The sequence below is a fragment of the Nicotiana attenuata genome, chromosome 3 (assembly GCF_001879085.1).
Source record: "Nicotiana attenuata strain UT chromosome 3, NIATTr2, whole genome shotgun sequence".
Classification (NCBI taxonomy): domain Eukaryota; kingdom Viridiplantae; phylum Streptophyta; class Magnoliopsida; order Solanales; family Solanaceae; genus Nicotiana; species Nicotiana attenuata.
Window position 1 is genome coordinate 45,981,055 of NC_031991.1, and position 72,089 is coordinate 46,053,143.

A 72,089-nucleotide genomic window follows, 5' to 3' on the forward strand; every position below is an offset into this window, starting at 1 on the left:
GGTGAAGCAATGCGGAAATTTTCTTTACATATCAAATAAGAAGCACTTAACAGGTTCATTATGTTCTTCCTTTATATTAATATAGTTTGTTGTGTTTGTTATTTTATTAGGTGGTGACTGTGGCTGTTTGTTTCCCCTTTAGCTTCTGCTGGTGAAACTTTCTTATTGGTTGAGTGAGTAGGCAATTATATTTTTCATCCTTTGGAGTTGAATGATTTTTGAGAATTACGTCCATGATAGTTTGCCGTAGGAGTTCCAATTTTATCATTTAAATCCACTTCTTTGCTCAACTAAATTTCTCTATTACCCGTTTGTGATGTTATTAGATTTAGTTTGTGGTATAGACTTGGTGTGTTGCTAAAAATAAAAAAAATCTGCTGTTTGAATGGGTCATAAGGGTGACATTGAGCATGTAAACTAATTAGATTCGAAACGTTTTGCTACTCATATTCTTGTTTTAAACGAGAGAGAGTGTTGTTTGGTGAAGTGTTAATTTTCATTTGTTGCAATATATGCATACACTTCAAAACAGAGTCCTACTTCTTCAAGCAATCGCACATCTAAAAATTAGTATAAATAATAAATTCTTAGCTAAATACAATTCTTTTCCTAAAATAATTTGAGGTGCGCCATGCCAAACAAAAATGACAATTGCGTGACCCTCATTTTAATTAGCTTTAACTCAACCCTAGAATTCGAGGCATGCCATTTAGCAGATTCCATGGCCCTCGCAAAGTGCAAAAGCGTAGTTGCTTTAGGCGCGTATTTTAATAATCTACTTTCCTAAACTCGGGTGCACATTCATGTGACCCAAATCCAAATCTCAACGATGTTAAAATGTCAAAAACCACGGGTGCATTTATGTGACGTGGTTCGAGACGTGCTTTAATAACGTTGCAATATTCCTAAAAATGAATAAAGTGGTTAAAGTTAAAAAATGCACATAGGTTTTAACATGTATTAAAATCAGATTTTTTTTAGCCAATTATAATAATTTAAGCGACCGTGCTAGAACCACGGGATCCGGGGGTGCCTAACACCTTCCCTCGGGTCAACAGAATTCTTTATTCAGAATTTCTGGTTCGCAGACTCCAATTGGGAAGTCAAAATTTTTCCTCGATTTGGGATTCAAAATTAAAATGGTGACTTGGGACATCAAAAGCCAATCTTATCCCAAGTGGCGACTCTAAAATAAATAAATAATCCCATTTCGAATAATGTCACTTTAAATGGAAAAACTCTCTTATACATTTATCCTTCGGGGTAGGTGTGTAAAAAAGGAGGTGTGACAAAGAAGAAGTTGATGAATTTTGGTATTGAAGTTGGTTGCATCCCTATTTTCTGTGATAACACTAGTGCTATTAGTATGACTAAGAATCCGGTTCATCATAAGAGAACTAAGCACATAGATGTTAGACACCATTTTTTGAGGGACAACTATGAGAAAGGCTTGATCACTATGGAGTTTTGTGATACTGACAAGGAAATTGCTGACATCTTCATAATAGCCTTAAGTAGAGATTACTTTGAGAGGAACAGGTTGAAATTAGGGATGATTAGGATCACCTAAAAGGACCAGTTCAAGGTTAAACGGAAAAAATGAAAGAAAAAAAATTTGGTTAGAAAGTCTGTAAATTGTGTATAATTAGATTAAATCTTGCTCACTCTCATACTTTCCATAGTATACTCTTGTGCCATGTGTTAAAATGACTCATTAATCTCTAATGATATTTTCTCTATTTTGGCAAATTTAGACTCACACAAGAGAATTATCAGTGAAGAACCTGGTTCATCAAGATAACACGGTATGTTTTTTACACTCTGCATAATTTGAAATAACTATATTCGGATCATGAGCAGAGTCCTACCAAATACCAAACTCCTTTTGGCCTTATCCGTTACAAGTGAACCAGTCCCATTCAAAAGAGTCTCAACCGAATGGAAGTATCTAGATTCTAGGGATACACTCCAACGTCTCTTCAAAATTGAATTTCAGTTTAATTAAACTTCGAAGAGTCTGAAAAGTTGTAGTTGCCCCATCAATTATTCCCCTGTATATTGATCAGCTTTAGTGTATTCCATACTTCATCTCTCTCAAGCCGTCAAAAACTCTCATTCTTCTTTCATATTTCAAACACAATCTAATTCTCTTCTCTTCCATACCCTAGCCCAGATATGTCAAACACCTCTGAAAATCCTTCATCACCACCACAGGAAACCACTTGCACACCTTCTACCACTCCTTCAATCACACCAATCTCTAAGAAAAGTAGAGTAAAGATGAGGACTTGTAAGATTGTCGCTGAAGGAGAGCAGATCAAGAAAATAAACAAGCAATTGAAAGCAGGTTAGGAAGAAGAATTCCAGAAATCTGAAGATTCATTTAAGTGTGCTACTAAGGGGGAAGAAAGTAGGTCTTCTGAAACTGAACAGGTATCTTCTGATTCTAAAGTTACTCCTGAGACAATTTCTGAAGTTGCTGAAAATTTAGAGAATAGATTTGTACTGGTGGGATCTATAGCAGGTGTTAAGACTACAGAATTTGGAGAAGTTGGTGGTAAAAATAAAAAGGAAAAAGAAAAGGAGAGCAAGGGTGCTAGGAGTACTGTGAGGGGAAAGGGTACAAGAGTGGTTGATTCTTCACCCCACTCATGTTGGTCTAACAAAAGAAACTGATGCAATGGTTGTTTGGGGAGAGGAATTTACTGAAATAGAAGAGAGTGTGAGCAAAACAGGGGGAAGTGGGTCTGGCGAAGCTGCTGAGGGGTTGTTTCAACTTGGGAAAAATATAGATGAACCTGTTCCATCTAAACAGGAAACCCTCTTGGACCTACTGATAAGGGTTATCAATAGCACCAAAACTCATGTCATTCCCTATGGTTTCATTCTCATAACTGTGCTTGTACATTTGAAGGTACCTATGAAGAAGTGGGAGGTTAGTACAAGAAAGGATCATTTTGGGGTTAATACTCTGCTTGCTTGCGATTATGAAGTCAATGTCATTCTTAATGAACCTGGTTCATCTAAAAAGACACCTATCAATAGCAAAGTCAGAGTCTTGGTACAAGAGAGTAAGGCAAAGGATATTGAGATAGCAAGGCTGAAGACACGATTGTTTGAGGTAGAATCTGAGAGAAATGTTCTTAGAACTGAACTTGCAAGGGAAAAGGAGAAGAATGATGGAATTCTTCAAGACATGCTTAAACTTCTCCGAGCAAATAACTCAGCCCTACATCTTCCAAGCCTTAAATCCTAGCCTAGTGTAGATCAACCAGTGAGCCAGTTCGGGACGTTTTGTTTCTTTTGCTCATGTTTTCATATTTTTATTTCTTCTTATGCTTTGTGGTAGAATCTTATCAATCATCAATGAAATTCACTGTTTTTGCTCTAACTGTTTGTTCATATTTCTTTGATGGTTAAAGTTCTTAGCTTGATCTATGATGATTAATCCATGATTGTATTTGAAGTAGCCCTAGTGGCCATGAGTAAGCTTTAAAATCTGGTTATCTCACATTTTTATGCAACTTTTCGATGATGCCAAAAGGGGAAAAAAGGTTGTGCTTTAAACAAGTGATGTTTACACTTTGAACAGTGATATTTATAACCTAATGTACCTGGTCCTTGATGATAAGTGATAAAAAGGAAAAATGTTTCTAACATTGTGTTGATGTTGAAGCTGAGTTCTGGCAGGGCCTAAGTGTATGAAAAGCACAGAGTTTGTCATCATCATAAAGGGGGAATTTGTTGGCCCAAGTAAAGGTTAGTTTTGAAGACTGACAAAGGAACTCAGATATGAACCAAGTCCATCCAGTGGTCCATCACTCAGGTGCACAAAAACGGGTAGATTCGAGCATGTGGGTTGCACCTGAAGGAGATAATCTTAACTTGGTGTATTTAATATCTCCTGATCGAAAAGGTTGCATAATTGATAAGGAGAAGGACTCCTTAATCAAAGAGAACACTATCCAAGACAGGGAAGGAGTGAGAAGTTGAAATCAACTAGAACTCTTCCACCAAGGAGGAGTTGCATCAGAACTCTAGTTATTTCTTCATCTACTAACTCTATAAATTGCAGGATGTTCTCACATTACACGTGTTGCACAAAAACACAGAAGTTAAACGTGAATTGGGAACAAAATAGCAAGGCTTTTTGCAAGCAGTTCGTGTGTGATTCAAGTGTGCAAACCTGAAGCTACAAGAACTAGATTGAAGAACCAGCTCCATAAAGAGTTTTATGTGTCTTTCTTTATTTCTAGTTCAATTGTAGTAGGTGTTTCATATTGTACCTTTCAGCTTTATCTAGAAGCAATTGTAATAGGTATTTTGAGTATTCAAGTTAGAGTTAACTTGAAGTTGTCGCAACAGTTAGAGGCTGGTTGCTACAACGGGATTAGAGGTAATCCTTAGGTTTACAAAGAGTTTTGTAAATGCTGTTTTGGCTCAGTGATTTTAGTGGAAGTTTGGGAAAATCCTACTGAGTAGTAGGTCGTGGTTTTTTCACCTTTTGAGCCAGGTATTTTCCACGTAAAAATCTATGTGTTCTTTATTTTATGTACTTTTAATTCCGCAAACAGTAGTAGAAAGTACACCTAGAAGAACCAGGTTCTTCTAGAGCGAAAATTGGGTACCACACAAATCACCACCCTCTTGTGTGGTATTGACGTTTAAAACATCACCTCCTGTCATACGGCCTGTATGACCCTGGCTTTGTAAGTGCGCTTATGCGATTCATCTTTCCTTTTTCCTTTTAGCTTTTAGTCAATCTCTAGGCCTTGCTTTGTAAATATATACAAGGCTTAATAGGATGCCTCTTTGGGCATCTATAGGTGTACTGAAGTTCTTCGCTCGGTACTTTGTAGAACTTGCGAATATGGCCATTCGTATGACTTTACTGCATCTACATGGGTCATACTATACCATAATTTTTACTTCAGTTTATCGTTACTGAGGTATGCTTAACAAAACTCCCAGTTATTTTTGTTGCCTATCCTTTAGGTATAAATCTCAGTCCTTTAATGCTCCTTCATTACCTTTCGTCTTAAGAATTATGGCCTAATCTCATGTCATACTTTGTAACTTGTATCTGTCCATTATGGATTCACCTCAATGTTGATCTAAAATCCTCTACTTGAAGGCTTGAAACTTCTTACATAATACATTGCCGCTAGGGCTTACGTTGCATTGAGGAATATTGGAAGTGATTTCCATAATCATATTTCATAGTGTCTCAATGTGATTCACCTTATGGGGGGTATCCTAATCTCATGCCGTTAACGAAATCTTTTCTCCTTCTTTTTTTTTCAAATCATTATTCAAACGAAGGCCCAAACATCATCCTTTATCTGTCACAATTACACCCTCATTTTATTACCAGGTTAGCATTTCATTCTTTCTAAATGTTATTAATTTTAGACTCCTTTGAGTTCATTCAGGCTATACTGAACTTTCAATGACTTAGAGAAACCATTATCTCTCTTGTTTTCATGTATTTAATCCCGAGGATTTATCCATTCTCGTCACCTTTTCACTTGCCTTTCCTTATCCTTACTCATGTTTTCTTAAAACTTTATCGCTCTACCATACTTTTGCTTGCGAACTATATATATCCATTTATACTACTCGCAACTTTCTTTCAACTTGCTTGCACCATAGATTTCCTTATGTTATTCTGGAACGTCAAGCGAGACATCACATCGTCTCTAACTCTTCTCTACTCTCATAACTAGATTTCTCAGTACTTAGAAACCATAGGCTGGAAGACATGTCGTTGACGATGCCGCTATCATTCCCAGTTATTGAGTCTTGGTGCTTCTTGCCTTCTATCTGAAGTATGGACTATTCACAACCTTCTGCATTTGAGTATCTCATACGTTGTTCACCTTTACCTTACTTACCTTAAAATCTTGCATCACATCTTCTATCTCTTTCATAACCTCCCTTCCACATAGGTGTGATTCACACCACAACTTGAAGTTTTATTATAATACTACAATATGGTGGGAGCTTCATATTGACTTCTTATGAGGCTGTTACTTTTTTTTATAACCGGCTTTATCATAGAGTCGTTATGACTATGGTTGTTGTACTATCTCTCTCGTACGGTTGATTTTAAGGGAGATCCTACAATATTCTCGATCACGATGTTTCTATTTTTCTGGGTCAAATAATCAAACTTTCGATTTATTTGGGTGGTGTAACTCTTTAGTTTCCTCCTTCTTCTGATCGGCCTTTATGTCGGCTTAAATTATCTCCCGCTCTAGGGTTCATGGTATTGGTTATTCTGTTTAGCCGTTCATGGGCGCTGAGGAATATGCATGATACGATCCTTTAACAAGTTAATCCTTCATTTATGACCTGGGCTCAACTATTTCTTTTAACGTATACCAGAATCTTCTACGGCTGTATATGCTGCATGTATAAAACTCCGAACCCTTAAGTGCATTCATAACGTAACCAAATTTAGATTATTGATTGAATAATTTCTTTCGTTCCATCTTAGCTTTCTTTCAAGGTAAGCTATTACTTTTCCTGGTCTTTCTGCCCCCTTGTTGCGTCCATACTTAGCTCATCTTAGTTCCCACACATGCTAAAGTTTTCGTGCAACTCCTATGATCTCGAATATTACTTTTAATTTTACTTCCCGTTCATTAGTCACGGTAGGTGCCACTTTCCTTTAGAGTGCTTATAATATTGTTGTGAGACTGTTGTTACACGACTATTTCCTCTTTAGGTCGTTGTGCTTAAGTTGAATCCTTCTTCCTTATTTCCTCTGCTAGTCTTTCGTTGTAGTACTTAGGGAGAACCATTGACCCTCGTAAAGCTATGAGCTTATTAAGGACCTTTTGATGTCCTTCCTAGCCTATAATTATCCGTAGTTGCTTACCTCCGTGCCTTTGTGCTTGTAGGATTTCTTCTGAATTGATATTTCGATTGCCTTCCCAGTGGCACTTTCTTTTATCCTCTTAACACTCATACGGTAGCTTAACTACCTCGACTCCTATTTAAATATATCTCAAGTATTATAATGACATTACTGCGAAGCTGAATTCTCCATGTTGGGGTTTACTACAGTTATCTTGCATGATCTGCTGATTTTTCTATGACTTCTTGTCTAGTCAGGACTAGGCTCTTCCTGAATCAACTACTAATTACTCGTAGGCCCATTCTCATATCCATATTCTTCGTAAAATCTTTCTTGGGTTATTTCCTTGTATTAACTTACCTCACGTGCTGGCTCCTTATCTATCAATAACATCCTAGGCAGGAACCCTTACCTCCCTTTTTGTATTTTTTTTACTACGTGCTTACATAACGTCCTACAATCATAGCATATCTGTAACATTTGGATAAGTGCAATCTCATCCCTTTCTCATTTTTATCGCATTCTTCCTTTATCATTCTATATTCCCCCCTTTAGGGGAGTACTAAGACTTGGAGCTATGACAACTTGCATATAGATGTTTTTCCTCTTCATCTTTGGTGTCCTTTCACATCATTGATGACCCTTACTCACTTGCGGTAATCCTTTTTTACCAAGGAGAACAAAATTCCTCACTAGCGATGGTGACACTTAGTGTAATTGGCACATACAGTCGCTCAAGCTTAACTTTGCTCACATTGCTTGCTTTAGGGAAGCGTCTTCCTGAATGACCATTCTCTAAATTTCTCATGAATCTTCTTCTGTTGTCCATTGTATTATCGCCGGAAAGCAATCTGAAATTCTCATGATGCCGACTGTTATCAAATCACTTAATTCCTAATTCATGTTTAGTTTATCTTGTTCACCAGCCCATACTGATTTCTATTATTCTGGGGTTTAATTCTCCCTTCTGGTAATCACGTTAAAGTCACGAACTTATTCCTTGAAAGGAGGATATGACTTTATGGCATATACTCTTTTGTTTTCCTAAGGCCTGTCACCTCTCGTCTCTTCATTCACTTGACTAGACTCTGTGATACTATCATTTCTTCTTCCTATTTTTTTCCTACCGTCGTTATCCATGTATCACACCTTATTCATAATTCTCCCTTATCTCTCTTCTCGTTACTCTGCTAATATTTCTGCATATCCCTTTTCTTGGGAAAACTTCAACACGACATTCTTTCGCTTTTAGCTCTCCTTGCTTCATTCATCGACTCGTCGGGTTGCTCAACATCCTCGCTCTACTAGGGACGAGAGTCACACTAAGGTAATAATTATCCCTTCCAGGCTTTCAGTGCCTATCATCTGAATTTTTTTTTGATCATTCTAATATTCATATCTAATTGTAATATTCTAGCGTGCACCATCTGGGTGTCTCACAAGGAGATCTATTAGCACATTTGCAATATCCTCGGCAATGTCAAATAACGCAAGCAATCCATTCACCAATTTGGGTTATCCTAACCCCAGCCGGATTCTGACTTTCCGTCCTTCTCTTAACTATACCTGTTAGCCCCCACAGGGCATAACTGAAATGGGTGTGGTCAATTGTACATATCTTTTTTACTGTTGAATATAACTCAAAAAGCTTATGCTCCTCTGCCTGAATTATAAACATTGTTAACCTTCATTAACTGGGCGCCTCTTACCCTTCTTCATCTTGCTTCTTTTGCTTGTTGAAACTTGTATTTATCTTCTTAATCTCTCATTTTCTTTTACCATAAAGGTGGATAGGCATTCTTACCTTACGGCTTCTTATCAGGAAGCTTACACCTTTCAGTACACCCATGATCTGCTAAAGACCTCACATTTACTTATTATAAACATGATGCAAAGTCGAGTTCCTCTGACTCAACTCTTCCATAGCCATGTCTTTTACCAACCGTCTTTCTGGATGTAGGTATTGTCTTATTACGATTAAAATAGAAGTTAGGAATTTGAATTCTTACAACTGAGCTCTACCACACGATCTAGAGTAAGAAGAAAGAGTGACAGTCCTAAATGCTCTGTAGCCTCCTGCTTATAAGTGTGGTGCACGACACACCCATAAACAAGACTCTACTGGACACGGCTTGTAGACTCCGTAGGACAGAACTGCTCTGATACTACTTTTGTCACGACCCAAACCGATGAGCCGCGATGGGCACCCGGTACCTTACTCAATCGAGTACCAACGTAACATAACTTTCATATTATTCTATCATAGGTAAATAAACCGGAGTAAAGCATGAGGGAATACAAACTTATACATATGAAATACGGGCCTATAAGGCCAAAATAACCACTCGTGTACTGAACATAGGCCGACAAGGCCATACAATCTTTTACGTACATGACATCTGTCTACAAGCCTCTACGAATACATAATTTTTATAAAGGTCAGAACAGAGTCCCGCCATACCAAACAATACTCGTCTAAATCATACTAACCAGTCAAGCAACTCCGAAGAAAATGGAGCGCACCAACATCTTCTGCTGAGCTGATAGCCTACTTGGAGGGCTCTCGACCTGTCTATCGGGACCTGCGGGCATGAAACGCAACGTCCCCAGGCAAAAAGTGATGTCAGTACGAATAATGTACCGAGTATGTAAGGCACATAAATAAGTACATAACAGACATGGAAGAAACATAGGGTAAATGACTCAACCTGTAAATCATGAAATACTTATAGTGTCATGCATATGCGTATGAATGCCATGTCGTGCATATGTACATGTGTTCATAACATCATCAAGCCTCTGAGGGCATCCCATCATATCATCTCGGCCACTGTGGTCAAATTATGAACGTATACCAGCTTATATATATATAATGCCATCTGGTCATGGGTCAATGTACATGTATAAATGCATGAAATGCATAAGAAATACATTAATAAGATTTTCTCGGAATGTCATAAAAATCCGTATGCATTTCGGATAAGCTTTATCAAATATATATTTATCTGAGACCCATGAACAGAATATATAATAATAATCCACATGGGGAATCAAGAATATAGACACCCCTAGTATTTCTATGAATAGAGTCATTTATGAAAGTTTCGTATTTTGCTCGTTTCATTTGTATCGTATGGATCATGCCAAAAGGAAAGAAGGGATAGCCTTAACATACCTGGAGTAGCGAAAAGTCTGTATGATATTCTTGGAAAAAGTTACACCGCACTCCCTTAGAATCGCAATATTTTACGTTGCTAAAGCTTTAACAATTCTCGTTGGATTGATTGAAGAATCACGTTACTAGAATCTGGTTTGTATTGAAAATAATCAATCAAGCGTGATTTTGGCTTCTTTCGTCTTCCTTTGCAACTCCAATTTCTGAATTCAATGGCACATAGTATAAAGATCCCACAGTGAAATTATTAGGATTAGCAATTCCATTGACAGTCTCAATATTATCCATACTAACCCCAAACCTACTTGACAAAGACTGTACGTACAGTATCCCCATCTCTCATCACATAACTCATGAGATAATTCCACATCCCACTTGAGCAACCACACATGAGCTTCAATGAAACCACTGCCCCTTTCTTTGCCTCCCTTGTAAAATTCGAGGGAAAATAAGCCAACCCATTATAGGCATCACGAACAATATTATACACAGATCCATTGTTTTTTCTAACATTAAATGTATAGTTTGTCAAGCGTACTTGTTAACCCCAGAAGCACAAGTACAGTCCTTTCTTATAAAAACATAACCTTTACCTTTGCCTTCAATAGTTATGTCATTAGGTAACACATCAAACATGCTTTGAATAACTGGTAGAGTCTCTTCTGGGCTGGGCTTAAAAGCCAAGAAAGAAGTGCACAAACGACCAGTGTCCGTACAGTTTAGTGGATGAATAATTATCTTGAAGATTTCCTAAAAACCTTATAAAGGAATCTTATTTGCACTTAATGTTAGAACGCAAATGAGGTTGCCACCTATACAAAAATGACTCTTAGTCATGAATTATGACTAAGAGTCATACGGTTGGTGTATTAGTTTGCTGCCACTTGCTATTTTGTTCTTATCCATCAGTGAATTAGTTTAATTAGGTAATATTCCATTATCCGGCAATTAATCAATTACTTGTATAATTGAGAATATTCTTACTTTTTTAAAGTATTACTCACTTTTCACATACCTTATACGTCTTACTATCATGGTGGTACCTTGTATGGTACTAATTCATAAATAACGGGTATTTTAGCTCGGGCAGTATTTTATTCCGAAATGCCAAATTTCAACAAAAGTCATTTTCTTCGACTTGCTTCCCCTTTCACCTTCACAATTTATTCATCACTTATAATCCTTATAATCTCCAAATAATCTTTTCCTTGGACTGATGTCAATTACCTTACGACAAATTCAACGTACAATACTACAGGGTGCAGCATCATCATAACTTAATACTGCGAAGTGTAACATCACCGTAATGTAATATTGCAGGGTGTAACACGGCTGCACGCCACAGCGATTATTATCAAGTATCTATCGAGCATGAGAGCTGAGTGTGAGAGCTGATTGATGATACTTAAGTCACGAGTGACTAAGAGGCTTGCCCGATGGGCTATATATATAGATATATGGGTGATACTTTTCCTGAGGGGCTTGTTTTTATGAAATTATTGTTTCCACTCTTCTTTGTACTGAGCCTCTATTGAAAATGTCGAATAAATATTTTTAATAACTTTCATTGAAACTCGAGTTTTTACTAGATGTTCAGAATTCAATCACTGATTTGATCTTGCTATTCCCACTGAGATTTTTATGTTATGATATGTATATGATTTTAAATGCTCGTCACACTCGGCCTTTATTTATATTTGTTACTTATTGAGTTGGCGTACTCACGTTACTCCCTGCACCTTGTGTGCAGATCCAGGTGCCAGAGCATTCGAGTGAGAGCCGTCTCTTGCCTTCAAAGCATTCTGTAGATTGCAAGGTAGCTGCATGGTCCGCAGCCATGCCTTTCTCCTTCCTATCTTTTAGTATTTGTTTTTATCAGACTCATCTTGTATTGAGTGGACAGTATCAGACTGTATTTTAATGGCTCATGACTAGTGACAACGAGATGGGGCAGTGTTTGATGTTTTGGCATATTTGTTTTCGCTCGTTTTGAAATGTTTAAATGAAAGAATTGTGAAAATATCTATATAGTAAATGAATTAAGAAAAAGATCTTTTATATTTTAAATGTTGAATTGGCTGGCCTAGTACTGCGATAGGCATCATCACGACGGGGGTAGTTTGGGATCGTGACACCAACAAAAACCGAAGCACACGTTCGCAAAAGGTAGATATTCTCACGGTAGGAATACGGTAGTTGCACTAAGGAAGAAAGCTAGGGATTTGATAAAAGTGATTGTTTAACCAAAAAATAGAATTTCAGTTAAAACTAGAAATTAAGAGAGAAAAAATCGGGTTACTGATAATCAGGAGACAAAAAGAATAAAGAATTTAGGATAATAATAAAGCAGTAAATAAGTTTGTATTTCAATGTAATCTCAATGATATTTCGTGTCCCACAGATGTTGTGACTTTCTCCTTTTATAGTTAATTCTAAGAGAAAGTGTAATGCCTTTGTCTTAATGAGGCAATTATGAGCAATAAATGACATTAAAAGAAACGTTACTCAATCATTCTTGTTAAATACAAATTCTCTAACGTATTTGGCATTTAATGTTGAATTTGGACTCTTTTACGCTATCAGATTCATGTCTTCAATTCCTTCTGATCTTCGAGCTTTAAATGACTCAAACAGGTACGAGTCTCGTTTCATCTGAATAATAGCTCGTGCCTTTAAGTATCTTCTCTCCCGCATCTGTTGTTGCTCGTGCCTTCTAACTGATTACCATGCTTTGACTATTTGACAGATCCACGTGTCATGACACGTCATCTTCAATATTTAAATTCAGTTTTTTCCCAATACAGTGATAGGACTGGGTTCCAAAAAAGCTCTTTTCATCATCAGAAAGAACCTGATTTCCGACCTCTTGCATTGCATTACCATAACAAAACGAAAAAGAATTAAAAAATGTAACGAGTTGAAGCCGAAGACGGATCAAGGTAGCTTGCCTGCCAAGCCGTTAGGGGAATGGCTGAAGGATGGAACGTGCACGTTCAGTAGGCTAGTTTCCATTTTCAATTGAGAAAACGGCGGGCCTAGTGAGTTCTCCAATAGTGCATCGTTCCCCCTTCCCTTGTGTTGTTGAAAAATATTCTATTCTTCACGTCAAATTGAAATAAGACGGCGTGTCACGTCGCCCTATCCATAGAGGAAGAAGGTGTATGCTCAAGTCTAAAATCTTTCGAACTAATCGTATAGTAAAGTTTGAGTGCCTCCCTTTTTTGATAATCTTGTCATGATCAAACTTTACATAATTGGACTCTTAATAAATGAAATGTGTCATCTAAATTGAAAAAAGGTATATATATATATATAAATTGAAAAAAAGTCTATATATATATATATATATATATATATATATATATATATATATATATATATATATATATATATATATATATATATANTATATATATATATATATATAAAATTTATTTATACTAGCTAGAAAAAGTAATTACATATAGTAAATCCGGCCGACGGTTTAAAGTTGAGGTAAATTTGTAAAGATATTAAAATAAGTAGAGAAGAAAGTTAGAAAACCACCACGTAAAAAAGGTAAAGTATAGACCGAAAAGATTAAAAAGCAAAAGAAATAGCAACTGACAACTCTCAAGAAAACAACAAAAGAGGGAAATGCCAAAAGGGAAAACAGACTTGAGACTTTCGAAGCCATCTCTCTGCTAAGATCAATTCCTCATGCAGAAGCTACACTCCTTCTCACCAACATGTGTCACTCCTTCTCCCACGCGTCCATTCTCCTCTCTCTTTATATTCACTCCCACCTTCTTCTCTCCCTCTCATATCTTCCACCTTCTCATTTACTATCATTCAATTCAATCTTTATTAATTAAAGAATCCGCCCTTCACCGCCGTCCATGGCTGAGCAACACCAGCGCCACCAGCAACAGCAGCAGCAGCAGATGCAAGTTGGCCACCCGACGGAGGCAATCAAGAGCCTTCTTCCTCAAAAGGGTCCCTCTAAATCCCAAGTCCTTGCTGTCGTCACTCTCTTCCCTGTTGGTGGGGCCCTCCTCTGCCTTGCTGGACTGACTCTCGCCGGAACTCTGATCGGGCTTGTTGTCGCTACGCCGGTGTTCTTGCTGTTCAGCCCGGTTTTGGTCCCGGCGGCCCTGACAATCGCGTTGGCCGTCACTGGATTCTTGACTTCCGGCGCCTTTGGAATCACGGCGCTGTCGTCGCTCTCGTGGATCATTAACTATATGAGGAGAATCAGAGGTCCAGTTGGAGAGCAGATGGAGCATGCAAAGCGGAGGGTGCAAGATACTGCTGGTCATATGGGACAGAGAGTCGGCCAGAAGATTCAAGAAACTGCTAGAACTTGATCAGCCGATCACATGCATGCAAGTACTCTGATCTAAATTCTAATGGTGCTGTAGTCAAAATGAGATAAAATCTGGAGTGTTTAATTTCCGTGTTTCTTCGATTAATATGTCCATGTATTCTATACTTTTGTGTCGTTTTTAATGCCTCCTTCTAAGTGTTTGCAGCATTTAGTTTTTCTGTGTAATAAAAGGGTGTTTTTTTTTTCAGCAGCTTAATTTTTTTTTTCGGGCTTTATAACCAAAGGTTATTTTGAATTCTGCGGTTCCACTAATTCACTCATTAGAGGAAAAATGATCTCTTTAATCAGGATTAATATTCTCTATTTTCATGTTCAAAAATCAATCCGAAGCCGAGACTCCAGCCAAGGGTTTAATTATTTCCTTCGGAATTTTCGAAATTCGAATGGTACCAAATGATTAACCACATATATAAATTGGAATGGAAGAAATTAAATAATAATTTTCTTCTATCGGATATTTTGTCACATTATTTTGAAATTTGAATGGTACAAACATAAATTGGAATTAGAATCTTAAAGGTATCACATAAATTAGGACTGAAAAAGTAAATATTTTTGTTCCATCCGGTGTTTTGTCACATTTTTTTTTTGTAGTAGTAAGAAAACTTATTGCAGGCTTACCCAGCAAGCAAAAAACCTTCTTAATTCTCCTCGTTGTAATTACAATAAAATGGCCGTTTCTTAATGCGAGCACTACTAAATTCCAGTTTTTTTTTGTAGTGAAGTGACCTCCTTAATTATCCTCTCTTAATTGTAATTTTAACAAAGTGGCCGATTAATGCAAGTTGGTGCAGTTCTGTAACGGTCAAACTAGTACATATATTACTCTCGTTCAGCTTTACTACTAGAAAGGCTACAACACAACTTTCATCGATGTTGAACTGGTACTTCAATTGAAAATGTTGAATTGCAACTTTGAAACGTCTCCGATATTTAGGGGGTAAGGAGCTCTTTTGTGCTAAAGAGCGTTACATTTCTTTATAGCGGTGAACTCTCTCGGTTCCTATTTACTTTATTTGTCATGTTCTTCAAATATTCCGCATTTTAAAAAATAAAAAATTATTAATGAGTTTTTTCTTAATTTTAATCTTAGCATTAATTGCTTGATCGAAGAATAAACTAAATTAAACAAATAACTTATATAGTAGTAATATTTTCTTAAAGAGGGTAGAAAGATTAACATGACAACTAAACTGAAAAAAGAGAACATTAAAGGGTGAATAAAGACTAACATGACAAGTAAAATGAAACAAAGACCAAATGGTTGCTTTTTACCATGAAAACAAAAATAGACAAAAACGAAAAGCATAAACTGGAAAACTTGCATCTTCAAATGTGAGTTCCTTTTAAATCGTTTTTTATTTAATAGTTGCCATTAAATTGAACACCTAGACATTATTATATAATTATTTGACGGAGACTACAAACGTTTTGTTTTTGTGGGCAAAATTAAAGGACCAAACCTGCTTAGAATATATTAAAGGACTATTTTAAACCTAATCCCAAACCTAAGGGACCATTTTAGGTATTTTCTCTTTTTCAGTACATATTTTTTTTCTACAACACGTACTTTCAAGTCACCTAATCCCAAAGCTAAAGGATCATCCTTGTTATTTTCTCTTGTACAATATATCTTTGTTTGTGTTGGGTTTTTTTGCTTAAAGAGGCGTGAATGAGAAATGAAGAAAAAAATTAAAAATTTAAATTTTTTTCCTTTATAATGAAATCTTGTCCCATATTGAAGGAATACTATATATATATATATATATATATATATATATATATATTTTTTTTTTTTCTATCTCTGAAAGAGTTTGAGAAAAAACCAGGCTCTCGTCGTCATTCCTCAGCTTTGGCTTGATTCAGGGGCAAATCCGCCTTGAAGGTTGGGGTGCTATGTCACTTGCCAGCTTGGTACTAATTTTATATATTTGTATTGAGATTTTCTAAAATATATCAAGTATATTAGCCTGTGCCAGTGTAATGACTGAGAACATGTTCTTTAAAGGTATTCTGTAAAGATTGGAGATGAAATTAAAGAGAGGAGGAATTTGGAAAGAACAAAAAGGGAAATAGGGTTACGAATTAGGAAAGAGGCGGAGATTACTAAGGGAGCTGAAATAATAAATGAACGGTGGAGATTAAAAGAGATCTGGGTTAATCCAAGGGCTGAGATTGAAGTCCAATCCAACTAAATAGTTAGTTGGGCCAGCCCAACTAATAAGTTTTTGGCCGGTGCTTTTCTAACTACTTTCTCTCTCGATCTCTCTTCTCTCTTCTCTTTCATTTCTCAATTCCGCCATTGATCTTCTTCTTTTTCTAATCCCTAACCTCATTTCAGGTTAATTCATTCTCACATTGGAGCTACAAACTTGAGAGACGTGCGCTATAATAGCTTGTTGTATTTCCTTCTAGCTGATTGTAATAAGGAACTCTCGATTGAAATCAATAAAGTTCAGTTTGGGTTTGATTTGATTTCTTTTTCTCTTAGTATTACAACTTGGTATCAGAGCCCATTCCTGGCCCAATGACGATTACAGAAACAAGAGCGAAAAGTACAGAAGAATCAATTAAGAAATTGGACGTACAATTTCAGAATTACATGGAATCTAATGATGCTAAAATGGAGGATTTAGCTAAGAAAATGGATCTTCTAATGGAGAAATTGATTCCCAATCAAGACGGGATTCTGGGGAGTGCACCAGGCCTTCAATTGGATGCTTCTGGAAGCAGGATCCACAGGAATGATCAGTTCGAGCAAGCTAGAGGCCAAAGGAGTAATCATCACGGCAAGTTTGAGTTTCCCTTCTTTGATGGAGTTGATCCCTGTTCGTGGTTGAGGAAGGGGGAGACATGCTTCCATTATAATCGAATCACTGACCCTGACGAGAAGCTGGAAATAGTTGTCCTGCATTTAACAGGTAAAGCTGAGGCATGGTTTTTCTCATATCATGTGAGTAAAGGCGTAATTAAGTGGCATGAGTTTACTGATGAAATTTGCAAAAGACTTGAAGGAGCTAGTAACAGTAAATTCAACTTAATTGGAGAATTCAAAAAAATAGAACAGAAGGGGACAGTAGAGGAATATTTGGAGATGTTTGAAGACTTGAAAGCATGGGTTCTGATAAGAAGTCCTACCATCCTAGAAGGTTTTTTCCTTGAATTTTTTGTAGAAGGTCTCAAGGAGGAGATAAGACACACAATTAAGATGCTTAATCCCTATACCCTAAGCCAAGCTGTGGATAAGGCTCGACATCAAGAGAGACTAATCCAAGCTCAGAATGGAAAGGAGAGAAACCAGTGGGGAAGGGGTACTACTACAGGGCCTAATCAAGGTAATGGAGTAATGATTAGGGGAACTAATTCTTCAGGGGGAGGCCTGGGTAACAAGCTCTTTGAATTAAGGAGGGCCCAAGAGATATGTTATAAATGTGGTGAGAAGTATCATGTTGGACACCAGTGTAAACCTAAACAGCTGAATGCTATATCTGCTTCAGTGAACTCGGCTGAAGAAGAACAGAGTGACGAAGTAGAAAGGGAAGTTAGGGAACTGGAAGAGATACCAGCAGAAGATATAATGGATGAAGCTATTAGCCTAAATGCATTGTCAGGCACTGAAGTTCCAAATACCATCAAGTTAAGGAGGGAAGCAAAAAAGAACAAGATCACTATCTTGCTAGATTCAGGGAGTACTCATAGCTTCCTAGATCTAAAAGACTGCTAGGAATATAGGGTGCCAAATTATTGAGGCAGTTCCTATGAGGGTGACTGTGGCAAATGGGAATCATATCACTAGCTTACATTCTTGTCCTAGATTCAAGTGGAGGATACAAGGAGTGGAATTTGAGAATGCTGTGAGGCTTATTAGATTGGGGGGGGGGGGGAAATGATATGATATTAGGAGGTGATTGGATGGAAGGGCATAACCCTGTACTCTTTGACTTCATTGAGTATAAGGTTCAGCTGACACACAAAGGTAAAAGAGTGGAGCTTAAGGCATTTACAGTCAGGGGGAATTGAAAAGCATGACAGCAATGGGAGTGAAACAACTATTGAGGAAGGGGCAAGCCATCTAGGCACATCTCTTCACACTTTCAGCCCAAGAAATACCAAGATCAGAAGAATTACCTGAAGAAATTTCTGAAGTTCTGACAGACTTCAAGGATGTCTTTGCTGAGCCTAAATCCCTTCCACCAAAAAGAGGTCATGATCACCACATCCCCCTGAAAAGCAATGCCAATCCAGTTAGCTTGAGGCCATACAGGTATAACTACTTTTAGAAGAATGAAATTGAAAAACAAGTTAATGAAATGCTGACTAGTGGTATAATACAACCCAGTCATTCTCCCTTCTCTTCCCCAGTATTATTGGTCAAAAAGAAAGATGGTAGTTGGAGATTTTGTATAGACTATAGGGAACTTAATAAGTTGACAGTGAAGGATAAGTTTCCTATTCCATTGGTAGATGACTTAATGGATGAATTAAGTGGTTCTTGTGTTTATACTAAAATTGATCTTAGGGCTGGGTATCATCAAATTAGAATGGGTGAGGAAGACATATATAAAACTGCTTTTAGAACACATTTGGGACACTATGAGTTTAGAGTCATGCTTTTTGGCCTAACTAATGCCCCTGCCACCTTCCAAAGTCTCATGAACCATATTGTTCAGCCATTTCTCAGAAAATTTGTGCTAGTTTTCTTTGATGATATTCTAGTCTATAGCCTAAACAACCATGTTCACACAGTTCACCTTAGAAAAGTCCTGGAGATCTTGAGAAGAGAGCAACTTTATGCTAAGCTATCTAAGTGCTCATTTGGGCAGAATAAAGTGGAATACTTGGGACACATTATTTCAGGAGAGGGTGTGGCTACTGACCCTTCTAAAATTGAGGCTATGGTTAATTGGCCTAGGCCAAAGACTATCAAACACCTAAGGGGTTTCTTGGGGCTTACAGGCTATTATAGGAGGTTTGTCAAGTCCTATGGAATTATCAGCAGACCTTTGACCAATCTCCTCAAGAAGAACTCCTTCCAATGGTCAGAAGAAGCAGAGATGGCTTTCCAACAACTCAAGACAGCCATGTCATCAACTCCAGTGTTAGCCCTAGCTGATTTCACCAAACCATTTATTATGAAAAGTGATGCTTGTTCCACTGGAATGGGAGCAGTACTATTACAGGAAGGTAGACCATTGGCATATTTCAGCAAAGCTTTATCACAGAACAACATGGGACTATCAACTTATGAGAAGGAGTATTTGGCTGTACTAACAGCAGTTGACAGATGGAGGCATTACCTGATGGGAGGGCATTTTATAATTAGGACAGATCATCAAAGCCTCAAATACTTACTAGAGCAAAAGATTACTACTGCCCTTCAGCAAAAAGGCCTCACCAAATTACTAGGTCTAGATTATGAAGTCCAGTACAAGAAGGGTACTGAAAATAGAGTTGCTGATGTCGATACCCACTTTTTCTCGCGAAATTGGATTTATGACATTTGGGCGGACAAGTCGTTTTCTTTTGGGAATTGGGTTCAGATTGAAGAGTCGCCACTTAGTGAAGTGCATTAGGACACTAAGAAGAACTTTGATTTAGAAAACTAGAGATTGGGTAAGGGCTTGAAATTATCCCGAGGGGAAGGTGTTAGGCACCCCTCGGGATCCACTAGTGTGGTTCCCGGCCATACTATAATCGTGACTTTAAGTGTAAACAACAAATAGACAGATAAGAGTTACAAATAAGAGGGGGTTTTCACATAATTGTTGTGAATGATTACAGTTAAACGAAGTTGGAGAAGTTGAAATTCGAGGGAAGAAGCAGTTTTAGAGATTTTGAACAAACGAGTAAAAAAGGGGAAATTTTCACATAGTTGTTACAAATTAAAAGTAATTAAAAGCTGAAGTCTGAGAAAAGCGGTTGAAATTCTGAAATAAAGTAAACAAATAAGGGAGGGGTCCTAGTTTTATACATAATATGGATCACCCCACACGACCCGGTTACCATTTATACACGTGGTGTTATTGCGTGGTCATCATATCCATATCTACCCTTTCCCACCCCATTAAGGTTTTAAACGCGGAATGGTCTCGTTTTACTTATTGCATGCTATTACCCGTCCCAAAATCCTATCAGCCCCGGAGGCATTTGGGACTACCAGGCCTCCTCAACTTAAAGACATATTGTTTAGCATGTCTTGCACATACTGGTTATGGTCTTAATTAAACTTAAAGGAAACGTGAGGCAGACAGATTTATTACATATTTCAGATAAGAAACCCGAATCAGACATGCCTGCTGGTTGGAATTTAACGAAGTATGATTCCATTAACTAATTCACCTTATGGCTTGCCTAGGTGAAACCTATAGGCATGATATCTAACAATGCAAGTGTGTACTAATTTTTTAAAGAAGAAGACTTGTTGGTTACAGAAGCATAAGTTCTGTGGATATTAAGCAATGCTATTTACTGATTTTAGACTTGTAGGCAAAATAGACGATTCAGACTTAGTTGATAGCTCCTATAGGCATGCTTTCTAGATGCTAAATGATTTTAAAGCGTTTACAGTCGAAATAAAAGTGCAGAAGTCCTATAGGCATGGTGTTTAGAGTGTTGTTTGTTATTTAAACCTATAAATACGTTTGCCTAGTGATAGATGCATATGCAGAATTCAGGAAGTCCTATAGCCATGTTATCTATGTGATATGCAGAAATGCGGAAACCTACAGACATGGTTTCTATATGAAATGCAGAAAACTATAGACATGGTTCTTATAAAATGCAGAAGTGTAGAAACTTATAGGCATTGTTTCTATATGAAAATGCAGAACCTATAAACAGGATTTCTATTTGAAATGCAGAACTGAAAGCAGGACATGATTGCAGAAGTGTATTAAGTTCCTATGAACATGATATCTACCCCTTTTGCATGCATGATGTAGCCTCCCATTTTCACTAAAAGCCCCAATAGTTATTACAAGATTATTACAACCCAGAATTGAATAAGAAAAAAAAGAAGTAAAATTACATCAGAAAAACTAGAAAAATTCCAACCAAGGAGAGCCTGATTCAGTCTTCTATCTAAAGCATGAAGTAAACCAACCCCAAAGATCATATTTCCAAAGCCTTTCTCTTATTTGGGATGAATCAGAGTTCCCTAAGAGTCTCAAGTGGACTCCGGGCAGTGCTTACACCCAAATACATTGCAGAATTGAATTATAGTGCAGTATGGAAGGGCCAGCCCTCAAATGTCCAAGTTCAGAGGGAGCTCAAGGTCCCAAAGCAAGGCTCATAGGAGGGGGGCAGAACTTAGAAGCTAGGAGAGAGTGTGAGTGCAATAGAGGGATTCTGGGGAAAGCCAAGACAGGCTGGTGGTCATACTCAGCAATTGGAGGTGCTGGCACACCCCGACCTACCTGTTTAGACACATTGTTTGGGAGTTAGGATCCCTTAAAGGATCTAGTCCAGACATGAGCAGCAATTTGGATGTTGCCATGTTCTGAACTTTAACTCAAACACATAGAGAGGAATAGGGGTATAGGGAATCACAGCAGAAACAGATGCAAAGAGAACAACATACATATTTAGCACTGAGCATAGACAGCAAAGTAGACAGGATTGTAGAAGCTGTAAAATAAACATATTGGGATGAGGCTGAAAACTAAATTAGAACATACCAGTTTCAGAAAATAAGAGAAAGAAATCAGTAGTCTTGTAAAGCCAAATTGCAAGTAAATAGTCAGGATGCTATGATTAGAAAACTATGCTACTTGAGTGGTGTAAAAGTATTAAATTTAAAAGATGTGTAATTGAAAGTGTCTAAAAAGTGTCGAATTCAAGGTGTGTGAAAGTATTGAATTGAGAGTTGTTTGATCGTGTTCTCTCTCTCTCTCTCTCTCTCTCTCTCTCTCTCTCTCTCTCTCTCTTTCTCTCTCTCTCTCTCTCTCTCTCTCTCTCTCTCTCCTTTGTGTTAAAGAAGTCCATGTATTTATAGTGTAGAAAGCAAGCAGAAATAGGTAAAAAAATAGTTTGAAAATCAATTTCACAAGGTTTCGCTTTAATTAAGGGATTCTGATTTCAAGCGGGTAAAAATAATTAAGGAAAGGAATTAAATAAACACTTTGTGTAAAACATGCAATTGAGGGCAAATACATAAAGGTTATTTAAGGACAGGGTTTTGACAATACACGGTTTGTGCAATTAAGGCAAGGGAATCAATTAACAGCCAGTAAATCACAAAGTCTGAAATTTGGTATGAATGAACCAAGTCATAAAAGAGGAAGAAGGGTTTTACATGTATAGAGTCACATAGGAAATCAGTGAAAGATGGAAAGAAATCAATTAAGCTATATTCAGAAGGAAATTTACACTAATTGCAAATTTGAAAACCATTTAGAGGAAAATTCGTCGTATATAAGGAGCATGTGAGCATGAAAGAAGGCTGTCGTGTAAATCAGTAGAAAAGTCCAGTAACAGAGTTTAGAGGAGTTTATCAAAAAGTCAAAATCATATGAAACTCCGAAATTGACCTAAAAGAGTTGGGGGGTATTGAAATAAGAAACCTAGTTCAGGCAAATCACAAAGAGAGAGCAAGCAATTGGATCAAAACATGTATAGAGGTTTCAGAAAAGAACTGAAGCTTCTACCATGTTTCCTCCAGCAACAGAACTCATGAGAAACATGATGGCAAAGCAACATGCAATCACAGTAGAAGGATTCAAAGAACATAATGGCAAATACTGATAAGAACAGAAGAAGCATGCTTAAAAGGATCTTTAAGGAGATCTTTAACAGGGCAAAGTAGCAGGCAAACAAAGAAACTTAAAACTCAGTAGGAAAATGCAGTAGAAGAACACAAGAACACCGGAAAAGTATAGCAGACGAGCATATAGGAAAACACAGTAAGATAAACACATAAGAACATGGTAAAAATACAGTAGAGAAGTCTACGATACCATAGTATAGGAAAACACGGTGAGACAAACACATAAAAGAAGATACAAGAACACAGTTGAGGCAAACACACGAATAACAAAGAAAAAAAATCATAAAAACACTTAACGTTTCAGAAAACCCTTAGATCGAAAAGAAGCGGTTTTGAAAGTGATTTTTGAAAGCAAAGCTAGGGAAATCGTTTGAAAACTCAAGTAGAGCATAGATACACAACAGATCTAAAAAGAATCGGAGAAAACCTCGAAGGGTTAGGGTTTCAGAAGAACCCTAGAATGAGAAAGGCTTTGAAAGGTCATTGACCTGAGACGGAGAGGTCGGAATCAGACTCAAATAACTATAGCGCGCCGGAGCAAGGCCGTAGAACCTTGAATCGACAAAGGTCTAAGTGAAGACCTTCGAGGTCTGGCCTCGAATCTTCAAGTATCGAGCACATAGGAGCAAAGGAAGTGAGTATAGGGGCCTCACAACCTGGGAAGCCATTTATTCCGGTCACTTTCAAGGTGGGAGATGATGAAAGTTCAGGGAAGGCTCGAGAGTGTTTGAGAGACGAAGGGATTCAAAGGCGTCGTCTCAGATGAAATGGCTTAGGGTTGGGGGGCTTGGGAAATTAAAAAGGCAAGGGAAAATCGTGGCCGTTGATCATTTTGATCAACGGTCTGGATCAAAGGGGAGCCGGGCGGGTAAAAATAAACGGGTCAGGGGGTCGGGTAATTTAGGATTTGGGCCGGTCCAATTGAGATTAAAACTGGGGTTAAATGAGGGGTCCATTTGGGCTAAAATTGAGATGAAATAGGGCTAGATTTTAAATAGCCACTTTTCCCTTTTTATTTTATAAAACAGTAAAACAATTTCGGATAATAAATTAAAGGTGCTAAATTAATTAATAGTACATAAATATTAGATTAAAAATATTGGTATCAAATTTGTAATTATAAACGCAATTAATTCTTAAAATAGGCTAAAATTACAATTTAGTGCAATTTAGCTTTAAAAATATCAAATAAATTTGTAAAAATGCATAAAAATTACCCTAGCTATATTTTGGTATAAATATGAGAATAAAATAAGTTATTCACTAAGATGATAATTTTGGGAATAATTATTGGTTTTTGTACTGCTAAAATAGGGCAATAAATTGATTTAAAAATCTTTAAAAATTGGGAAAAAAATACTAAAACACTTGGGCATACTTATATATGCATACATATGCTATTTGAAAGGTTTTTTGCATATAAAAAATATACAGGGAAAAATTGGGTATCAACAGCTGTCCCTCTTTACCCGGGAAGGATGAAAGAGTTATCGGGTAAAGACATGATGGCCAATTTTGACCGAAAGAAATGGTTTGAAGAATTTGACCGTGCTCTGGTTCTTGATCTTCCTACATATCCTTGGTCTTACAGGAATCAGGCCACATGTAGTTCAGGATCCGTCGGCGGGATATGCCGATGGAGATCTTTCAAGAACGGACACGACATTTAGGTTGGGATGGATGGTTAAAATTAAATAGGGTTGCCGGAACTGGAGTGGGATCGCTTCTGCTGAGACGACCGTTGCTAGTCGGTTTACCTGCAAATAAGCAATACAAGTGTATATTGTGCGAAAATTTAAACATGATGCAGGTTCTCGTCGGACCATGAATGCTGTCTTTGGACGATTAGGATGACATCCTCAGACCGTGACGTCCTGGCCCATGAAGCATATGATAAGGAATTCGCAGGCCATGAAATGATGCTCTTGGGCTATGAGAATGATGCCTCTGAGCTATGATGCCTTTGAATAATGATACGCAAGAGATAAAAGGGGGGGTCCTCAGGCCATGGCATGGCGTTCTCGGGCTTTGAAGATGGTGCCTCCGAACAATGACGCCCTTGGACAGTGTGGCGATCTTTCAGCCCATGCAATGCAATAGGTGGCGATCTTTCAGCCCATGAGAGCGTAAATAAAGTGGCGATATTTCAGCCGATGCAAAATGAAAGTGGCGATCTTTCATCCATGCAAGACATAAATAAGGGTGGCGATATTCCAGCCGATGCAAAATAAAAGTGGCGATCTTTCAGCCATGCAAAATGTAGATGAAAGTGGCGATATTTCAGCCGATGCAAGACATAAATAAAGGTGGCGATCTTTCAGTCATGCAGGATGTAAATAAGGGCGGCGCTCTTTCAGCCGATGTGAGGCATAAATAAAGTTGGCGATCTTTCAGCCATGTAAGATGGAGATAGGGCTTAGTCTCGGAAGGCAGAACGGTATCCTTATGCAATGCAGAAACGTAGATGGAGGTAGAGCTTAACCTCGGAAGGCAGAATGGTAGAAGGCAGAATGGTAGCCTTATGCAATGCAGAGAATGCAAATGGAGACAGAGCTTAGTCTCGGAAGGCAGAATGATAGCCTTATGCAATGCAAGAAATGCAGATGGAGGTAGAGCTTAACCTTGGAAGGCAGAATGATAGCCTTATGCAATGTATGAAATGCAGATGGAGGCAGAGCTTAGTCTCGAAAGGCAGAATAGTAGCCTTATGCAATGCAGGAAATGCAGATGGAGACAGAGCTTAGTCTCGGAAGGCAGAATAATAGCCTTATGCAATGCAGGAAATGCAGATGGAGACAGAGCTTAGTCTCGGAAGGCAGAATAGTAGCCCTATACAAGAGATAAAAGGCGAATCATGATAAAAATTCTTAGCTGATAGCTGGTAACCGAATGTGATATTGCGGCTGCTGGGGATATTGTATGCGGATAGCGACCGGGGATAGGAGTGATAATTCCGAGAGTTGTATTCCTGAACAGTATGAGTGTATAATATATAACTTTGCGACTTGGGTGCCTGCATCCAAAGAAAAATTGTGAGTTTTCTAAAGGGGAAAGGTTAGTTTCGTGTCCCCGCTGACTTTACTTGACCGGCTCGGCTCTGATTTGGTGATACAGTGTGTATCCTTGGGGTAGCATTGCGAAACAGAGCACTTTTGGTGATAGACATGCATGATTTAGTAAAAATATAGCATAAATACATAGTTAAGAATATTTTTCTTTAGATGAACCAACGACTGAGACGCGGTCCAAGACATTGCTACTTCTCTTGCTTCGGGATTTTGAGGGTCCCCCTCAAAATTCTGCCCCAGTTTGCTGGATTGATACTCCTGACGGCTGCTTGCGATGATCGGCTGAAGTTACTTCGGAATTTTGAGGGTCCTCCTCAAAATTCTGCCCCAGTTTCCAATCGCGGGGGAAAATAAAAATTTTATTGAATTGTGACCGAACCCATAAGGCTGCCTACGTATCCCCTCTTAAACAGGAATCAGGTCAGACGTAGTTCAAATTACATAAGGAAATCATAAATGGTTACACATAGTATCGCTTGACTGCATCTGAATTTATCAATTTTGGCCAAACTTCTCCGTCCATTTCTGCAAGTATAAGGGCTTCTCCTGTCAGAATCTGGTGAACCATGTATGGACCCTGCTAGTTGGGAGAGAACTTCCCTTTGGCTTCATCTTGATGCGGGGAAATTTTCTTTAATACTAGCTGCCTCGGTGTGAACCGTCTTGGTTTGACTCTCTTGTTGAAGGCTCTGGACATTCTATTCTGATAAAGCTAACCGTGGCAAACTGCATTCATTCTTTTATCATCTATAAGAGCCAGCTGCTCGTAGCGACTTTTTACCCATTTTGCGTCGTCGAGCTCAGCTTCTTGTATGATCCTTAAGGAAGGAATTTCTACTTCGGCGGGAATGACGGCTTCTGTACCATATACCAACATGTAGGGGGTCACCCCAGTTGATGTTCGGACTGTGGTGTGATACCCCTACAGAGCGAACGATAGTATTTCGTGCCATTGCTTATGCTTCTCTATCATCTTCCTTAGTATCTTCTTGATATTCTCGTTGGCGGCTTCTACGGCTCCATTCATCTGAGGTCGGTAGGCTGTGGAATTCTTGTGTCTGAACTTGAAGGTCTCACACATAGCTTTCATTAAGTCACTGTTGAGGTTGGAACCGTTATCAGTGATGATTGATTCTGGAATTCCGAATCGGCAAACAATGCGGTTGCGGACAAAGTCTGCCACGACTTTCTTAGTCACTGCTTTGTAAGATGCTGCTTCGACCTATTTGGTGAAATAATCAATTGCCACTAGGATGAATTTGTGCCCATTAGAAGCGGCAGGTTCAATCGGTCCGATAACATCCATTCCCCACGCGGCGAACGGCCATGGTGAGCTTGTTGCATTAAGCTCATTTGGAGGTACCTTTATCATCTCCGCATGTATCTGGCAGCGGTGGCATTTCTTGACATACTGGATGCAGTCTGTTTCCATTGTCATCAAAAAGTAACCAGCACGGAGGATCTTCTTTGCTAAGACAAAACCGTTCATGTGCGGACCACAGGTCCCGGCATGAATTTCCTCTATCAGTTTGGATGCTTCCCTTGCATCGACACACCTTAGTAATCCCAGATCTGGAGTCCTCCTATACAGGATTCCTCCACTGTGAAAGAAATTGTTGGACAACCTTCGAAGTGTGCGCTTTTGAGTAGCATTTGCAAGTTCTGGGCATTCTCCGTTTGACAGATATTCCTTGATGTCATGAAACCAAGGCTTTCCATCTGCTTCCTCTTCGACATGAGCACAGTAAGCTGGCTGATCATGGATCTTCACCGGAATAGGATCGATGAAGTTCGTATCTGGATGCTGTATCATAGATGATAAGGTGGCCAATGCATCGGCGAACTCATTCTGGATCTTGGAACATGTTGGAACTCTGTCTTCGTGAACCTCTTCTCAATTGCTGCACATGGTGCAGATAAGGGAGTATCTTGGAATTCTTGGTCGCCCATTCTCCTCGAACCTGATGTATGAGCAGGTCTGAATCCCCGATTACTAGCAGCTCTTGAATGTTCATGTAAATGGATATCTTGAGCCCCAAAATGCAGGCTTCGTACTCGGCCATGTTGTTGGTGCATGGGAATCTGAGTTTGGCAGATACCGGATAATGCTGGCCAGTTTCTGATACTAGGACTGCTCCTATGCCAACTCCTTTGAAATTTGCTGCTCCGTCGAAAAACATTCTCCAACCTTCATAGGCTTCAGCGATGTCTTCTCCTACGAATGATACCTCTTCGTCGGGAAAATATGTTTTCAGGGGTTCGTATTCTCCATCCACAGGATTTTCTGCAAGGTGATCCGCTAGTGCCAGTCCCTTGACTACTTTGTGGGTCATGTAGACAATGTCGAATTCACTCAATAGGATTTGCCACTTGGCTAGCTTGCCAGTGGGCATGGGCTTCTAAAAGATGTACTTTAATGGATCCATCCTTGATATGAGATACGTAGTATAGGCACAGAAATAGTACCTCAGCTTCTGAGCTACCCAAGTCAAAGCACATCAGGTGCGTTCCAATAGAGAATACCGGGCCTCGTACGGAGTGAACTTCTTGCTGAGATAGTAGATGGCCTGCTCTTTTCTCCCCATTTCATCATGCTGCTCCAGCACACAACCGTACGCTCCATCCAATACTGCAAGGTAGAGTAATAGGGGTCTACCTGGCTCGGGCGGGACCAAAACTGGCGGTGTTGACAAGTACTCCTTGATTTTGTCAAAAGCCTTTTGGCAATCATTGGTCCATTTGGTAGCGGCATCCTTTTTCAACATCTTGAAGATCGACTTACAGATAACGGTAGATTGTGCTATAAACCGGCTGATGTAGTTAAGTCTCCCCAAGAAACTCATTACGTCCTTCTTGTTCCTTGGCGGTGGCAATTATTGAATAGCTTTGACCTTTGATTGATCCAATTCTATTCCCCGACGACTCACAATAAACCCAAGCAATTTTCCAGCCGGAACCCCGAATGCACATTTTGCGGGATTCAGTTTCAGGTTGTATCTTCTTAGTCTGTTGAATAACTTCCTCAGATCTTCCATGTGATCGGTGGCTTTTTTGGACTTGATGATGACATCATCCACATATACTTCGATCTCCTTGTGTATCATATCGTGGAAAATGGTAGTCATGGCCCTCATGTAGGTGGCCCCCGCATTCTTTAACCCAAACGGCATCATCTTGTAGCAATACATCCCCCACGACGTAATAAAAGGCTGTTTTCTCAGCATCTTCTTCATCCATCCAGATCTGATGATACCCAGCAAAACAATCAACAAATGACTGCAGTTCATGCTTGGCGCAGTTGTCAATCAGGATGTGTATATTTGGCAAGGGGAAGTCGTCCTTTGGATTGGCCCGGTTGAGATCCTGGTAGTCGACACAGACTCTAACCTTCCCGTCTTTCTTCGGCACCGGCACGATGTTGGCTAACCACGTTGGATACTCCACTACCCTGAGAACCTTAGCTTTGACCTGCTTAGTGACCTCTTCCTTGATTTTCAAACTCATATCTGGCTTGAATTTTCTGAGCTTCTGTTTCACTGGCGGACAGGCTGGATCAGTCGGCAGTTTGTGAGCCACAATAGATGTACTCAGACCAGTCATGTCGTCGTACGACCAGGCAAATATGTCCTCATACTCTTTTAGAAACCCTGTATACTCTTGCTTCTCTGATGGTGACAAATGAACACTGATGCGAGTTTCTTTGACATTTTCTGCATCTCCCAAGTTAACAATCTCAGTTTCATCCAGGTTGGACTTGGGTCTATTCTTGAAATTCTCAACTTCTTTAATGATTTCCTCTGGTATATCATCTTCCTCTGAATCTATGTCCGTTTGTTGCGTTGTCTCGTTGCGTGTAACAGTCATTGGTTCATCAAGATAAGTAATAGTAATGTTGTATAAGTAAAGTAATGAGAGAAAATAATAAGAGTAAGATTTATAAGAAAATTGAAATGCTTTGATAAATTCCATAAATGTTTTGAACATTGGAGCTCTTTCTTGCAAAAAATAAAAATGCGAAAGGAAAGTAAACTAGTAAAATAAAATAGTGCATGGTGCTTGTTCAGCCTTGCTACCCCGAGGCACGCCGGGCTCTGGTGGTTCGGACAGTCCAGTTGTTGAGGCGTGCTCCTCTGCTTACAGCCTGTATGGAAGGGCCTTCCTCCCCCTCCTCCTCGAGAATGACACAGCAATCCATATCATCGTCTTCTAGGAACAAATTCCTCATTGCTGCTAGGGCTTCTTCTTCTTCTAACCCATAGATGACCTCGGCCGGTTGGAAGGTCTGCTCCAAACGGGGTATCGGCTGCTCCAATGGATAGTAGGGACCGCGCCAGGGTGGCGACCATTCATTGAATTCTTTCCAGGTGTACTCATATCCCAGACCAAAGGTGGTACCATGTTTCTTCAGTTTGATAGGCTTAGCGATTCCTTGGAGATTCTTGCCAAGTCCCTTGCCAGGTTCATACCCGCTCCAGTTCAATATGCTTTCAATTTTGTTATCCCACCACTTATCCTTATCGACGGCGTTGACTCGTTCGATGTGGTGGTAAGTTTCTCCGCCTATCTTTCTTCTTCCTCCGATTGCTGGGATGGTCTGGCGACTGTATATGGGATTGCTACCGTCGCCGTGAATGATCACCTCTTGGTGATTCCACTAAAACTTCACTGCCTGATGTAGTGTTGATGCCACGGCCCCAGCGGCATGAATCCATGGTCGTCCCAATAATAGATTATAAGACGCCGGCACGTCTATCACTTGAAAGTTAACATCAAACCAAGTAGGCCCCATTTGCAAACATAAGCTAATCTCCCCAATGGTAGACCTTTGAGAACCGTCGAAAGCTTTAACGTTGATGGCCCCGTCCTTGATTTCATGCAACCCCTTTCCCAATGTCCTGAGTGTTACCAATGGATAGATGTTGAGACTGGACCCCCCATCGACCAAGATCCTGGTGATAAAATAATCTTCACACTGCACGGTGATGTGCAATGCCTTGTTGTGACTCAATCCCTCCAGTGGCAGCTCATCTTCGTGAAAAGTGATCTTGTGGCTTTCCAATACCTGGCCTACCATGTTAGCCATCTCTCCACCGATGATGTTGCTTGGTACATATGCCTCACTCAGCACTCTTAACAGGGCATTCTTGTGTGCATCAGAACCCTGTAGTAAAGCAAGGATAGAAATCTGTGCCGGTGTTTTGTTTAGCTGATCAATGACTGAGTATTCCTTCGCTTGTATCTTTATCCAGAGATCATCGAGCCCAGTTTCAGTGATGGTTTGTCGACCAGAGGTCTGCTTACTTGACTCAGCCAAGTGTTCTGGGGGTGTAAACCCTGCCGGTCCTTGTCATACCTTGTGCTGCAACTGCTTCCCCAAACTTGGCTCTCCCTTTCCTTCTTGCCTCGGTTGTGTAGTCCCATGGTATGGCTTTTGTGTGGAATGGTGTCACGGCTGTCATTGCTACCCGGATGTGCACCCTTGCTTTGGAAGGTAATACAGCAACTTCAAATAGCTCAAGCACCTTTGGGGACCCAAACTCGACTTCAATTGGCGTTGGCGCCTTTGCAGAGGCTGGTGTTTCAAACTCAAGTGGTATGGACATGTTCACCTCGTCATCTCCAGAAGGCTGAATCTGGACTACAATCGGATTAAGGGTGACTGTTGGTTTCTTTGGATCGTCGCCTTCCGTGATCAAACCGATTGACCCTTTGGGATCTCAATCATCCTCTATTTCAATCATGTGAACACCTCCACCCTTGTGGTCTGGTAGAGGGTTATTGCGGACATTCGGAGCAGGCTCCTTTGCCACAATAATCTTGTTGTCAATCAAAGCCTGGATCTTATCCTTCAGGGAGCGGCATTCATCAATGGTATGCCCCTTCATGCCAGAATGGTATGCACATGTTTTATTTGGGTTGACCCATTGGGAAGGGTTTTCAGGGGTTATAGCAGGGATAGGGGTGATATAACCAGCAGCTTTGAGTCTTTCATACAGCTGGTCGATTGGTTCAACAATGGCAGTATACTGTTTGGGAGGTCTGCGATCGAAATTTGGTCGGGGTCTAGGAAAGTTTTGGCGAGGGGGAGGTGATTGATAGTGGGCTTGGTAGACGTGTGCGGGTTGGGAATATATGGGTGAAGCGGGTTGGTATGTAGGAGGTGGAGGTGACTGATAAGTAGGCGGGGGAGTTTGGTAGGAAGGCGAGGGTGCTTGGTAACTTGGAGTGGGCTGATATGTAAGTGGAGGCATGGGATAAGTTTGGTATTTGACAGGTGATTTGGTTCTCTGTGCAACCATCACTGCGCCTACGTCCCTTTTCTTGGACGTACCACCAGACTGTAGAGCCTTATTGGTGGCTTGCAAGGCTTCAAAGTTCGTAACCATACCACTCTTGATACCCTCCTCGATCCTTTCTCCTAACTTGATGATGTCAGAAAATTTATGGTTCTCGATCAGCATCAGTCTTTCATAGTATTGCGGATCCTGAGCCCGGACGAAAAACTTGTTCATTTGTTCTTCCCCTAAAGCAGGTCGAACCTTTGCAGCCTCTGATCTCCAACGAGTGGCATACTCGCGGAATGTTTCTGTGGGTTTCTTCTTTAAATTTTGAATGTAAAACACATCTGGTGCATTTTCCATATTGAACCTGAATCTGTCCATGAAGTCGGACGCCATACTTACCCAGTTTGACCACTTCTTCGGGTCTTGGCTAATGTACCAAGACAGAGCATCTCCTTTCAGGCTCCTCATGAAAAGCTTCATGCGGATCTTCTCGTCTTTTCCCACTCCGACCAGCTTGTCGCAGTATGTTCTCAAGTGAACCCTGGGATCCCCTGTACCATCAAACATTTCGAACTTGGGAGGTTTGTACCCCTCGGGCAGTTCGACATCGGGCTGTATGCATAGATCTTCATAGTTTAGCCCCTCGAGTCCCTTACTTCCTTCAACGCCTTGAATTCTGGTGGTCAACTTCTTAAGCTCTTCGGCCAGATTTTTGATGAGCAAGTCCTTATCATCGGACTCAGGTGTGATTGAGATGGGCCTGGTGGAGTGTGGCACGGTCTCCACATAGATGGGGGTGTTGTGTTGGGTGTGGCAGTGGTCATTTGTGGAGTTCAAAGGTTCCAGGACGGGCAGTAGAGCATTGTTGGGAGTGTGGCAAGTATTGCAGTGGTGGTGAGGAGCGGGTTGCTTTGGGATATTTTGTGGAGGTATGGAGTTCTGAGTATTTGGGAAGGTAACTTCTGGAGTGGTGAGGGAAAATGACAGACTTGCCAAATTCCGGACTTGATCAAGCTCTTCTTGGAATCTCGGTAGTTTTTGTTCTATCTGAGAGGCATTTTCCTTGGGGACCATAGCACCACGAGTGACCTCTACCCGTTCAGCTGAGTTGTTTGAATCTTCCATTCTTCTTTTGCTTTTGTGCCTGACAGGACTGGGAGGAGGAGTAGGTGGAGGGCCCCTGGATCTTGTGAAATATGCTGATGTTGCCAGAGTTCATGAACTAACCTTTAGGGACGGGAATAAACAAAAGCAAAAATAAAAAGGTAACAAGTCAGTAAGGATTATAAGAAAAAGATGTTGCGATATTTAAACAAATAGTGCAGGAATGTAAATCGTGTCCTAATTTGGGAGCCTCGTTGTGCCCGAGGTAGGCCTAGCGACAAGTTGATTTGGAGAACTTATAATGTTAAATGCCTCCTTTTATTGATAAAAATAAGACGAATCCCTAAACGACACTAAAATAGCAGAAGATAAAAATGTTACTAATGGCCATTGGCCTTGTTACATTTAATCAAAAGACAAGGAATCCTAACTACTTGGTCCTAGAAGGACCTTCCCAGACTCAACATCTTTAGCTCCATCGAACAGCTTCACCAGCTCGCGAAGTCCTAGCAGTAAGTAGGCTCTGGCCAGGTGTCCACCTTCATTTCCCTCAGCATTCTGGCAGTCTTCGATCCTCTTGATGAACTTCCTTTCCAGTTCCACCAAACCCCGCTCCAAGTACCCCAGTCGCTTGCTGGCGCTGACAGCCATCTTTCCACTCTTCAATCAGCTTTTGGTTGGCTTCTTGAATTTCACGGTGCTAACTTTCGCATTCCCGAATCCTCTTGCGTAGTTGGTTGTACTTAACCTGTGCTTCAGCCTTCTCATCGATGATCCTATGACCTCGAACAAACCCGGGTTGACCCAAACCATTATGATTATCCTCCAGCCAGCTTGGATAGTATGGAGTATAACCAGCATGGTACCTGTCTGGCTCAATATTGTCCCATCCCATGACGATTTTGCAGTGCCACATGTGTTGGGCTTGGCACTTGTAAGGGCTGTCATCAGCTTGGAAATCAGCCCGAAAGTGACTCATCTTGTCGACCCTTGGTATAACCTGCTTCCTACCGGCCTGTCTCATGATTCGGAGAGGGACATAAGGATAAGTTCCTCTCAAACCGATAAGTATCAAAAATGGTGCATCCCTGGATTGGGCAATAAATTCTTCAGTAGGAAACCATTCGAACATCCATTGTACTTGATTCTCTTTCAGATTTTCAAACAGTTCTACCCATCCTTTGGCATCTTCCGGCTGAGCAAACATGTTGGGCATGTAGTTCATCCTTCTCGGTTGATGGAAGGCTATATGATCGTCCCAGGCCCTACAATGGATTTCCTTCGGTACTCACCCTTTTGGAGGTGCTCCATGAGCCAGAGTTGGAGCAGCAAGTTGCAACCCTCCAAGTGTTTTGCTCCTTGTTGGCATTTCTCCAAGGCTCGGTATATCTCGGCAATAATCATGGGCATTATGCTAAATGGTTGCCCGCCAATTCCTTCCATTAAGGTCTTGGTGACCATGGCTAGTCGGGTATGGATCCTCGCTTTCTTCATAGGAAATACTATTATCCCCAAGAAACAGAACATGAAGACAAAGACCCTTCTATGGATATGCCCCAATGATGTGAGGGCGAACTCATCAGGATAAGTACGGTAAGATTTTCCGTGACCGTACCTTTCGTACAAGTAGTCAAAGGGAATGTATGACTCCTTCAAACATGTCAAGTCTGGATTCTTCTTTAGACCCATCATTTTGAGAAAACCTCTACCCTTGCGGTTTTCTGGCATTAACAAACCCGGAGTTTCCCACTGTATACCAGCCAGTCCTCCTATTTCCTCTAGCAGGGGTGTCATCTCAATGTCTCCAAAGCGGAACACAGACCTATCACAATCCCAGAATAGAGTGGCAGCTTCTATGATTTTGTTGTTGGGTTGAATTTCCAGGAGAGAAGGTAGATTTGCTAGATATTTTCGGACTAGAGCTTGATCACTGGAATGAAGATCTTCCCACCAGCTTAAAAATTTCGGGTGGATGTTGGTGACCATGCGAATCTAGGGACCTCGTGCCTCATTTCTGCAAGACAAAAGTGTTAGGCCCTTACCCCCACCAGACTCGACTATTAAATACCAATAATTGGCATAACAAGCATTTAGTTCTCCAAATAAATGCACAAAACGTGGTAGCGTCGGTTTGGGTTTTGGGAAAACCCGGTGGACTTTGGACAAGGCTATCTTAAAGAGTCATTATGCGGACAACATAACTGACTTGGCTAGGTTTGACAATGATGCATGCACAATTAAACAGAGTAGGGTTTCTATGGGGTATTAGACTGGTACCCTTGAGCGGACAACTCAAGAGGGAAAGGCACGGAACCGTCGACTACACCGTTGATCGACTGGTTTTACTGCAAATATGCCTTTTCCGGATTTAGGGGGTGATAATATCGGAAGGGCGCAACCACTCATTATAAACGTTGTTATGGTATTTTGTTTGGCACGAGTGGAATATGATGTTGAATATGCAGTTACAATAATCAAACAAGTTGTCACGTATTTGCACGTTCATAAAGTAATGATTACAACAGTTTCTCATAATTTATAACAGTATTAAAGGAACGCGATAAAAGAGCTTTAAGAGAAATAAAGGAAAGAAATAAAGAGCCAAGTCAGTTTCGAAGTAGAAGAGGGAAATAAATACTTAAAGGCATTAAACAAATAAAGACATATAAGGAAGAATAAAATCACAAATAGCATGAAATGGTAAAAGCCTTAAAGGAATCCCCGGCAGAGTCGCCATGCTGTCGATACCCCCTTTTTCTCGCGAAATCGGGTTTATGACATTTGGGCGGACAACTCGTTTCTTTTTGGGAATTGGGTTCGGATTGAAGAGTCGCCACCTAATGATTAAGTGCATTAGGACACTAAGAAGAACTTTGATTTAGAAAATCATAGATTGGGTAAGGGCTTGAAATTATCCCGAGGGGAAGGAGCTAGGCACCCCTCGGGATCCACTAGTGTGGTTCCCGGTCATACTATAATTGTGACTTTAAGTGCAAACAACAAATAGACAGATAAGAGTTACAAATATGAGGGGGTTTTCACATAATTGTTGTGAATGATTACAGTTAAACAAAGTTGGAGAAGTTGAAATTCGAGGGAAGAAGCAGTTTTAGAGATTTTGAATAAACGAGTAAAAAAGGGGAAATTTTCACATAGTTGTTACAAATTAAAAGTAATTAAAAGCTGAAGTCTAAGAAAAGCGGTTGAAATTCTGAAATAAAGTAAACAAATAAGGGAGGGGTTCTAGGTTTATACATAATATGGATCACCCCACACAACACCCGGTAACCATTTATACACGTGGTGTTATCGCGTGGTCATATATCCATATCTACCCTTTCCCACCCCGTTAAGGTATTAAACACCGAATGGTCTCGTTTTACTCATTGCATGCTATTACCCGTCCCCAAATCCTATCAGCCCCGAAGGCATTTGGGACTACTAGTCCTAAAGGGAAGGGAGATTTGGCTTTTGTGGTTTAAAAGGATAAAATTCTAAGGGCGACAATCAAAACACGTAGACAGATATGGGGAAACACATAACAATTAAAAGGCTCAAACAGGCCTCCTCAACTTAAAGACATATTGTTTAGCATGTCTTGCACATACTGGTTATGGTCTTAATTAAACTTAAAGGAAACGTGAGGCAGACTGATTTATTACATATTTCAGATAAGAAACCCGAATCAGACCTGCCTGCTGGTTGGAATTTAACGAAGTCTGATTCCATTAACTAATTCACCTTATGGCTTGCCTAGGTGAAACCTATAGGCATCATATCTAACAATGCAGGAGTGTACTAATTTTTAAAGAAGAAGACTTGTTGGTTACGGAAGCATAAGTTCTGTGGATATTAAGATATGCTATTTAGTGATTTTAGACTTATAGGCAAAATAGACGATTCAGACTTAGTTGATAGCTCCTGTAGGCATGCTTTCTAGATGCTAAATGATTTTAAAGCGTATACAGTCGAAATAAAAGTGCAGAAGTCCTATAGGCATGGTGTCTAGAATGCTGTTTGTTATTCAAACCTATAAATACGTTTGCCTAGTGATAGATGCATATGCAGAATTCAGGAAGTCCTATAGCCATGTTATCTATGTGATATGCAGAAATGCAGAAACCTACAAACATGGTTTCTATATGAAATGCAGAAAGCTATAGACATGGTTCTTATAAAATGCAGAAGTGTAGAAACTTATAGGCATTGTTTCTATATGAAAATGCAGAACCTATAAACAGGATTTCTATATGAAATGCAGAACTGAAAGCAGGACATGATTGCAGAAGTATATTAAGTTCCTATGAACATGATATCTACCCCTTTTGCATGCATGATTTACCCTCCCCTTTTCACTAAAATCCCCATTAGTTATTACAAGATTATTACAGTCCATAATTGAATAAGAAAAAAAAGAATTAAAATTACATCAGAAAAACTAGAAAAATTCCAACCAAGGAGAGCCTGATTCAGTCTTCTGTCTAAAGCATGAAGTAAACCAACCCCAAAGATCAGATTTTCAAAGCCTTTCTCTTATTTGGGATGTATCAGAGTTCCCTAAGAGTCTCAAGTGGACTCCAGGCAGTGCTTACACCCAAATACATTGCAGAATTGAATTAAATTGCAGTGTGGAAGGGCCAGCCCTCAAATGTCCAAGTTCAGAGGGAACTCAAGGTCCCAAAGCAAGGCTCATAGGAGGGGGGCAGAACTTAGAAGCTAGGAGAGAGTGTGAGTGCAATAGAGGGGATTCTGGGGAAAGCCAAGACAGGCTGGTGGTCATACCCAGCAATTGGAGGTGCTGGCACACCCCGACCAGCCTGTTTAGACACATTGTTTGGGAGTTAGGATCCCTTAAAGGATCTAGTCCAGACATGAGCAGCAATTTGGATGTTGCCATGTTCTGAACTTTAACTCAAACACATAGAGGGGAATAGGGGTATAGGGATTCACAGCAGAAACAAATGCAAAGAGGACAGCATACATATTTAACACTGAGCATAGACAGCAAAGTAGACAGGATTGTAGAAGCTGTAAAATAAACACATTGGGATGAGGCTGAAAACTAAATTAGAACATACCAGTTTCAGGGAAACAAGATAAAGAAAGCAGTAGTCTTGTAAAGCTAAATTGCAAGTAAATAGTCAGGATGCTATGATTAGAAAACTATGCTACTTGAGTGGTGTAAAAGTATTAAATTGAAAAGTTGTGTAATTGAAAGTATCTGAAAAGTGTCGAATTCAAGGTGTGTGAAAGTATGGAATTAAGAGTTGTTTGATCGTGTTCTCTCTCTCTCCTTTGTGTTAAAGAAGGCCATGTATTTATAGTGTAGAAAGCAAGCAGAAATAGGTAAGAAAATAGTTTGGAAATCAATTTCACAAGGTTTCCCTTTAATTAAGGGATTCTGATTTCAAGCGGGTAAAAATAATTAAGGAAAGGAATTAAATAAACACTTTGTGTAAAGCATGCAATTGAGGGAAAATACATAACGGTTATTTAAGGATAGGATTTTGACAATACACGGTTTGTGCAAATAAGGCAAGGGAATCAATTAACAGCCAGTAAATCACAAAGTCTGAAATTTGGTATGAATGAACCAAGTCATAAAAGAGGAAGAAGGGTTTTACATGTATAGAGTCACATAGGAAATCAGTGAAAGAAGGAAAGAAATCAATTAAGCTATATTCAGAAGGATATTTACACTAATTGCCAATTTGAAAACCATTTAGAGGAAAATTCATCGTATATAAGGATCATGTGAGCATGAAAGAAGGCTGTCGTGTAAATCAGTAGAAAAGTCCAGTAACAGAGTTTAGAGGAGTTTATCAAAAAGTCAGAATCATATGAAACTCCGAAATTGACCTAAAAGAGTTGGGGGGTTTTGAAATAAGAAACCTAGTTCAGGCAAATCACAAAGAGAGAGCAAGCAATTGGATCAAAACATGTATAGAGGTTTCAAAAAAGAACTGAAGCTTCTACCATGTTTCCTCCAGCAACAGAACTCATGAGAAACATGATGGCAAAGCAACATGCGATCACAGTAGAAGGATTCAAAGAACATAATGGCAAATACTGATAAGAACAGAAGAAGCATGCTTAAAAGGATCTTTCAGGAGATCTTTAACAGGGCTCAGTAGCAGGCAAACAAAGAAAGTTAAAACTCAGTTGGAAAATGCAGTAGAAGAATACGAGAACACCGGAAAAGTATAGCAGACAAGTATATAGGAAAACACAGTAAGATAAACACATAAGAACATGGTTAAAATACAGTAGAGAAGTCTACGATACCATAGTATAGGAAAACACATTGAGACAGACACATAAAAGATGATACAAGAACACAGTAGAGGCAAACACACGAATAACAAAGAAAAAATCATAAAAACACTTAACGTTTTAGAAAACCCTTAGATAAAAAAGAAGCGGTTTTGAAAGTGATTTTTGAAAGCAAAGCTTGGGAAATCGTTTGAAAACTCAAGTAGAGCATAGATACACAACAGATCTAAAAAGAATCGGAGAAAACCTCAAAGCGTTAGGGTTTTAGAAGAACCCTAGAATGAGAAAGCTTTGAAAGGTCATTGACCTGAGTTGGAGAGGTCGGAATCAGACTCAAACAACTATAGCGCACCGGAGCAAGGCCGGAGATGACCGGAGAACCTTTGAATCGACAAAGGTCTAAGTGAAGACCTTCGAGGTCTGGCCTCAAATCTTCAAGCATCGAGCACATAGGAGCAATAGGAGGTGAGTATAGGGGCCTCACAACCTGGGAAGCCATTGATTCCGGTGAGTTTCAAGGTGGGAGATTATGAGAGTTCAGGGAAGGTTCGAGAGTGTTTGAGAGATGAAGGGATTCAAAGGCGGCATCTCAGATGAAATGGCTTAGGGTTGGAGGGTTTGGGAAATTAAAAAGGCAAGGGGAAATCGTGGTCGTTGATCATTTTGATCAACGGTCTTGATCAAAGGGAGCCGGGCGGGTAAAAATAAACGAGTTAGGGGGTCAGGTAATTTAGGATTTGGGCCAGTCCAATTGAGATTAAAACTGGGGTGAAATAAGGGGTCCATTTGGGCTAAAATTGAGATGAAATAGGGCTATATTTTAAATAGCCACTTTTCCCTTTTTATTTTATAAAACAGTAAAACGATTTCGGAAAATAAATTAAAGGTGCTAAATTAATTAATAGTACATAAATATTAGATTAAAAATACTGGAATCAAATTTGTAATTATAAACGCAATTAATTCTTAAAATAGGCTAAAATTGCAATTTAGTGCAATTTAGCTTTAAAAATACCAAATAAATTTGTAAAAATGCATGAAAATTACCCTAGATATATTTTGGTATAAATATGAGAATAAAATAAGTTATTCACCAAGATGATAATTTTGGGAATAATTATTGGTTTTTGTACTGCTAAAATAGGGCAATAAATTGATTTAAAAATCTTTAAAAATTGGGAAAAAATACTAAAACACTTGGGCATACTTATATATGCATACATATGCTATTTGAAAGGTATTTTGCATATAAAAACTATACATGGAAAAATTGGGTATCAACAGCTGTTGCCCTATCAAGAAGAGAAGAGGAAGAATCTGTATTGTGTGCCATTACTACTGTTGAACCTACTTGGATACAGGAGGTAACTCAGAGCTATGATCATGACCCTGTAGCTCAACAGCTGCTGCTAGAGATAATTGCAGACCCCTCAGGCAAACCTAGTTATACTCTTCAGTAGGGTATTATCAGGTATGACCAAAAGGTATGGATAGGAAGAGGAACTGGTATGAGGCTTAAGATATTTGAAGCCCTTAATCAGTCTCCTCTTGGAGGACACTCTGGACAACTGGGAACATACAGAAGGATAAGGATGAGCTTTTATTAGCCTATTATGAAGACTGAGATCTTTAAATGGGTGGCTGAATGTGATACATGTCAAAGGATAAAAAATGAAAATGTCCATTCACCAGGACTATTACAACCTCTTCCCATTCCAGAAATGCCTTGGTAAGATATTTCCATGGATTTCATAGAGGGATTACCTTCTTCTGAACATAAGGATGTGGTGTTGGTAGTCATTGACAACCTGACCAAATATGGCCATTTCCTAGCCTTGAAACATCCCTTTTCAGCTAAGGATGTAGCTGAATTATTCCTACAAGACATCTATAGACTGCATGGGCTTCCTAAATCAATTGTGACTGACAGGGATACAGTATTTACCAGTCAATTTTGGCAGCAGCTATTCAGATCATTGGGAACTAAGCTTAATATGACTACAGCTTACCATCCCCAGTCAGATGGTCAAACTGAACGACTCAATAGATGTTTGGAGACTTACTTGAGGTCTATGGTTTTTGCATATCCTAATAAATGGTGTAAGTGGCTACCTTTGGCAGAATGGTGGTATAATACCAACTACCATAGCTCACTCAAATCTACCCCTTTTCAAGCACTATATGGGTTTCCACGTCCACAGATCTCACTGGGGTCACTACCCCACACTACATAGTCTGTGCATTCATACTTAGCTCAAAGACAACAAATGTTGGGAGTACTCAAGGAGAACTTAATTCACGCCCAGGCCAGAATGAAGTTCTATACAGACAGAAACTGGTCCGATAGAACTCTAGAGGTGGGGGATCTAGTCTATTTGAAGTTACAGCCTTATAAACAGTCATCAGTAGCAGTGAGAAAAAATCTTGAACTAAGTGCTAAATACTATGGACCTTACAAAGTATTACAAAAGATTGGATCAGTGGCTTACCGTTTGGAGATGCCCTCGAGCTCACAAATCCACCCTGTTTTTCATGTATCTCAGTTGAAGAAAAGGGTGGGCCTTTCTATTACGCCTCTGCAACAACCTCCTATTTGTGATGACAATGGTCGTGTTCTAGTTCAACCAGTGGCTATTTTGGATCGTAGGATTGTCAAAGTCAACAATGCAACCCAGGTGAAAGTACTGATACAATGGGCCAATTTAGGACCTGAGGAAGTAACGTGGGAGGATTGGGGTTTATCAAGGGACAATTCCCTGACTTTATTGCTCAATCTTGACCTTGAGGACAAGTTCTGTGTTGATCGGGGAGGTATTGTAAAGATCGGAGATGAAATTAGAAAGAGAAAGAGGAATTTGGAAAGAACAAAAAGGGAAATAGGGTTACGAATTAGGAAAAAGGCGGAGATTACTAAGGGAGATGAAATAATAAATGAACGGTGGAGATTAAAACAGACCTAGGTTAATCCAAGGGCTGAGATTGAAGTCCAGTCCAACTAAATAGTTAGTTGGGCCAGCCTAACTAATCAGTTTTTGGCCGGTACTTTTCCAACTACTTTCTCTCTCTATCTCTCTCTATCTCTCTTCTCTCTTCTCTTTCATTTCTCAATTCCGCTATTGATCTTCTTCTTCTTCTAATCCATAACCTCATTTCAGGTTAATTCATTCTCACATTGGAGCTACAAGCTTGAGAGACGTGCATCATAATAGCTTGTTGTATTTCCTTCTAGTTGATTGTAATAAGGAACTCTCGATTGAAATCAATAAAGTTCTGTTTGGGTTTGATTTGATTTCTTTTTTTCTTAGTATATTACATATTCTTTAGGGTCTGTTTGGGAAGCCACCAGTTAATTGGAATTGGTGTAATTACTAGGGTAGTGATTACACAGCCTAGTAATTACACACTTGTATAATTACGATGACATGTTTGTTTGTCATAATGTAATTACAGTGTATTTACAACTTATTGTTTGGTTGCACAAGTGTAATTACACAGTTAGATTAAATTTTAAATTAAGTAATTATCAAAACTTAAAAGTTAATATAATCAATATATGCCTATCAATTTTAATAAGTATAAATGATATTATATTTGGTATTTAGGATGTATCCTTTTTTTTGTGAATATACATTAATTAGTAATCATATATTTAAAACTAGTATTGTAAAAATAATTTTTATATATTTTTCAAATTAATAATATTTAGTTTAGATACTTACAAAAATTAAAAATATACGTTTTTTAAGAACATCATGTAAGCCAATACTACTAAAACAAGTGTATTAGAACCGTGAATATAACACAATTTCAAAATTTAAAAAAAAATAATTTAATATATGTCAAATTCTAACATAATAATAGTAAGTTCTGCTACAACTTAAGATTAGGAAACAAGATAAGTTTATAACCACATTCAACAACGAAATTCCACTTTAATAGCATCACTCATTATATGCCAAGTTTGTTAATGATTTATTATTTTTAATATTAGGAGGTGTAGTTTCAAAAAATAGAATAATAAAATAAAATATAAGCAATTACATGGAATCACAAGAAGTAAAAATAGAGAAATAAAAGATAAATAATGTACAAAAAATATATATTGTAAAATTTTAAAAAGAAATTAAAAAGTGAAAATAGAATTAAAAAATTAAAGTAATAGAAATAAAAAGTTATAAAGAAAATAAATTAAAATAAAACAAAAAGGAAAGAAACTAAAAAGCAATCTTGTAATTTACAGTGTAATTACCACCAATTCTCACCTCCCCTTGAGAATTGAAGAGTGTAATTACGCTCTCCAGTTACACCCAATTCTGTGCTGACTAAGTAATTACTTGGCCAAACAAATATGTCAAACTGTGTACTTACACCCAATTACACCCTTAGTGTAAGGTGGAGTTCGAGTTTGCTTTGAGTCAATAATGTTCCAGCTATCTTTCTTTGTTCTTTCTATGTTTCTTTCCCTTTTTAATTTCTTATTTTTCCCATCCTTTTCCCTATTCACTCTATTCCTTTTTTTTTTCTTTTTACATTATCCTTTTCCCCCTCAATTCAATTTCTTTGTCTGCTATCTTGAAGCGATCGATCATAGATAAAAGTCATAGCTCTTACCTCAAATCCAACTCTCTTATCAAGTTTGGAAAACATTCATCTCATTGGCAAAGTTGCATTGAGATCGAATTAAATGTTCATTTCTTGTGTTTATTACTGTATATGGTAAAATCGGTTTGTATTAAGTAACCAAATAGTAGCGTGACACGTGGAACCGAAGACAGGCAGAAGACAAATTGAGTAAGAACCAAAACCGGGAACGACAGTTGCAGTTGGTATCAGATAGACCCCGAAAGGAACATAATCAACGTAAACGGATCCAATGCTTGCCACCAGATTGAGTTCAATGAAGAATATTCCCTGGCATTAAATGGGCATTCATTACAAAGAATATTTACATTTCATGGCTTGCCGTTACATATTCATGAATGGCCCCCTTTATTGTCATTTAAGAAAGGCTTGATCCTAGGATAAATAGTAGTTTCAACGGCCATTATAAGGACACAAAATACATGGCAAAACTTATACTATATTTTATTCTCAAGTTCAATAAGAAAACTTTACTTACTGTTTAACATTGTTCTTATTTTTGTCCTAGGAAGCATCGCTCTAGGAGCCATGCTTGCCATTTCCTTTGATTTTAACGCTAAGTCGTATTTTTAATCTTATTTATTTATCATTTTTTGATCAAATTAGTTCGTTTGTCTAAACTACATAATAAATTTAATTGTACCGTTTTAGGGGTAAGTAGTTTGGCGCCCACTATAGGGCTTAGACAGCTGTGTAACTTGCTTTTATTACTAACTTATTTGATTCTTTCTTTCTTACCAAAAAGTTGAATATGGCAGCTAACGATGTCAACATCGCACATAACATTGAGGAGCATGAAAATTTGCCTCAACATGAGAATTCAGTCAGTGACACCCGCAACAAGGGGAACGTGGCAACTCCGGCCCATGGTGGACAGTACCCCTGACATGTGCGGGAGTCAAATCCTAACGATGCGGAAGATGAGCACGTTGCGAAAATGGTAAGGATCTTGAGAGAGTAACAGAAAACCATCATAGGCCACCTCTCAAGGCAAGATCAAGTCATGGTGGAAGTAAAACAAGCGTTATCAGGCGCTTTCGATAATGCAAATATGAGAGGCCCAGTTCCTCCCAGCGCTCCTACAAATCAAATGACTCAAAGAGTTGATAACAACACCCCGAGGGATGGAGTCGGTTTCGATGGTACTAGGAGGACCGGCAGCGGGTATAGTAATAACAAAGGTAATGATCCCTTCAAAACCGAACTCATGAGATTCGTGAGGGAGATGAACAAGCGGATGGATCAGAATGTGAAGGAGTTTCACGCCCAAATGGATCAGATTTCCGGCGCACCACCGGTTTTGAAGGGCCCAAATTCGAAGAAGTACACACAGTTGCCGTTTAAGCCGAGCGTAGCATCAGAGTTCATTCTGAAACGGTTCAAGATACCGGACATATCAAAATGCGATAGAACTTCAGATCCTCAGGAGAATATCACCACTTATACAACGACGGTGAAAGGGAACTACTTGGCTCAACATGAGATAGAGTCGGTTATGCTGAAAAAGTTGTGAGAAATCCTTACGAAGGGGACCTTGACATGGTATTTACTCTTACCCCTCGCAGATTCATTCATTAAGGCCCGTGTTGGGGCCAGAAAGGTCTAGGCCAAGAAGGTGGACATATTCAGGATTGCACGGTGTGAGTACGAATCTTTGCGGGAGTTCGTGATTAGATTCCTAAAAGAGAGGATGCTGCTACCGGCAATACCAAATGAGTGGGCAGCGGAAGCATTCACAAAGGGTTTGAACACGAGGAGCTCCGACGCCTCCCGAAAGATGAAACAAATCTTGCTCGAGTTCCAGGCGACTATATGGGCGGATGTTCATAACCGATATGAGTCGAAGATAAGGATAGAAGATGACCAGCTCGGGTTCCCGACATCAACCTAGGGGTGAGACCGAGACAAGAACCAGGAAAAATTCAAAGGCAATTTGGATACAGATCGACGATCTTCCAAAGGCCACTTCAAGTCGTACGAGAGACCCGAAGGACACAGCAGCAAAGGGTTCCGGTACTCAGATAGGCTCAATCCCGATATAAGGATGGATTGTGGTCGAAACAATAGATCGTTGCAAGAAAATGAAGTACCGAGGGCCCGAGATACCTAATATCCAGGTTGTTAGATTATAATTTCAGCATCAGCGTAGTGGAGTTGGTATCAGCAATAAGGAATATCAAGGAAGCACGATTCCCAAAACCAATCAGATTTGATCCCAGCCAGAGGGATCCTAACTTATGGTGCGAGTATCATAAGACCCACGACCACATAAATGGGGACTGCCAGCATCTGCGCGAGGAGGTGGCAACGCTGGTGAAAAATGGTCATCTCAGGGAGTTCCTGAGCGACCGAGCCAAGAATAATTATGGTCGTAACCGGGACAAAGCAGAACTCTCGAAGATAGGAGAAGACCCTCCTCGGTTGACTATTAACATGATTTTTGGAAGGAATGAAATCAATGGTGTAACCTTCTCGGCAGCCAAGAAAACAAAGGTATCAGTGACCCACAGCAAGAGACTCTGAGAAGTCGTCGAAAATGATATCACCTTTACAGAGGAAGACGCTGACGGACTTCTTCTGCCGCATAACAACACCCTGGTAATCTCTCTTAATGTTCTAGATTTCAAGATTAAGCATGGTTTGGTTGATCCATGAGGTTAAGCAAACATCATACAATGTAGAGTGCTGGGACAATCCAAATTAATCAGAAGTATCATTCTGGTAACAAAGCTCCTCTCCGGGTTCAACCTGAAAAATGTACAACCCGAGGAGAGATCCTACTGCCCACGAACGTCGAAGGGGTAACAAATACCACCTTATTTGAAGTGATGGACGCTGACATGCGCTATAACATAATTCTTAGTGAGCTATGGTTTTATGAGATGAGGGTCGTAGCATCAACGTATCACTAACTGCTGAAATACCCGACCCATAGGGAGTCAAGCAGATAAGAGGAGATGAACCGGTAGTAAGAGAAATGAACGCAATGTCAATTTCCAACAGTAAAGGGAAGGAACCCAACAAATAGCAACTGCAGGAACCACACCTGCTCCCAAGCTAAGTGAAGATGATAAAGGCGAGGATTCGTCGGAATCGCACCAGGTACCAAGATACTTCCAAGTACCGGAAGAGATAGTACGACTAAATCGACAGCGGAAGAACTCGAGCAAGTGGCTTTGTTCGAAGAATTCTTGGAGAGGAAGTTTCACTTGGGAACAGGACTCAATCCCGAACTCAAGTCAAGATTTATTAATTTTCTTAAGGCTAACGTTAATTGTTTTGTATCGTCGCACTCGAATATGACAGGTATCCCACTAGAGGTGGTCGTACACAAGCTAAGCCTGGACCCAAGCTTCCCTCCGATAAGGCAAAAGAAACACCCAATACCCGAGGTCAAAAACATGTTTGTTAAGGAAGTGGTAACTCGACTACTTGATATCGGTTCAATCTGGGAGGTAAAGTATCCTGAGCGGTTAGCTAATGTAGTTGTGATTTCAAAAAAGAATAACAAATTTTGAATGTGCGTAGATTATAAGAACCTGAATAAGGCGTACCCTAAAGACTCGTTCTCATTGCCAATCATTGATCAATTGATTGATGCAACGGCCGGGCATGAGTTAATGAGTTTCCTTGATTCCTATTCCGGATACAACCAAATCAAGATGAACTCGGAGGATCAGGAATAAACTTCGTTCGTAACTAATTTTGGTACATATTGTTATAATGTGATACCCTTCAGGCTTAAAAACGCCGGAGCCACTTATCAGAGGCTCGTGAACAAGATCTTCAAAAAACAAATAGGTAAAACAATGGAAGTGTACATAGATGACATGTTGTTCAAGTCTTTGAATGCAGGTGATCATTTAAAGCACCTCCAAGAGACCCTAGATATCTTGAGGAAGCATAACATGAAGCTCTACCCGAAATGTGCGTTCGGGGTTGGCTCTAGTAAGTTCTTAGGATTCTTGGTCTCACAGATAGGGATCAAGGTAAATCCTGATTAAATCAAAGCCATTAAAGACATCCTGGATCACCTAACGAACGTAAAAAAAGGTAAAGAGGCTAACCGGAAGATTGGCCGCATTAAGCAGGTTCATCTCTCGATCCTCAAAAAAATATCATCACTTCTTCTCACTTATGAAGAAGAAGAACAATTTCGAATGGACTCCATAATGTCAACTGGCCTTAAAAGACCTAAAACGCTATCTATCAAGCCCCCGCTACTATCAAAATCGGGGGAAGGTGAACAATTACTAATATACCTAGTAGTCTCGAAAGTAGCAGTAAGTGTCGTTCTAGTCCCGGAGGATGAAAGGGTCCAAGCTCTGGGTGGTCCTAATCACGCCCTTGGGGGAAACCCTGAGGCAGGTCATTAAAACTGTTCCCTTAACTAACAATGAAACCGAGTATGAGGCTTTGGATACAGGTCTCAAACTGGCCCGGGGACTTGGTTCTGAGGTCATAAAGATCAATTGTGATTCCCAGCTAGTGGTAAACCAAGTGTATGGAATTTTCGATGCAAAAGAGGAACACATGCAACAGTATGTGATTAAAGTTCAAAGTTTGCTTGCATGGTTCACGGAATGGTGAATCACACTTCCCTAGAGAAGAGAACGTAGAAGCAGATGCATCGGCCAATTTGGGGTCGTCCATAGAGATAAAAGGATCCGATTTTGGTACTGTCGTTCAACTTATGCATTCGGTGCTGGATGTGGATGTCTATTGCGAAGTAAATACGACCAATCTAGTATGGGACTGCAGGAACGAGTTCATCGACTATCTTCGGCATGGCAAGTTGCCCGAAGACCCGAAGGCATCCCGGTCACTACGCACCAAATTGGCTTGATACTGCTTCATGGGTGGATTGTTATATAGGAGATCATACCAAAGGCCTGTTGGCCCGATGTCTAAGAGCCTCGGAAGCAAAAAAATATGATGAAAAAATTCCATAAAGGAATTTGTAGAAACCATTCAGGTGCAGATTCGTTGGTTGTGAAACTAGTTAGGGCAGGATACTACTAGCCTCGGATGGAACATGATGCAAAGACATTCGTACAAGAATGCGAGAGGGGCCAACGCTATGCACAATTGGTACACCAGCTGGCAGAACTCTTGCATTCGGTGATGTCCCCATGTCCATTCATGAAATGAGGGATAGATATAGTTGGTCCACTACCGTCGGGTCCCGGAAAGGTAAGGTTTCTTTTAATTTAGCCGATTGAATGGGTTGAAGCAGGTCCTTAATAAAAGATGGTGAGCACGAAGTGATCAACTTCCAATGGTAACACATAATTTGACAGTTCGGAATACAGAAGGAGATTGCCTGCGATGACAGACCACGGTTCATAGGATCCAAAGTCACAAAATTTCTCGAAGATCTGAAAATCAAAAGAATTACCTCCTCACTTAACCATCCGAGCACTATTGGACAGACGAAGTCAACCAATAAGGTAATTATCCAAAATTGAGAGCCAATCTTTTGTTACTTCAAAGTAGGAGACTTGGTTTTAAGGAAGTAACTCAAAACACTCGGGAAATCAATGCTGGGAAGCTGGGCCTAACATGGGAAGGTCCCTACTGGGTTTCGGTTGTCACCGGAAAAGGATTGTACGAGCTAAAAAATCAAGATGGAGTCAGATTGCCCAGCAATTGGAACGTGACTCACCTCAAAAGGTATTACTGCTGATGGATCCCGTCAACGCTGAAAGTACGTGCTACATTCTTTTATCCTTAGACCAATTTTTGTCCCAATCGAGTTTTTCTAGCAAGTTTTTAAGCGAGGCAGCAATGGAAAGCATACTACGAGAGGAACGCCATCATCAAAGTTAAGACCTTTAAATGATAAGGTATTGAAATAACAAAATACTGTGGGATGGTTAAATAGTCGCTCGATGGCAAATTCCTAATGGGAAGTAAAGCTTGCCATCGAACCAAAAGCTATTCAACCGTTCACTAATTCTTTAACAAGCGGATCAAGACTTCCAGTGTTCCAATCCGCAACATGATTTCCACAAAAACCGGGACTACGAGACCCGGGAACAATAATATCTCATCAGGACTGGGGACTGTACGGCCAGCTCCGTAAAAACAAGTAGTACAAGTTAGCCACATGTATTAGCATTTTTCTTTTTTCAGCAAACAAATGCCTATGTACTTTTGAAGATAGAAGGAATAAAATAAAGTCATTTTATTTTTATCTTGTTTCTTGTCCAAACGATGAGTTGATTTTATCATTTGAAAGTTAAGAAAATAATTCAAATGCTTGTGCCGGGATGAACAGGAAATGTCCTCTTCAAGAGCACCATAAACATAAGAGGGCCCTCTCTTGAAACCCTCATAGTAAAGGGTTGGTTCTGGAAGATTTTATGCCCGAAACATAAATCTATCGGACAAAAATACACTCGAAGCCTTATCTAATTCAACGCAAAGAAAATAAAACTTTGCACAACACTTAAGCAAAAGTCTTCTTTATTTATAAAAATTCCAAACGGCATAAGTAAAAAGATACAAAGACAACAAAAGAAAAGGAGAATAATCTAAACATTATCGCCATCAGAACTCGGGGGGAGAGAGGCACATATGTCTCCCTCCCCCGGGAGAAGTGGGCGGATCAGCTTCAGGTGCGGGACCTGGGCCTTCATCATCATTCTCTTCAAGTTCCTCCTCGGTTCCCGAATACTCGGAACCGGTAGCCGAAGATTCAGTTGCATTAGGCTGAGCCGGGAGACGTTCTCGAGCAGTTAACTCCAGTGCTTGGGCTTTGGAGATTTCATCATCAATATCAACGATGTTCGCTTTGGCCTCATTCAAGGTTTTTCTCCTAATATGAGACATAGCGTATGTCTTTTCAAAGACGAGGGAATCCCCTTGGTGTTGGAGCTTTGCCTTAAGTCTGTCAACCTTGACCAAAAGGCCATCCCTCTCGGATCTTGTGGAAACGAGGCTAGAATCAAGATCACGTATTGTGGAAAAGTGAAACCAAGTTTAATCCATGATTTTTTTTAAATCTCTCCTCCATCCAAGCCCGCTTCTTCTCCACGGCAACAGCCTCTTCGGCTTTGGAGTTCAAGGCAGCCTCCAAATTATTCACTCGTTCAATGGAGGCTGTTTCGCGCTTGGCAGTAGCGATCACATCATCTTGAACCTCGGCCTATTTAGCCTTAGCTTCTTGAAACTGTACATTAAGCTTAGTGGCTTCTTGGCTAAGGGCCATCACTTACTGCTCGCTTAGCTGCAACCGGGCCTCAAGCTCGCGCACCTCAGCAGCATTTGCCTCTAGCACCGGGAGGCGAGCAGTAAGTTTGTTCCTCTCGGCCAACAGCTGACCCCTTTTGGATATAAGTCCTTCTTTATCAAGGATCAATCTCCGAACGCCTTCGGAAGCAAGGAAATTGGCCTGCAAAAAGTATACTGAAGTTAGAAACCTCATCACAGTAGATAAATAAAAAATAAGCAGTAAGAGAGAATGTACTATACCACTGCCTCATTATGCATGGCGTTATTCAACGTTCACTCCCCTGAAAGGGAGTGTATTTACTTCTTATCCCTCTTTGAAGCCAGCGGCTTCAGGTAATTGATAAGTTCCACTGGCCTGGACAGCAGATGACACCCCTTCGAAACCAAGAGAGTGACACTCCTCCTCCATCAGGGGTCTAGAGAAAGGAGTGAATAATTGTGCCCCAAATTTGCGTGGTCGGAGACTGGGGAGGAGAAGCACCCTCCTCTCGGGCATCGGTGGCCGGTGGAGGAGATGTAGCAGTTGCTGGTGGTGAAGGCACAGCTGGTTTGGAGGGGGATAAAGTGATGGTGTTGAAGGTTGAGAAGTAGCTGCAACAGGGGCAGTGTTGATTATTAGTTGTTCATCAACCAAAGGCAGAAGAGGCCCGGTGTCCGACCTTGATAAGTAGGGATTTTGACCGCTTATTTGCTCTCTTTTACATGTGTTTTAGCTTAAAATGCTTAAAGGTATTCCCGAAACTAATGAAATGTGCTTGCTTGCGGGAACATTGGGAAACAAGCCAAAGAAGTCAAAATCAACTCATAAAGGAGTCAAAAGTGAACAAGAACCAAAACAGGGCAAAAAGGCCAGCAGTGCGGACCGCACAATTCTAGTGCGGCCGTAGAGGGAGTGCTTAGGCCAGCTAAAGGCATGCGAACCGCACCAAAATTGTACGGCTGCAGGGGGTCAAGTGCGGCCGCATTCATTATTATGCGGTCCGCAGGATTGAAGAATCAGAGAGCTGTGTCAAGTCCAAAAAGCAGGGAGTCCAGACCACATCAGTTTTGTGCGGCCGCACCCATTTTTATGCGGACCGCAGAATCCCCAAGTTCCAAGCCCATGTTCCCAAGAATGCAGACCGCACGATAATTGTGCGGCCGCAGTAGCTCATTGTGCGGATCGCACCAGAATTATGCGATTGCACAACCTTCGTAGGGGCATTTGTGTCAGATGTTTTCAGCTTAGTATAAATAGAACTTTTTGTCATTTTAGGTAAAAGTTTAGTTTCGAGAAGTGCACGTGAGCCGTTTTCTTTACTGCTTTGAGTATTTTTGTACTAGATTAACTTCTAAACATTAGATTTTCTTTGTCTAATCAATTATTATGCATTCTATCTTAATTTCTTCTTGTATTTCTTTATTTTTCATGAGTAGCTAAATCTTTAGCTAGGGTTGTGACCCAACCCTAATGTGGGTACTTAATGGACATTTAATTTTAGGGCTTTTTTGTGATTTAGTGATATTTAGCCTTGTTTATGCTTGAATTCTAGAATTAATGGTTGCAAACATTGATTCATGCCTATTTGACTTAGTCTCTACTTGAGAAAGAGAGGCTAAGTCTAGGAAAACTTGCCTAACAAGGAATTGAGGTGAACTCAAGAAATTGATAGCCCCAATTAAAGGGTCAAATCTAGAGATAGTAATACCCGACTTGAGCATATATCTCTTGATTTGTGCAATACCCATTTGGACTTGAGAAAGCTAAATCGGGCAAAATCACTCAAACTATCGAGAGGTATAGAGTGGGTAATTGCGTGTGATTCATATATTACGACCCCGACTAATAAAACTTGCGCTAGAGTTTTCAACCCGTTAGGTAACCACCTAGGTGGAAGTCAAGACCCTAGATCCTTTATCATTTGAAAACCAACTAAAATCAAAAATATTGTCTTCTAGTTTATTATTTGCAATCAATAGTATAAAGTAGAAACAGAAACATCAAACAAGAATATGGAAGTGCAAATTGAGGCACATTATACAATTACACTAGGTATAAACCTAATCCTATTTCTAACTCCCTGAGGAATCGATCCCGACTCATGTTGGGTTTTATTATTGCTTCGAATGCCTCACTACCTAATTCTGGTGTGAGTTTGGGCGACATCAGACCTCACAGCACCTGAAACAACAACAGGTGTCGAAAAACGAGAATCAACATTCTCTACTATCTCCATTTCACCCCAAAGCGCTCAGACCTCACCTTCGGTTAGGGTTCTAAGCTCTCCCGATTGAGCATTCGGTTGAGCTGATGAAGATTGCTGTCTCCGTTGAAGGGAAACCTCTTCATCACTAGCTTCCCAGTCATCATCAATGACCACAGTGGGCGTGACAGCCTCAAGCGTGGCCTTTTTATTTTCTAATTTCTATTCCCAGCGGAGGAAGAACGCCCCGTTTTTGGTTGCGTGTTCTCTAGATGAGGACTCTGAGAGGAAGCACCTCTGCCAGAGGCAGATCCAAGGACACCGCTCCGAGTGAGAGCATCTTGCAGCAATCTCGCAGCCTCCACAGAAACCGCCAAAGCATCCACTTCGGGGCAGGTAATGGACCCTTATGGGAGCCTTGAATCAAGCAAAATATATAGTTAGTAAATTAATTTACGTTCACGTGGAGGTAGAAGGAAGAAGGAATCAGTTTACCGTAGTTCTTGGCTTTCCACCCATATTTAAGGGCCATCTCCTTCCACCGACAGGTTTCTAGCATTGTAATATCCAGAATCTTCTGAATGCATTGGTCCAGGCCTTGAACCCTTGATGGTGTCCACTGAGCAGCTAAAACAACAAGAACAAGGAGGTCATAAATAACGGGGAACGATCCTTTTTACGAAGGAGAGAGATGAATAAAATACAAACTTATGTGAACAGTACCATGATTCAGGGAAGGACGGAGTTGTGGCTGGGATGATATCCCTGATATCAATGATGACAAACCTCTCTATCCATCCACGGTCATTGTCATCATCTGTCGCGCCCCCTTTTTTTCCCTCCTCGCGGAGAGAAGTCCGGGTTTCGACATTCCATGGGGGAATAACTCTTTTCCTTTTGGGAATTGGGTTTTGAAGAGTCGCCACCTAACGGATTATGGTGCGTTAGGGCACCTAGAGCGATTAACTCTTAGACTAGTTTGCATTAGCAGAGATTTAGGGTAAGAGCTCGAAATAACCTTGAGGGGAAGGTGTTAGGCACCCCTCTCGGTCCACAACGGTGGGTCCCGGCCAAACTTATACTTATGCAAATAAATAGTTTAAGCACATACTTGCAAATAAAGGCATATTTTGGGCATTGTATGACTCAAATAAGGAGGCAAAAAAGGAAGTGATTTGAACAAGTTGCATATATAGAGAAAAAGTAAAGTTTTAAACATCGGGAATTGGGAAAGAGGGGTCCTAGGTTGGTTACCCTACAGGATCACCCCACATAATGCCCGGTAATCACTCCTCAATGAGGGACTACACGTTACATTAGCACATAGTCATCATATCCTTACTACCCACGTCCCTCCCCTTGGTCATAGCCTAAAGCGTTCTAGTAACCTTGAAAATGTCTTATGCGAGCACTACCCATCCCTTCCTCGTGGCCCTGGAGGTATTTAGGACCTCTATTTTTGGGACAGTTCTAGACCATCCTAAGTTACTTAAAGGAGAAAAGTCTAAGCATCAACCAAAACAAATAGGACTGCACATAGAGAGGGAACAAGTAATGGCTCACATTTTTACCTCCACAAGCAGAACAAATAAATGCACGTCTCAGACAATTATTTCAGGTACTTGATAAACTTAGAACATGATATCTAGGTGAGCAAGAATTATACGCATGAATTAGGGCCAAGCGTCAAAGACCTATTAGCTTGCCTACTGATTTTAAACTTGTGAATACGAGCAGTTTTAAATAACAAAATGCAGTTTCATAGTTACAGAGTTTAATCGCCCTATAGGCTTGCCTAAACGCATAACAGTGATGTCCTATGAGCATGATATCTATATTAATTAGTAAAATAGTGAACAGTTTTTAAACGAACAACTTGAGATCCTATAGACATGCTTTCTAGCGGCATTAATTTAAGCTGGTGTCTGAAAAACTCATTAAAGAGGCGACAGATTAATTAAACCAGTTTAGAATGAACAAACATGAATTAAACTGATTTATTCAACTAAGCTGATTTTAAGTTCTGTAGGCATGACTTCTAAGATTGCGAGTTTGAATACATGCTGTAACAAAACATGAACTGCAATTACTTTACACCATATAGGCATGTTATCTAATTATAAGGATGATTTAATCCTATAGACATGATATCTATTGTTAAAGCCATTTAGACCCTAGAGGCATGATTTCTAATATTGTGGTGGAAAAGCAAGCATGGCAAACACATTTGAATTAACACAACCCTATAAGCATGATATCGACCCAATTTACCCAACATATATATGATTACCCATCCATTTTCACTAATCACCCCCAATGTTGTTTACGATAATTATTACAAACCAAATGAATTAAAATACATAAATGAACAGGAATTAATCTATATGGAGCTTGCAGTAGGCCCAAAAACTTCCAAGCCTCCAATAGACTCAAATGCCAATGTTCCATAGACAATATCATGTCTATGTGTGTCAGAGTTCCCTAAGGACCTCAAGGATCCCGGGCGGTGCTCACACCTAGACCTTTTCTCAAACAATAACGGATTTAGGTGCAGTGTGGAAAGGCCAGCACTGACATGCCATAGTTCAGAGAGATCTCAAGGATCTCAAGGCAGTAAACATGCCAGAGGGGCAGAACCTAATATTCTAGGAGTAATGGTGAGAGTGCTTTACATAGTTTTGAAAAGGTTTCGATATGAAAAACAGTATTAAAAAGGACTCAATTAAGTAAGGAAGTTTTATGACAAAAGGAATGGATTGGTAGTAAACAACAGAATGCACACATGGATATTGGGATTGAGAAACATATGCAACTCACATAGTGAAACACATAACAAAATAAGCACAGAAGTTTTTTAGGAGTTTATAGGGTTAAGGAGTTAGTCATATAGCTAATGATACAAACATAAGGCATGAACTTCAAAACTGACAGTTAGGAACCTTGTTGTATTAGACGGAATTGAACATAGAATCAGAATTACTTAGGGGTATTAGATCACTTAGCAAAACAGGTTAATACCAGAGCCTAGATAGGAAAATAAGCAAACAATGCCGACATACATGGAGCACAGTTAGACTGAAGCATGCTAGAGGAAGCAATAGGTAATTCCTTAGACATGTTAATCATAAGTTGAACAGGACGGAACTCATTCATGCTAAGATTTAAGCGGGCTAATTATATATTGAACATCCAGATAATAAGCAGGAACAAGACTAGAAATCAGTAAAGTAAAGCAATAATAGAACACATAGGGTTTTGGACTTGAAATTGAATCAGAACATACCTGTTAAGAGGAGAAGACACAGAATACAGAGGCAAGTATGGTGCAATAACTAGCCTTGGCTTATAGCCGGCTAATTCAGTAAGAGTAGCAAGTAACAAGAAAGAGCAAAAAGCTTTTAAGTGTAAGGGAGAATTGCCGAATTCCTCTTAGTGAGAATAGAAGAAGGTATATATATATAGCAGCTGAGAGCTAGACAAATAAGGTAAGCAATAAATTGTTCGCTGATTGGAGAGTCACAGAAACAATCAAGCATAAAAATCAGTAAGACCTTCCCTTAATTAAGGGAGTAATTCACCAACGCTAAAGAACGAGAAACAAATAAGGAAAGAAATCAAATAACTTAGGTACAGAGTAGGCAATTATGGGTAGATTACAAGGGCTCATTTAAGGAAATAAGTAGTAAAAATCAGTGAATAACAAAGTTAGTTACAAATAAGGTAGGAGATAATTGAAGATTGTAAAATATGGAAATAATTAGGGAAAATCAGCACATAAGTATCACCACAGCAAATCAGTGAATTCAAGATTCAAAATAATACTGGTTTTAAGGAAAATAATATAGATTTTCCATGAATAAGTAAACCAACTATAAACAGAAAGGATGGAACCTGAAACCCTAATAGAGGCATACTAGGGTAAAAATTACAAAATACTCTAATTAAACGAGGCAGTAATCATGAGAGTTAAACACATAGCAAGATCATGTAGCAAATAATCAAGGATGAACTCAGAATCCAAATAGGGTACCAAAAATTGGGGATTCTAGCATAACTATTTAGGGTTTGGTAAAGCTTAACAAAAGAAGTCGAAAACACATAAGAACATGATTAAAACACCTAAAAATCAGAAAACATTTGAAGAACAAAGGTTTTCAAAAAACCCTAGTTTAAGGAAAATGAAACATCATTTGAAAATCAGAAGTTTTCATAGGAAAACACATGAAATAGGTTTGGCTTGTCTCGGATTTGTACAGATCTGAGAAGTTTAAGAGTCTTAAACGAAATTAGGGTTTCGAGGAAATAACCCAGATATGAAAATATCGGCTTAGAAACCATAGGTTTAGCCGAAAAATAGGAAGATCTTACTGGAGATCGAGCCATGAAGGCCTGAGACAGGCCAGGACAGGATTGAAGTCATAGGTGGACTGGCCCTGGTCCCTTGAGGACCTCAGAGATAGCAAAACCCGGCGTAGGAGATCCATTAGAGGCTTGAGGGTGGTGATAATCCAACATGATCGACGGCAGATAAGTGACGGCGAGGGGGATTAGGGTTGGGATTTGAGAGAACTCGAGAGAGAAGGGAGATGCGTGACGGTGGGGTGGTGGTAAGAATGATTAGGGTTTTGGGGTATAGGTTAGTTAAATTATGGAAAGGGGGAACCTGGACCATTGATCAAAATGATCAACGGCTAGGATTTGGCCGGATATTGGGTTGGGCAGATGGGTATTTGGGCCTGGGGTTTCTGGGCTTGTTTAAAGGGTTAAAATTGGGCCAATTAATTGGCTAAGTTTTAAATAAAAAGGGGCTACTTGTTAAATACGTAATTAATTGCTAAACAACTTTTAAAAAATGGTTAATAAATTATAAAAAATAATTTTAATGCATGGAAATGTTTTAAAGTAATTACTAAATATTTAAAAAAAATAAAAGGCTATTTTTCGGTAAAATAATGTAACTACAATTGCAAAGTAATTGCAATTGTATCCTAAAAATACAGATGTGGCTATTTGTACAATAATCGAAACGTAATACAAATGCAAATGATAAAATTATGCCACAAAAATTATTAAAACTATTTTGTGATGCAATTTAATGATTGTTTTATAAAATAAATGCTGGGAGAAATTAGTTAAAATATGTTTTTTAAAATGCAGAAATTGTATGAAAAATACTAATTGATGCCCAGGCATAGTTTTGAAATATTATGGGAAAAATTGGGTATCAACAGCTGCCCCTCTTTACCCAGAAAGGATGAAAGAGTTTTCGGGTAAAGAAATGATGGCCAATTTTGACCGGATGGGATGTTTTGAAAGGCAGAGGCCGGACTCTGGTATTCGAGTTGCCTACATATCCCTGGTCTTATAGGAATCAAGCCACGTGTAGTTCTAGATTCATTGGCGGAATATACCGGTGAAGTCATTGCAAGAACGGACGCGAGATGCAAGAGAAGTTATGGTGAACGGTTAAGCTTGAGATAGTTTGAAGGAACTGGAGCAAGGTCGCTCCTGCTAGGATAGCAGTTGCTTGCTGATCACCTACAGATGAAAAGATGCTACCGATATGTATTTGCGCGAAAATTAAAACATGATGCAGATTCCATTTGGACCATGAAAGTTGTCTTTGGACGGTTAAGGATGACGACCTGGGACCATGATGTCCTGGGCCATGAATCGTTTAGTGAGGGATTCTCAGGCCATGAAATCCATGCAGATGGTTCCTCCGAACCATGATTCCTTTGAATAATGATATGCAAATTTGAGGGATCCTCAGGCCATGGCATGGTGTCTTCCGGCTATGAGGATGATGCCTTTAAACTATGACGCCTTTGGATAGATTGGCGATATTTCAGCCCATGATATGCAATAACATGATGTTAACAAGACATGGCTTAGTCTTGTGAAGGGCAGTGCTTAGCCCGATTGAAAAGCAAATAGATAGTACTAGAAATAAAGCAATATTTGTGCAAAGAGGGACAGTGCTTAGTCCCATGCAGATAGGGAGGCAAGGATTAGCCTCATGCAGCTTTGGGAGGCAAGGATTAGCCTCATGTAAATGTGGAGGCAAGGATTAGCCTCCTGTAAATGCGGAGGCAAGGATTAGCCTCATGCAGATAGTGGAAGCAGGGATTAGCCTCATGCAAATGCGGAGGAAAGGATTAGCCTCATGCAGATAGGGGAGGCAGGGATTAGCCTCATGCAAGTGCGGAGGCAAGGATTAGCCTCATGCAGATGGTGAGGCAAGGATTATCCTCATGCAGATAGGGGAGGCAAGGATTAGCCTCATGCAAGTAGGGAGGCAAGGATTAGCCTCATGCAGATAGGGGAGGCAGGGATTAGCCTCATGCAAGTAGGGAGGCAAGGATTAGCCTCATGCAACGATGGAGGCAGGGATTAGCCTCATGCAGATAGGGGAGGCAGGGATTAGCCTCATGCAAGTAGGGAGGCAAGGATTAGCCTCATGCAACGATGGAGGCAGGGATTAGCCTCATGTAAGACAGGGAGGCAAGGATTAGCCTCATGCAAGATAGGGAGGCAAGGATTAGCCTTATGCAAGATAGGGAGGCAAGGATTAGCCTCATGCAAGATAGGGGAGGCAAGGATTAGCCTCATGCAAATGCGGAGACAAGGATTAGCCTCATGCAGATAGGGGAGGCAGGGATTAGCCTCATGCAAATGCGGAGGCAAGGGTTACCCTCATGCAGGTGGGGGAGGAAGGGATTAGCCTCATGTAACGATGGAGGCAGGGCTTAGCCTCATACAGATAGGGGAGGCAGTGATTAGCCTCATGCAATTAGGGAGGCAAGGATTAGCCTCATGAAATGATGGAGGCAGGGATTAGCCTCATGCAGATAGGGGAGGCATGGATTAGCCTCATGCAAGTAGGGAGGCAAGGATTAGCCTCATGCAGATAGGGGAGGCAGGGATTAGACTCATGCAAGTAGGGAGGCAAGGATTAGCCTCATGCAATGATGGAGGCAGGGATTAGCCTAATAAAAGACAGGGAGGCAAGGATTAGCCTCATGCAAGATAGGGGAGGCAAGGATTAGCCTCATACAAATGCGGAGGCAATGATTAGCCTCATGCAGATAGGGGAGGCAGGGATTAGCCTCATGCAGGTGGGGGAGGCAGGGATTAGCCTCATGCAACGATGGAGGCAGGGATTGGCCTCATGCATATAGGGGAGGCAGGGATTAGCCTCATGCAAGTAGGGAGGAAAGGATTAGCCTCATGCAACAATGGATGCAGGGATTAGCCTTATGCAGATAGGGGAGGCAGGGATTAGCCTCATGCATGTAGGGAGTCAAGGATTAGCCTCATGCAACGATGGAGGCAGGGATTAGCCTTATGCAAGACAGGGAGGCAAGGATTAGCCTCATGCAATATAGGGAGGCAAGTATTAGCCTCATGCAAGTGTACGGGACAAGCCTTAGTCCCATGCAAAGAGCGAGTAGCAAATGAGAGTACTATATGTCTTAGCTGGAGAAATATTCGGTATCTAATGGCCTGATTGATAGTGATCTTGCTACGCGTATATATTTGCGGATGTTATAGTTACATCAGATGTGCCTGTGTTCAAAGAAAAATCATAAGTTTTGTGAGGGGAGTTTGGTTCGTGCTTCTGTCCGCTAGCCTTGCTTTGCTCTGTTCTGGAGGCCCTTTCGAGTTTCCCTGGGTAACACCTAACTGTCACAGAAATAGAATTTTCGAAAATATGCAATTATTGATAAAATAGAGTCACTTTAGAAACATATTAATATATCAAGTGATTTTTAGATGAACCAGTAACTGCAACACATTTCAAAGACACTGCAACTTTCTTATGTAAGAATTTTGAGGGCCCTCCTCAAAATTCTGCCCCAGTTTCTTAACCGATTCCTGACTGTCTGACATATGTTGGTGTTGGCTGGACTTGCTCCAGAATTTTGAGGTCCTCCTCAAAATTCTGCCCCAGTTTCTGATCTTGGGGGGAAATGGAAATTTTATTATGATATGACCAAACCCATAAGGCTGCCTACGTATCCCCTCTTAAATGAGAATCAGGTCAAGCGTAGTTCAATTACATCAGATGAGTAAATATAAATAATCTAAGCATAGTATCTCTTGACTGCGTCTGAATTGATCGGTTTTGGCCAGATTTCTCTGTCCATTTCTGCAAGTATGAGTCCTCCTCCTGTCAGCACCCTGTGAACCATGTACGGACCTTGCCAGTCTGGAGAGAATTTCCCTTTGGCTTCATCTTGATATGGGAAGATCTTTTTCAGCACCAACTGACCTGGTGCAAATTGCCTTGGTTTGACCCTTTTATTGAAAGCTTTGGATATTCTGTTCTGATAAAGTTGGCCATGACACACTGCGTTCATCCTCTTTCCACCGATAAGGTCCAATAGTTCATAACGGCTCCTTACCTATTCTGCATCATGAGTTCAGCTTCTTGTATGACTCTTTTCGGTACCATAAACCAGCATGTAGGGAGTTGCTCCGATTGATGTGCGAACTGTAGTGCGATATCCCAACAGAGCAAAAGGTAACTTCTCGTGCCATTGTTTGTGGTTTTCTACCATCTTCCTTAGTATCTTTTTGATGTTTTTATTGGCGGCTTCCACGGCTCCATTCATCTGAGGTCTATAGGCTGTGGAATTCTTATGCTTGATTTTGAAAGTTTCGCACATGGCTTTCATCAGATCACTGTTGAGGTTGGCAGCATTATCAGTAACAATAGACTCAGGAACTCCGAATCGGCAAACAATACTTTCTTTAACACAGTCTTCGACAACTTTCTTGGTTATAGCTTTGTAAGATGCAGCCTCTACCCATTTTGTGAAGTAATCAATGGCTACCAGAATAAACCTGTGTCCGTTTGAAGTAGTGCGCTCGATGGTACCAATGACATCCATTCCCCAGGCAGCGAATGGCCAAGGCGAGCTTGTTGCGTTGAGCTCGTTTGGTGGCACATTTATCATATCGGCTTACACTTGACATTGGTAGCATTTGCGGACATACTGGACACAATCGGTCTCCATGGTCATCCAAAGGTATCCGGCCCTGAATATTTTATTAGCCAAGACAAAACCATTCATATGCGGGCCGCAGGTCCCAGCATGTATATCCTCAAGTAGCTTAGAAGCTTCTTTTGCGTCGACACATCTTAGCAATCCCAAATCGGGAGTTCTTCTGTACAAGTTTCCTCCGATGTGGAAGAAGTGATTGGACAATCTCCGAAGTGTGCGTTTCAGAGTGTGGTTTGCATGCTCTGGATATTTCCTTTCGCCAAATACTCCTTAATGTCATGGAACCAAGGTTTTCCATCTGTTTCTTCTTCAAAATGAGCATAATATGCCAGTTGATTATGAATTCTCACTGGGATAGGATCGATGAAATTCTTGTTCGGATGTTGTATCATAGATGACAAGGTGGCCAATGCATCGGCAAACTCATTCTGAATTCTGGGAACATGCCGAAACTATATCTTGGTGAACCTCTTTTCAATTCCTGCACATGGTGCAGATATGGTAATATCTTGGAATTTTTGGTGGCCCACTCTCCTTGTACCTGGTGCACAAGCAAATCTGAATCCCCAATTACTAGCAGCTCCTGAATGTTCATGTCGACTGCCATGTTGAGCCCTAGTATGCAAGCTCATACTCCGCCATGTTGTTAGTGCAAGGAAACCTGAATTTAGCAGACACCGGATAATGTTGACATGTTTTTGATACCAAAACTGCTCCAATGCCTACCCCTTTGAAATTTGCAGCTCCATCAAAGAACATCATCCAACCGTCGTATGCTTCGGTAATGTCCTCTCCTACAAACGACACCTCTTCGTCAGGAAAATATATTTTCAAGTGTTCGTATTCTCCTCCCAACGGATTCTCACAAGATGATCGGCCAATGCTTGTCCTTTGACCGTCTTTTGAGTTACGTAGATGATATCGAACTCGCTCAACAGTATCTGCCATTTAACCAACTTCCCAGTCGGCATGGGTTTCTGAAATATATACTTCAAAGGATCCATCCTGGATATGAGGTATGTGGTATAGGCACAAAAGTAATGCCTTAGCTTCTGGGCCGTCCAGGTCAAGGCACAGCAGGTGCGTTCCAGTAGAGAGTACCGTGCTTCGTAAGGTGTGAACTTCTTACTCAAGTAGTATATGGCTTGCTCCTTTCTCCATGTCTCATCATGTTGTCCCAGAACGCATCCGAAGGCTCCATCCAATACAGATAGATAGAGTAGCAAAGGCCGTCCCGACTCTGGTGGGACCAAGACCGATGGTGTGGACAGGTATTCCTTGATTTTTTCAAAAGCTTTCTGACAGTCCTCGGTCCAGCTTGTCTCGACATCTTTCCTCAGCATCTTGAATATGGGTTCACATATGACTGTGGATTGTGCTATGAAGCGACTGATATAGTTGAGACGCCCTAGGAAGCTTATCACATCCTTTTTGCTCCTAGGCAGCGGTAGCTCCTTAATAGCCTTGACTTTAGACGGATCTAGCTCGATCCCTCGACGGCTGACAATGAATCCCAACAACTTTCCTGCGAGAACCCCGAATGCACATTTGGCAGGGTTCAATTTCAAGTTGTACCTCCTTAGTCTGTCGAACAACTTTCTCAAGTCTGCTATATGGTCTGCGACCCTATTGGATTTGATGATGACGTCTTCCACATATACCTCTATCTCCTTGTGTATCATATCATGGAAGATGGTTGTCATGTCTCTCATGTAGGTAGCCCCGGCATTCTTTAGACCAAATTGCATCATCTTGTAGCAGTATACCCCCCAGGGCAATATAAAAGTTGTTTTATCCGCGTCCTCTTCGTCCATCCAAATCTGGTGATAACCCGCGAAGCAATCTACAAAATATTGGAGTTCATGCTTGGCGCAATTATCGATCAGGATGTGTATGTTTGGTAGTGGAAAGTCGTCCTTAGGACTTGCTTTGTTTCAATCCCGATAGTCAACACATACTCTGACTTTCCCATCTTTCTTCGGAACCGGCACAATATTGGCTAACCAAGTTGGGTACTCAACCACCCTGAGAACCTTGGCTTTGATCTGCTTGGTAACTTCCTCCTTGATTTTTAGGCTCATGTCTGGTTTGAACTTTCGGAGTTTCTACTTTACCGGCGGACACATTGGATTGGTAGGTAACTTGTGAGCCACTATGGACGTGCTCAAACCTGTCATGTCATCGTATGACCATGCGAAAATGTCCTCGTATTCTTTTAGGAAATGGATGTACTCTTCCTTCTCTGTTGGCGACAAGTGAATGCTGATGCGAGTCTCTTTTACGGTCTCGGTGTTCCCCAAGTTTACTGCTTCGATTTCGTCCAGATTGGACTTAGGCTTATTCTCAAAGTTTTCCACCTCCCTGACAACTTCCTCGGGTATCTCGTCCTCTTCACCCGAATCACTATCCTCATGTTGCGTTGCCTCATTACATGTCATAGTCACTGGTTCATCAGAAAAAGTAATAATAACGTTGTAGAAAGAAAAGTGTAGAAAATAGTAATGAATAATAAAGAGCAAATGCATTTGATTAAAATTAAACAACATCTAGACAAATACGGCTCGATGAATCGAGCATTTATTTTGAAACAAAACAAGTATTTAAAACAAAGTTACTGAAAATTTTAAATGCCTAGTATGGCTATAGAAATAAAATCTGCCAAGCTACCCAGGGACTCGGCGGGACCGGGATGGTGTGGCGGTCCAATTTCTGAGAACAGCTCCCTTTTCCACAGCCTGAATAGTGAGGCCTTCTTCCTCCTCCTCCTCCTCAATTATTGCACTGCAGTCCATGTCTTCGTCTTCCAAGAACAGATTCTTCAACCCAGCTATGCTTCCTCTTCTGCAGTTCCCCATATTGTATTAGCTTGATGAAAGGCTTGATCTAGTCGTGGCACTGGTTGCTCAAGAAGGTAGTATGGTCCACGCCATGGAGGCGACCAATCATTATATTCTTTCCATGCGTACTGATATCTAAGCCCAAAGGTGGTGCCATGACCCTTCAGCTGCATTGGTTTAGTGATACCCTGGAGATCCTTCCCAATTCCTTTACCGGGTTCATACCCAGACCATGCCAGTATGCTCTCTATTTTACTGCTCCACCATTTATCTTTCTCGACGGCACTGACACGTTTAATGTGATGATAGGTTTCCCCCCTAGCCTTCTTCTATTTCCAATAACCAGGTTGGTTTGACTGGTGTAAATGGGGTTACTCCCATCTCCGTGAATGATCACCTCCTGACGATTCCATTCGAACTTTACGGCTTGATGTAGTGTGGATGCCACAGCCCCAGCGGCGTGGATCCATGGTCGGCCTAACACAAGATTGTATGAGGCCAGTATGTCGAGCACATGAAACTCGACGTCGAACCAAGTTGGCTCCATCTGCAAACACAGGTTGATTTCCCCGATCGTGGCCCTTTGAGACCCATTGAAAGCTTTCACGTTCATGTTTCCTGTCCGTATTTCATGAAAACCTTTGTCCAGTCTTTTCAGTGTGTCCAGTGGACAAATATTGAGTCTTGAACCTCCATCAACCAAGACCCTGGCAATGAAGTAGTCTTCGCATCGCACTGTAATGTGCAGTGCCCTGTTGTGATTCAGACCCTCAGGTGGCAACTCATCCTCGTGGAAAGTGATTCTGTGACTTTCTAATACATGTCCTACCATATTAGACATCTCTCTGCTGGTGATGTTATTGGGCATGTAGGCTTCGCTCAACACTTTCATCAAAGCGTTTTTGTGTTCTTCTGAATTTTGTAACAGTGACAGGATGGATATCTGAGCTGGGGTTTTTCTTAAATGATCGATGACAGAATACTCCTTTGCTTGAACTTTCCTCCACAGGTCATCTGGTCCTGTTTCAATGACAGGTTGCTTGGTAGTTGCATCCTTACTTGGCCCTCCCAGGTGCTCAGGGGTATAGATTCTCCCGGTCCTGGTCATTCCTTGTGCGGCATCGCATTCCTCCATCTTTGCCTTTCTTTTGCGTCTAGCTTCGGCAACATAATCCCAATGTATCGCTTTTGAGTGGAAAGGAGGTGTGATTGATACTGTCACTGTGAACGGTGTGACCACTTCTACTTCAAACAGAACAGGGGTGGCCGCGGGTGGAGCCACCTCTACCTCAAATGGAACTGATGTGGCTACCTCAACCTCGATTGGTGACTGAGTCTGTACCACAATAGGGATAAGTGTGACTGAGGGTTTGAAGTCATCACCTTCCCGAATAAGCCCAATCGATCCCTCAGGGTCCCATTCTTCGTTCGTCTCTATCACATGTATTCCACCACCTTTATGGTCAGGGAGAGGGTTGTTGCGAACATTGGGTGTGGCCTCCTTTGCCTGTATAACCTTATTGTCAATTAGCATCTGGATCTTGTTTTTCAATGTTCGACACTCGTCAGTGGTGTGCCCCTTCATACCGGAATGGTATGGACAAGTTTTATTAGGATTGACCCATTGGGATGGATTCTCTAGTGCCATAGCGGGAACAGGAGTGACGTAACCTGCGACTTTCAATCTTTCATATAGCCGATCAATGGGTTCAGCGATGGCGGTGTATTGTCTGAGTGGCTTGCGGTCGAAATTGGGTCTTGGTCTTGGATAATTTTGCCGAGTCGGAGGCGATTGGAAATGAGGTGGTTGGGAGTTGTAGGTATGATAGACAGTGGCGGGCTGGGGGTATCTGAGAGATGATGGTTGATATATAGGCGGTGGTGCTTGGTATGTGGATGGAGGTGCTTGATATGTGGGTGGAGGTGTTCGATAGGTAAGTGGAGATTTTGGGCCTTGAGCCACCATTACTGCCCCAACGTCTTTCTTCTTTGATACGCCACCTGATTGCAATGCATTATTTGTGGCCTGTAATGCCTCAAAATTTGTTACCATCCCGCTCTTAATGCCTTCCTCAATCCTTTCCCCAAGCTTGATGATATCGGAGAATTTATGATTTTCAATAACCATCAACCTTTCGTAATACTGTGGGTCCTGTGCCCTGACGAAGAACTTGTTCATCTGTTCTTCGTCCAAAGATGGCCTGACCTTGGCCGTTTCTGACCTCCAGCGGGTAGCATACTCGCGGAAAGTATCAGTGGGTTTCTTCTTGAGATTCTGGATGTAGAAAACATCGGGTGCATTTTTTGTGTTGAACCTGAATCGGTCCATGAAATCCGATGCCATACCTACCCAATTGGACCATTTCTTGGGATCCTGGATAATGTACCAGGACAAAGCGTCACCAGTAAGACTCATTATGAAGAGTTTCATCCGGATCTTCTCGTTCTTTCCGACTTCGACAAGCTTGTCACAATATGTCCTCAGATGGACCTTAGGATCACCTGCAGGAGGTTTGTACCCCTCCGGCAGTTCCAGATCTGGCTGTATGCATAAGTCTTCATAGTTCAACCCTTCTATTCCTTTGCCGCCTTCGACACCCTGAACCCGGCTTGTCAATTTCTTGAGTTCTTCAGCCATGTCTTTAATGAGCTGGTCCTTCTCCGAGGATTCTGGTGCATAGGAAGTGGACTGAGTAGAGTGAGGTATGGTCTCCACATATATGGGGTTGTTCTGATAAGTGCCAGGGACTTGGGTGTAGTGATGGTCGTTGGTTGAGTTTTGAGGGTCAGGAATGGGTTGTGGTGTGTGTTTGGGGAGTGTGGTAAGTAGCGGTTAGTGGGTACTGGACTAATTGGTGGTGGTGTTTTGGTGGAGTTAGTATGGGTAAGGGATTGAGATTTTGTGGTGGGGCTGTGTAATGATGTGGTACAGGAGGGTTTTGTGGATGTTGGCTTGGTGTGTTTTGGGGAGGTGCTGGGTTCTTTGTGTTTTGTTGATTGATGTCAGGGACATTCAGGGTGAGTGATAAATTCGCCAAGTTGCGAACCTGCTCTAGCTCTCCTTGTAGCTGCAGTATCTTTTGTTCCAATCTCAAGACTAGATCATTTGGTGCCGGAGTACTCCGACCGTCTGAAGTTTCTGCGTTCTCAACATTCTCTTTTCGAATACCACTTAAGTCGTCCATTTTTGTTTTTCCTTTGCCTTTTGTATTGCTTGGAGGAGGAGGAGGTGGAGGGCCTCTAGATCTGGTATGATACGCTGACGATGCCAGTATGAGTGAACCAACCTAAGGCGATGGGAATAATCAAAAATAAGGAAAAACAAAAGGTAACAAGTTAGTAAGGATTTTGAAGTGTTACAGTATTTAAACACGCATTGCGGGAATGTAAATTCGCGTCCTAATTTAGGAGCCTCGTTGTGCCCGAGGTAGGCCTAGCGACAAGTAGATTTGGAGAACTTAGATGCCAACAAATGCCTCATTTCATAATATAAAATAGAGGAATCCCAAAACGACACTAAGATGATAGGAAAAAAGATAAGTCACTACTGGCACTTGGCCTTATTACATTTTAGGAAAGCAAGTAAATCTAGCCTATTTGGTCCCAGAAGGACCTTCCCCAGATTCGATCTTCCTGACTCCATCGTACAGGTCTCCCAGCTCGCGCAGACCCAGCAGCAAGTATGCTCTGGCCAGATGTCCTCCTTTAGCTCCTTCAGCGTTCTGGCAATCCTCAATCCTCTTTATGACCTTACCCTCTAGTTCCACTATTCCTCGCTCCAGATATTCCAGCTTCCTGTTGGAGGTGACTGCCATTTCTTTCTACTATTCGATCAACCTCACATTCCTCTCATGTATTTCCCGGTGCTCATTCTCAGAGTCGTGGACCCTCTTGCGCAGCCTGTTGTACTTGACTTGAGCTTCAGCTTCTTTGTCTATGATTTTGTTCCCTCGACCGGCTCCTGGCATCACCATTCCTTTTAGATTGTCTTCTAACAACGCTGGGTAGAGAGGTTCGCACCCTGTATGATACCTGTCGGGCTTAATGGTGTTCTTTTCCACAATGATTTTGCAGTGCCACATATGCTGGGCTTGGCACTTGTAAGGAACGTTGTTGTCTTGAAAGTCTGCTCTGAAATGACTCATCTTGGCAACCCTTGGCACAACCTGTTTCCTGCCTGCTTGCCTCATAACTCGGATAGGGACATAAGGGTATATCCCTCTCAACCCAATCAGCACCAGGTGTGGAGCGTCTCTGGACCTGATGATGAGTTAGTCTGTCGGTAACCATTCAAACATCCATTGCACTTGCTCCTCAGTCAGATTGTCGAAAAATTCCACCCACTCTTTGGCAATCTCCGGCTGAGCAAACCTGTCCGGAATGTAGGTCATCCGCTTAGGGTGATGGAAGGCAATATGGTCATTCCAAGCCCTTCGCGGAAATTCTTGGCGATACTGGCCCTTTTGAAGGTGTTCTAATAACCACAACTGCAGCAATAGGTTACAACCCTCGAAATGCTGGACCCCTCTTTGACAGCACTCCAGAGCCCTGTAGATGTCGGCTATGATCATGGGGACTATGGTGTATGTCTGTCCATTGATCCCTTCCATCAAAGTCTTGGCGACCATNAACCGTTGTCCCCAAATCCAACAGGCACTGATACAATTTCAAATCTAGGGTTGGAGAGGTTTGAACCTCTTCTGGGGTTTTGAAGGTTCGACTTGGCTCAGTTGATGTATTGTGTTTAGTAAAGTCCGAGTCAGTAAGTTTTTTCTTCTTTATTCAATTTTTTCCGTTTATGGTTGATTCTCTGCTCATGCTTTTGATTTTCTGTAGTTTAATCTTGTATGTGGATTGATTCTGTTCTCGTGATCTTGTGTGAATCAATGTTTGTCTCTACTAGTATCGGGCTAGTCGTTACTGATTAGTTTAGTTAGGCTTCATCCTTGTTTAGCCTTCTATTCGTTTTTAGGATTAATCTTGACTCAATTTTGATTCATATGCTTGATTTCAATTATTTGATCAATAGATGTTACCTTTAATTTGATTTTAACCTAGTTCATTTATCATTAATCCTTAGTTCACTGACCAGCCTAGGTAATGAGTGGAGTCAATGTGAATAATCTAGATTTTTGCTAACCATGGTCAATTATTGACCAATTATCAGGGTTGGAGGTTCAGGTCTGCTTGGTCAGTAATTTCAGGGGATTCAAAGGGTAGTTTAGGCATGGAAAAGGGTAGTTTCATTAAGTTTGGTAATTATTGAAGTAAAGTAAGGGTAGAATAGGAATTGTAATGGGTATAGAACCTTCTAGGATGGACTATAGTACATATTTCAATAGAATAGGTGTAGTTACTTGTGTAACAAGTCAGAAAATAAAGGGTAAAAAATAGAATTAGAATAGGGACTAAGGGGTAAAAGGAAAATCTGAAATTGGACCCTAAGTTCACCTATAAATAGGCATTCATTTGCCTTGATTCACAAGTTTGGAGGCCTAGAATTCCCACCCCCAAAAGTACTCTTCAGTTCCCAGATTTGAAAGTAGAATTTCAAATTTTCTTCCAGCTCTTAATTTCTACAGAAAAATCAAAAAAAAAAAGAAACAAACAAGTCCAGTAGAAACCACAACATAGCAGAAAACTCAAAAAATACTATTCCCTGGAACATTTTGGTTCAGTTCGATTTTCAGTAGGTGATCTGGATTTTCTAGCTTAATTCCAATTTGCTGGAGTTTCTTCTGGGATCTGTCGGTCCAGTTGTGGGTGAATTCGAGTCCAGTTGAGTCTAGTGAGGGTATTTGCTATTGCCGTTGATTTTTACGACTTTCCGGGCTGTGTTTAAGTGTGATTCTGGGTGGAAATTGAATTTGCTGCTGCTTTGGCTCCAGTTACTGCTACTGTTACGCTTTTGTTGCTGTCCTCCTCATTCTCATTGTATTTTTATATCCAGGTACACAATTGAACTCAAATTGATGTAGCTTCGAGCATGAGCATGAAATGAAAATATTCAGCTGATTGTCTGCTGGACGATGCATTTGTAATTAAGTAGATATTAATGATATGTACTGCATAATGAAGTCTGCTTAAATCTATGTTTAAATGAAACTCGGACTGTGTAATTTGTACCTAACGGGACTGTTTTGAACTGTTAATTTGTAGCGATCAGTTGTGGAATTAGTATAGTTTGGTACTGGTTTCAATTTAGCACTCTGTTAAACATAGAAAATCAGAATAGGTTTGAATACATAATTGATCGAGAGATCAGCCCGTTTCAATCTCCGTCTC

At 40.5% G+C, this 72,089-nt stretch overlaps 1 protein-coding gene and 1 long non-coding RNA gene across 2 annotated transcripts; both read left to right on the plus strand.

Moving 5' to 3' along the window:
* On the plus strand, positions 13,830–14,593 carry LOC109223661 (oleosin 18.2 kDa-like). Its single transcript, XM_019388052.1, has one exon. The coding sequence runs from the start codon at positions 13,916–13,918 to the stop codon at positions 14,381–14,383; it is 468 nt and encodes a 155-aa protein (XP_019243597.1). The 5' UTR covers positions 13,830–13,915; the 3' UTR covers positions 14,384–14,593.
* LOC109224631 lies at positions 16,225–16,863 on the plus strand. The gene is made up of 3 exons (XR_002067740.1): positions 16,225–16,317; positions 16,412–16,638; positions 16,745–16,863. It is a non-coding gene; the product is annotated as an uncharacterized LOC109224631 (long non-coding RNA).

What these genes read in the sequence shown, in the direction of transcription:
- LOC109223661 (XM_019388052.1), top strand. Translation starts at nt 13,916, where the DNA reads ATGGCTGAGCAACACCAGCGCCACCAGCAACAGCAGCAGCAGCAGATG.